The sequence below is a fragment of the Schistocerca nitens genome, chromosome 2 (genome assembly GCF_023898315.1).
Source record: "Schistocerca nitens isolate TAMUIC-IGC-003100 chromosome 2, iqSchNite1.1, whole genome shotgun sequence".
Taxonomy (NCBI): domain Eukaryota; kingdom Metazoa; phylum Arthropoda; class Insecta; order Orthoptera; family Acrididae; genus Schistocerca; species Schistocerca nitens.
In genome coordinates, this window is record NC_064615.1 from 1,028,596,989 (window position 1) to 1,028,669,077 (window position 72,089).

The window sequence follows — 72,089 nt, forward strand, 5'->3', positions numbered from 1 at the left end:
CGTTTTGACAGTATGTCTTATGTTGCATGGTATGATGACTGAAGGTTTTGGAAAGGACAGCTAGAGAAAATATATATTTTATACACATTTCACTACCTGTTAATTCGAAGTTCACTACTTTTCAGCATAATATGCGTTTCTTCTTTCAGTTAAATAATCCATTTTGTATTTTTTGCAGGACAAATTATTCATGAAATTAATGTGCTATAAGCAGTTGGTCATTAAACCTGTGTCATTCATAAATGTGATCACATATACTCTACTTGTTTCATAACCTTGGTACAGCTGACTCATGACGAATGACGTTACACATCTTCATTTGCAGCAATAACTCAAAAGCAAATATTATTATGCCCCAGCAATTAATTATCGATGTCAACGCAATGCATTGCTAGCACAAAAAAAAGAGAGAGTTCTGAGTAATTCTGAGTAATGTTTGCTAGTCACAGACCTTGAATAATAGTTACAGTATAATTGACTCTCATTTTGAATGATAACTTCTGAATAATACTGAATAAGGTTTTATAAAAATATAAGAATACTTTGTAACTGGTCAATGAGTGCCAATAATTATATTAAATATGTCGCATGTCACTTTAATGATGAAAAATGTTTTGTACTATTCAATACTTGCTATATGTTTTGTAACTGGCCAATGAGTGCCAATGATTACTATGACTAAGTGAATTATGTTAATACTATGCCATTCATTAGCTCCTGTTTTGAATGATGACTTCTGATGGTTTGTAACTCGCCAATGAGTGCCAATAATTATTTTAAATGTGTCGTATGTCACTTGAATGATGAAAAAATGTTTTGTACTATTCAATACTTGCTATATCTTTGTAACTGGCCAATGAGTGCCAATGATTACTATAACTAAGTGAATTATATTAATACTATGCCATTCATTAGCTCCTGTTTTGAATGATGACTTCTGATGGTTTGTAACTGGCCAATGAGTGCCAATGTTCACTGTACACAGATTACTTATGAACATTATTCTGTAATACTTCATACATGGTACAGAAATGTAATTACTCAAATCAGTTGTTAGACTAGTGTAATTCTCAATGAAGACTAGTATGTGACTTAATGTCCTTCACCTTCTGACCTAATTACCAGAAATTACTGCAATATCCGTTTGTCCTGGCTATCCTCATGATCATGGAGCACTATATTTGGTTTTTGCACTAATTCTACGTTGGTGTACTTTACTAGAACGTGGTGTTGACACGACATGCTGTACACCACCTTGAGCGATGGAGATGTTATTATGGTCCCACTGTTTGGTGTACCTAATGTACTACCAAAATGATAACATGGAATATTATTACGACATTTCAGTGTCTTGGCTACACTGATTAATACTTCAAGGAAAAGAACTTCAGATTGTCTCACTTGGTGTTGTGCTTCTGTAGAAAGATAGAGACTTTCAGTGCAGCTGCCTGCAACCTAAAGTGCTACAACCATGACGCAATCCTTCCCATTCCTTTCCTAGTTCTTGTAAAATGATAAAGACATATACAGTGCCTGTGCACTTCATTTCATTGTTAACAAGATCAGTTGTCCTAAATGTGCTAAAGACTTATACAGTGCGACTGCACTTTATTTCACTCCATGATATGTTATGTAAAAATGCTAAAGACTTCTACAGTGCGTGTGCACTTTATTTCACTCCATGATATGTTATGTAAAAATGCTAAAGACTTCTACAGTGTGTGTGCACTTTATTTCACTCCTTGATATGTTTATTTGTTGTAAAATGCTAAAGAGTTTTACAGTGCGTGTGCACTTTATGTCATTTGTTAACATGATTTGCATACATTGCATATACATTTTGTGATTTGCTGATATGTTCTGTACTACAGTGCATGTGCACTTTTCGTCATATGTTAATATGTTTTGTACTCATTGTGTATACATTGTGTCTTTGCTTGATGTGTTCTGTACTCAGTGCATGTGCACTATATTTTATTTCATGTTCTGCACACATATATATATGTATATATTTGTGATTGTAAACTTAGTTAATTAAGAAAAATTTGTTGCTCATGGCAAGTCCAATTGACTCACCATCGCTGCCAAATTTTTGCCCCCCCAGTGGAGGGTTATGAAAGACGTATGCGTCGCCGGCGATGGGCGAGGCATGGCAGAGTCTCTGACCAGAGTTGTTGCTTGTCGCGAGTCGGCGTCAGTCGGCTTTAGTCTTCTGTCCGTGCTAGTAAGCAGTAGTTTTGAGTAGTCGACAGTAGTCTGCGTGAGTCGGCGGTAGTCGGCGCGTGTCGGCAGTCTGCTCGGGACTCTGGTCAGAACTCTGGAAGATGAGTATTGTTGTAGAAGGTAAAGAAGCAGCCTTACGCATATCTAGTAATGTATATTAATTGTCTTTTAATTTCTTTAAAAAAATGCCCCAATAATAATTTTTATAATATAAAGTAACTTTTTTAAAGAAAAGCATTCATTTCAATTTAAAGAATATTTCCAATGCATGATCATTCCTTCCAAGAATTAAAAAAAATATATATATACGCCAGCATTGCATGAAGCTGTGTCGTAAATTTCTACATAAGAGCAGATATATTTGCAGTTTTTATTGAGGTAAGAATTTTTGCTTCTTTTTTTATTCAGAATACAGGGCCGAAGGGCAGCGCTGCTGTCCTCATAAAATTTACCAGGTTACTAATTTTTTTATTATTTTTGTGTTTAGGAATTTTTCTGTTTCGAACTTAACATTAAATGAGAAAAGAATTTTGTGGGAACATTAAATGTGAATGCATTTTTGCACACAGATTATAAATGGGAGCCAATTTTGTTCTGAGGTTACAATATTAAAAAAATTCAGTTAATTAATAATTTTGTGGGGAGTTTACGCATGGTCCATTTTCATTATTATTTATCTGTGGGGAGGTTACACTTGGTTCAATTATATAAAATATATTTCTGTGGGGAGGTTACAATTGTAAAAAAATCACGTTTCCTACATTCTTATTCCTTCTGCTATAAAGTCGTTCAGATCTTTATACTTTTAGATATTATTTCGTTAAGAATATTTTGATGTGCTTTGGCATGGCATTCAGATCTGCAAATGTAGAAGTTTACCACCAAAAGTTGGTATATTAGGGATTCCATGAAACTGTGATATTTTACATTCCTTTTGTGGTGCCATTAAGCTGTTACCATAAATTGTGTTGTAAAAACGTAGCAATACTAGAGAAATATCGAATAAGTGCCAGTAAATTCAGTGTCAGAACTTAGGCGATGTTCCTTGCCCCTCATTCTCCATATATGCCACTGATACCTTCCTGATGGTTGACCTGAAGCCTGTATAGCAAATCATTAACGAGTTTGTGTTTTCTGATAATACCGCCGGGCGTGGGGAGTAGGGAGAGGGGTACTTTGTGGTCACTTTTTCAAAACATTGTAATTTAGTTAGTTACTTTAAAATTTTGGATAATTTATTGTTTCTAATGAATTTTTCTACCTGATTCCATTTAACTTTTTCAGTTAAACTTAACCCAGAAATGTTTGTCTCACTAGTAGATATAACGTTTCCCAATGAAGATTATATTTAATTTTTTCGGGTTCAGGAGCTTAAGTACAAATCAGTATCTCTTTAAAAAGTATGTTATGAGCAAAAATGAACAACACCCAATTTTAATTTTTAATTTTTTTAGGGTGGGCATGAAGTAACCCCATCGCTTTTGTAGTACACATTACAGAGAATACGTTGCGGAGGATGGGGAAGGGAACCACCGTGCACTTTCAAACGAACCATCCCACCATATGCCTGAAGCAGTTTAAGGGAAACCACGGAAAACCTGGACGCGGGTTTGAACCGTCATCCTCCCGAATGCCATACCACTGTGCTAACTATTGTGCCACCTCGCTCGGTGGAATTCGTTGACGTTGCTAAGAATGTGCTAAGAGACATATTCCTGTTCTGAACCCTACTAACACATCAATACGTCTTTAAAAAGTATATTGTTAACATAAGTCAACAACTTATTTAATAAACACAGTCGTGATCGCATTTAAGTTGTTAATTTTTGTTTTCAGATGACCGGTTTCGATCTTCTAAAAGATCATCAGATCTGCATTTCTTGATGACAGCAGAAATCGCTGGCGCTGAGCTTGTCCGTCTGTGCAGGCGTGGAGCGCACTGGAATAGTGAACAGTGCAAAAGAGTTGAAGAGAATAACAGACTGGGAAAGACCATCCAAAAATTAGAATGATAGAAGACAGAAATGGAAAAGATTTAACGTAAGCAAAAGACATTAAGAAAAGATGGGCACATATGCAGAAGATCTATATAGAAAAGAATTTGATAATGAATTCTTTAGTTATTTAGATAGTTTCGTATTCCATGGATCGTTTTGCACGAACAATTGTAACGATGTGGAACGAATCTCTTTTTGAAAGATTTACAGAAGTGAGTTTGTAGGTTCTACCTACCAACTTTTACACGTTACAATAACAGAAATTCTTCTACGGTATAGAAGGAGTTATCGAAGAAACACTCTCTCAGTATGTTTTCAAATTTTTCTTTGGTGACTGTCAGACGTCTTACATGACTAGGTAAGTGATCAAACATTTTTTGCAGCATTATGCTCCCCTTTTGGTGATAAATAGAAGCATAATGTAGAGTAACGAAAGTCGTGTTGTAATTAAGTAGATCATTGCTCTTTTTGAGCTGTAGTAGATTATGTACAACAGACTTCATGAGGAAATAAATATACTGCGAAGCAGCAGTCGGAATGCCAAACTTCTTAAACAGATGTTTACGACATGATCGTGGTTGAGCACCACATATTACTCTTCAGCTAGGTTTTGAGCAAGCAAGACTTTCATATTGATGATGATGAAGTTAATATGATTGTAGAATCATGGAGAGCGAACTCAAATGGGCTCCAGGAAATGCTGTTGAAAACAAGGCTAGTGGATATGATGGAATTCCACCAGTATTGTTCAAAGTCATTTGAACAAATGTAGCGAAAGTTTTGTATTTAGTATTTCAGAAAATATAGAGAAACCAACAGTGGCCAAAAGGCTGGGAGAGTTCAGTATTCATCCCGGTTCCAAAAAAGGGAATTTCTAAAAACTGTTCCAGTATCCGAAAAATGATACTTACCTCACATGCTAGCAAAGTCATGCTTAAAATCTTACAAAACAGAGTTCGCCAGTATATAGACCGAGTACTACCTGAAGAACAAAGTGGATTTAGTAAAGCGTGGTAAAAACGAGCACTTAAACCTGCAGGTGCGAGCTCTGATTTCCCTTATATTACCCTGATGATCACTTCTCCCTATGAAGGTGGGCGCCAACAGAATATTTTCACAATCGGAGGAAAAACTTGGTGATTCAAATTTAACGAGAAAATCCTGCAGGATCGAAAAGCTCCTTTGTTGGAATGACTACCAGCACAGTTCACCTGTCCTATCCCCTATTTCGCGACAGTACAAAACGAATTGCCGTTCTTTGAAACTTGTCGATGTACACAGTCAGTCCCATTCCGGATCCCATACCGCACAGCAGTACCCCTGAAGAGGGTGAACAAGCGTGGAGTAAGCAGTCTCTGTAGCAGACCTGCTGCATTTCTAAGTGTTCTGCCAGTAAATCAGTCTTTGGTTTTCTTGCCCCACAACATTGTCTATGTGATCGTTCCAATTTCAGTTAGTCGTAATTGTAATCCCCAAGTATTTAGCTGAGTTTTTAGCCTTTAGATTTATGTGATTTATTGTGTAACCAAAATTTAGCGGATTTCTTTTAGTAAGCTTGTGGATGACTTCACACTTTTCGTTACTTAGTGTCAAAAAAAAAAAAAAAAAAATTGGTTCAAGTGCCTCTGAGCACTATGGGATTTAACTTCTGAGGTCATCAGTCCCCTAGAACTTAGAACTACTTAAACCTAACTAACCCAAGGACATCACACACATCTGTGGCCGAAGCAGGATTCAAACCTGCGACCGCAGCTGTCGCGCGGTTCCAGACTGTAGCGCCTAGAACCGCTCGGCCACTCTGGCCGGCACTTAGTGTCAGCTGCCACTTTTCGCACCTTACAGATATCTTGTCTAAATCAATTAGCAATTGGTTTTGATCATATGATGACTTTACAAGACGGTAAATGACAGCAGCCGCGCGGGATTAGCCGAGCGGTCTCGGGCGCTGCAGTCATGGACTGTGCGGCTGGTCCCGGCGGAGGTTCGAGTCTTCCCTCGGGCGTGGGTCTATGTGTTTGTCCTTAGGATAATTTAGGTTAAGTAGTGCGTAAGTTTAGGGAGTGATGACCTTAGCAGTCAAGTCCCATAAGATTTCACACACATTTGAACTTTTTTTTTTAGATGAGAGCTTCATCTGCAAACAACCTAAGAGAGCTACTCAGAGTGTCTCCTATATCGTTTGGTTGATCAGGAACAGCAGAGAGTCTATAACCTTCCCGCGCGGAACAGCATATATTACTTCTGTTTTACTAGATGACTTTCCATCAATCACTACGAACTATAAGCTTTCTAACAGGATCGCACGAATCCAGTCACACGACTGAGGTGACACTTCATAGACAACCAATTTGATGAGAAGTCTCTTGTGAGCAACGACGTCAAAAGCCTTCTGGAAATCTAAAAATTTGGTATCAATTTGACATCCCCTGTCGATAGCACTCATTAAATCGCGAGAATGAGAAGCTAGTTGCTCTAGAGGAACAATATTTTTTGAATTGGTGCTGACTATTTGTCACTAAATCATTCTCTTCGGGTATATGGTCTGTAATTCAGAGGATTACTGCTTTTTCCTTTCTTGGGTACTTTCAAGTTATTGGGTACGGATCTTTCGACGAGCGAGCGACTGTATTGTTAAGTATGGGAGGCAGAAGAAGAAGAGGGGTGACAAAGGATGAGAGGGATCGATAGCATCACAGAAGTAATGGATTCCAGTCTGGAAAGTCTGCGGGAGAAACTGCAGGACAGAAGAAATTGGTGTGCTTTAGTTCATGGGATCACGGATACTCGGAATCATGTACACGAATAAAGAGAGACTATCCAGAACTCGTCAGCAATGTAATGACTGCCATCCAAATTACCGGCAACACAAATGAACGGCGCTGTGATCGTGTTGCATACCCAATGGCGCCCCATACTATCACACCAGAGGATGGATGCATGTAATGAAGTATGAAGGGAACACTCAAAAACGATCGCCGTGCAGGCAGTTGGTGCTTTACGGATGGCAGTTATTGCTGAAACTGCCGGTTTTCGGTTATATCGATTTGTTTTCATACCAGTTTAACTTGACTGTTAAAACCACTCAAAATAATCAGTTTCTTAAGGGGACTGCCAGCGATGTTTAATTATCGAAATTTGTGACTCATTGTCTTGGAAACTTTTTAAGATACCAACTTACAATTTTCCATAGTTATTGAATGCACATTTCTTGATATACTGAACCAGAATTATCACTAAAATTGTATCGTGGGGCATGTTACCTATTTTTCAGACACTCATTTTTTTGATAGAATTTTCTAAATAAATAAACATAAAAACAAAGGAACTTAGGATATTTTAATTATTCTAGTTCCATATGTGTTGAATCTGACACTTGGCATGCTGTAAAAATTTCATGTCCTTACCATTAGTACTTTTATTAGAAAACGGGTCATTTATTGTAAAAAAATGTAGTTCAGCGATATTGAGGTTTAAAACTTTTTTATTACATGTTCTTATACAGACTTACATTTCTGCGTCTTTTATGCTCTAGAATTGCCCAGGCCCATAGTCTGCATCTTCTTTAGTGTCACAACAGCCGAGTGCTTGGCTCCTCCTTTTCTTTCTTGCTTTTTTTGTCCTTTGCTGAGCAACTAACTCTGCTTCATATACACGAAGCTCATCCAGTTCCCGCAGTCCTTTGGCTGTGTTCTGTCCAAACCTTACTCCTAAATTCTCCAGAACCTTAAGTCCCTCATAGTTATCACCATTAGAAGTTATTACAGCATCACACACTACTAACCTTAAAGTCATAAGGCCAAGAAATACTTTTTTAGCCACACGGCGCCACACAACATTATTGAAAGACTCATTCACATTCTGGGTCTTCCCATATAAACACTTCTTTAGTAGCTCAGGATTTGCCAAATCTCTGTAAATAGGTTTGATTGCCTCCATTGCTGCCAAAGGAAGAGAATGTTTATGTGTAAATTCATGCAGGGTGCCAGAAAAGTCAGCTTGCTTATATTTACACCACGTAGTTTGGTGGAGGTGGACACAAAGCATGACATGGCTTTACACTAGTTGATATTCGATGAAACAAGTACTTCAGAAGAAAATGCAGGTCTCACATATCTGTTACCTGCAAATTTGCGTTTTTTGAAGTTACTTTTACACTTAGTCATTTTATTTATGTATAAAAAGCAATGAAGTTAGCTTACTACAAAAATTGCCGATAATCACACTACTTTCCACGAAAACTAGAACCAGAAACAACGGGCTGATTTGTTTATTCTTAATGCCAACTTCTGAGACGTAGCAGTAGGCACGAAACAAAGCAATTCACAGCCTTCTAGACTGTGTAGTTCCCAAGATATGACTGCTCAACTGCAGCAGAAAATGCATAGCCGCTAAATTTGACAGTCGCACGTCATCTTTCAAACTATTGAAATTTCCTAGAAGATTAAAACTGTGTGCCGGACCGAGACTCGAACTCGGGACATATGCCTTTCGCGGGCAAGTGCTCTACCAACTGAGCTACTCAAGCACGACTCACGCTGCGTCCTCACAGTTTCAATTCTGACCGTACCTCGTCTCCTACCTGCTAAACGTCACAGAAGCTCTTCTGCGAACCTTGCAGAACTAGCATTCCTGGAGGAAAGGATATTGCGGAGACACTGCTTAGCTACAGCCTTGGGGACGTTTCCAGAATGAGATTTTGACTCAGCAGCGGAGTGTGCGCTGATATGAAACTTCCTGAAAGGTTCGCAGAAGAGCTTCGGTGAAGTTTAGAAGGTCCGCAGCTGGTGGTCGTGCGGTAGCGTTCTCGCTTCCCACGCCCGGGTTCCCGGGTTCGATTCCCGGCGGGGTCAGGGATTTTCTCTGCCTCGTGATGACTGGGTGTTGTGTGCTGTCCTTAGGTTAGATAGGTTTTAGTAGTTCTAAGTTCTAGGGGACTGATGACCATAGACGTTAAGTCCCATAGTGCTCAGAGCCATTTGAAGTTTACAAGGTAGGTGACGAGGCACTGGCAGAATTGAAGCTGTGAGGAGGGCTCCTGAGTCGTGTTGGGTAGCTCAGTTGGTAGAGCACTTTCCCGCAAAAGGCACAGGTCCCGAGTACGAGTCTCGGTCCGCCACATAGTTTTAATCTGCCAGGAAGCTTCACATCAGCGCACACTCCGCTGCAAGGTGAAAATCTCTTTCTGGATTAAAAATATTATTGGAAGGTCTCACAATTATCTGATTTTAATGTATTACATACCAAAATGTTCAGGAAATTATGGAATTATGGAGTACAAAACATAAAATGTCAAATTTCAACGAATTTCACATGTCCCCTTAAATAATTGATTTTCGGTTTCTTATTCCTATTATTTCAAGTAATAAAAGTAGAAATCGAGCTAAGACTGAAAAATTTTGACTCCCACAGTTCTAAGATACGTAGAACAAGAACGGATTTTTTTTTGGTGGCAGAATCTTCTCACGAAATTTCAATCACCAACTTCCTCCTTCGAATGTGAAGATATTTTGTTGACGACGACCTACATTGGGAGAAACGATCACCATAATAAAATAAGAGGAATCAGAGCTCGCACGGAAAGATTTGTTTTTTCCGCGCGCCGTACGAGATTGGAATAATACAGAATTATTGTGAAGAGAGATCGATGAAACCACTGCCAGGCACTTAAATGTAATTTTCAGAGTATCCATGCAGACGCAGATGTTAACCAAAGTATTAAATTAAGTAGGCAAATAAAAGAAACCTTAGTCTGTCTGCCATTTTCTGATTTTCTCGAAAATTGGTAAGTGGTTGAATACTACAAAAATAACCAGTATTCTCCTACTGATACTATTTTTTTTTAATCTCTGCTCAAAAATCACATTGTAATCAGAGATCATAGCACAAAGTGGGAGTTACGAATAGTCAGTGCTAAACGGTCAAAGCTGAGATCGAAGATCTCTGTTTTTCATGGTAACTTGTCTGTTTTCAAGGGCTACAAGCAGATAATGGAATGTTATATAGACACAGGCAGCTGGTGAACTGCTTCCTATTTGTATTGTGTACTATGAATGATTTGTTGTTAAGTTCTTAATTTATTATTGTTACCATAATTTCCTTCCCCTTTTATTATTTCGAAGAAACGGCAGACAAATTCTGAATCTTTTAACTCAAATGAAACTTTGTACTTCATTGCTATGTCACTTCGCAAAAATATTTCCAGACTAGGGTTGGTATCATTCTGCAGTACGACGGCAGTCCGTCGACGACAACGAGAAACTACCGCAGAGGCCAGGTGCGGGCAAGACTTGCAGATTGTACAAACACCCGTACCTTAAGCGACGTCACACGGCAGTAGGAAAATTATCGTCTCAGCAATGCTGTAGGAATTCTTATGCTACTCGCATATGTTCGTTGCTCATTTCTGTCGAAACGGATCGCTTTTCTTGTTGTTGTGGCCTTCAGTTCAGAGACTGGTTTGATGCAGCTCTCCATGCTACTCTATGCTGTGCAAGCTTCTTCATCTCCCAGTACCTACTGCAACCTGTATACTTCTGCATCTGCTTAGTGTATTCATCTCTTGATCGCCCTCTACGATCCCACGCTGCTCTCCAATACTACGAGTAAATTGGTGATCCCTTGATGCCTCAGAACATATCCTACCAACCGATTCCTTCTTCTAGTCCAGTTGTGCCACAAATTTCGCTTCCCCCTAGTTCTGTTCAATACCTCCTCATTAGCTATGTGATCTACCCATCTAATCTTCAGTATTATTCTGTAGCACCACATTTCGAAAGCTTCTATTCTCTTCTTGTCTAAACTATTTATCGTCCACCTTTCACTTCCATACATTGCTACACTCCATACAAATACATTCAGAAACGACTTCCTGACACTTAAATCTATACACGATGTTAACAAATTTCTCTTATTCAGAAACGATGTCCGTGCCATAGCCAGTCTACATTTTATATCCTCTCTACTTCGACCATCATCAGTTATTTTGCTCCCCAAATAGCAAAACTCATCTACTACTTTAAGTGTCTCATCTCCTAATGTAATTCCCTCGGCTTCACCTGATTTAATTCGACTACATTCCATTTTCCTCGTTTTGCTTTTGTTGATGTTCATCTTACATCCTCCTTTCAAGACATTGTCCATTCCGTTCAACTGCTCTTCCAGGTCCTTTGCCGTCTCTGACATAATTGCAATGCCATCGGCGAACCTCGAAGTTTTTATTTCTTCTCCATGGATTTTAATTCCTACTCCGAATTTTTCTTTTGTTTTCTTTACCGCCTGCTCAATATACAGATTCAATAACATCGGGGAGAGGCTACAACCCTGTCTCACTTCCTTCCCAACCACTGCTTCCCTTTCATTTCCCTCGACTCTTATAACTGCCATCTGGTTTCTGTACAAATTGCAAATAGCCTTTCGCTCCCTGTATTTTACCCCTGCCACCTTCAGAATTTGAAAGAGAGTATTCCAATTAACGTTGTCAAAAGCTTTCTCTAAGTCTACAAATACTAGACACGTAGGTTTGCCTTTCCTTTATCTTCTAACATAAGTCGTAGGGTCAGTATTGCCTCACGTGTTCCAACATTCCTACGGAATCCAAACTGATCTTCCCAGAGATCGGTTTGTATCAGTTTTTCCATTTGTCTGTAAAGAATTCGTGTTAGTATTTTGCAGCCGTGACTTATTAAACTGATAGTTCGGTAATTTTCACATCTGTCAACACCTGCTTTCTTTGGGATTGGAATTATTATATTCTTCTTGAAGTCTGAGGGTATTTCGCCTGTCACATACATCTTGTTCATCAGATGGAAGAGTTTTGTCATGGTTGGCTCTCCCATGGCTATCTGTAGTTCTAATGGAATGTTGTCTACTCCCAGGGCCTTGTTTCGACTTAGATCTTTCAGTGCTCTGTCAAACTCTTCACGCAGCATCGTATCTCCCATTTCATCTTCATCTACATCCTCTTCCATTGCCATAATATTGTCCTCAAGTACATCACCCTTGTATAGACACTCTATATACTCCTTCCACCTTTCTGCTTTCCCTTCTTTGCTTAGAACTGGGTTTCCATCTGAGCTCTTGATATTCATCCAAGTGCTTCTCTTTTCTCCAAAGGTCTCTTTAATTTTCCTGTAGGCAGTATCTATCTTACCCCTAGTGATATATGCCTCTACATCCTTACATTTGTCTTATAGTCATCCCTGCTTAGCCATTTTACACTTCCTGTCGATCTCATTTTTGAGACGTTTGTATTCCTTTTTGCCTGTTTCATTTACTGCATTTTTATATTTTCTCCTTTCATCAATTACATTCAATATATCTTCTGTTACCCAAGGATTTCTACTAGCGCTCGTCTTTTCACCTACTTGAACCTCTGCTGCCTTCGCTATTTCATCTCTCAAAGCTACCCATTCTTCTTCTACTGTATTTCTTTCCGCCATTCTTTTCAATCGTTCCCTAATGCTCTCCCTGAAACTCTCTACAATCTGTGGTTCTGTCAGTTCATGCAAAAATTACACGTTTTCGTTTATTTAAAAACAAAAAATTTTAGCACTGCTGTCGCTAATTGATATTTCTGTACGTTACTCGATTATTAGCGAAAAATGAAAGAAACCACCTGAGACTAAACAAATACCAAGAAATACCGGTTATTCAGAACTAAAACACAGGAATCAGTTTTAACCAGTCGGTTTTTCCTATCACTATGGTGCTCTGGACTTCGTCGTGCAGTCAGTGTAGATCCCTATCTAACTGCAAAGAAGCCCATTTCCTGCTTCAAGGCCCGTGATGTGACTCTATGATCCTGCACGGCGTGTCCTCTTGGGCGCTAGTCGCGCGGGGCGATTGGGACTGTGCGTGATGTTGAGTATGACACTCCACAATGTGTCAATTCCGTATTGGGAGGACAGTCGTGGATCACCGACCAACGCGAGCAGGGACACCGCCTTCATGATGTTACTGTCGCAATGTCCAGCAGTTAATGTTATAATGGTACTGTTTTGAAATGGATTGTTTTAACAGTAAAATCCATAAAACTGCACGCATTGAGCAGGAAAGCACTTGTTCTGTTTTGCGCTACTCAGTGTAAAGACATAACACGTGGGCGGCGCGTACAGCGCACATGAAATTGCAGTCCGCAGCAAATTTCGGACGCGTGCAGGGGTGCAGCTGCGCTCGTGGTTATCTGCATCTGCGTTATTACATTTCGCTCTCTTTTGCCGCATGTTACTAATAATCGCAGCGCAATATTTGTAACGCCACTTAAGGGCGCGTAATAACCTACTTGGCGTAATGAACTGTCAGCCATAAATTATTTCCTTACGGAATGCGGCCGCTCATTTGTAATTTACGAACGGCACGCCATAATTCGGGCCGGGTGACGGCACGGCTTTTCCCCTTTAATGTGGTCGCGTCGCACGCGGCAGCCTCTGCTGCTGTTGTCTGCCGCTTTAATTGCGGGCTTTATGTTTCGTCACCAGTGACGGCGCGCCGTCAGAAGAGACCTCTGACGCACAAAATATGAAACCGGCTGTCGAATGAAATTATTTTTACCGCAACAGATCTGAGAGTACTTGCAGCAAACTGGGCCTGAGTACTTGTTACTCGTTTCCCAAAATATCCGACGCGTAATAACACCGCGACAACCTGCGTCGTTACTGTTATTTAAAGTGCTTCACCCTGTGTCGGTTTACGAGTACTTGCGGCTTTTAATTTGTGAGGGTTGGTAAAAAGACTAAAGGACGCACTCGCGTGGCGCTGTTTGTTTGCGGAGAGACTTCTATCTCACTCGCAGTGTTGGCGTCTCTGTTTCAGAGATGTGCCCCTTGAAGCTAAGCTGTAAGTGAAGGCAGGAAACCAGCTCCCGTAGCAAGTAATTTATTTTACTGACCGCTTTAAACTTCGGGTCACTTTGTGAGTTCAGAACAGGGAGAGATAAGGTTTGATTAGATTAGAAATATTTTTGTATCATAGAGCAATAATGAGAAGGTCTTCAAGGACGTAAAACATCTCCTGAAACAATAATACGAGGGTCACTCCAAAAGAAATGCAGACTATTTTTTTAAAATCCATCTTTTATTCTACATATTTGAAAGTTTTACAGTGTGTAGATACATCCTTTAGGAACAATATTTTCATTTCTCCACATAATTTCCATTCCTCTCAACTGCCTTACGCATCTTGGAACCAGCGCCTCTATACCGGCACGGTAAAATTATGAACCAACCTGTTGGAGCCACTGTTTGGCAGCGTGCACAAGGGAGTCATCATCTTCAAACCTTGTTCCACGAAGAGAGTCTTTCACTTTCCCAAAGAGATGATAGTCACATGGAGCCAGGTCGGGACTGTAAGGCGGGTGTTTCAGTGTTATCCATCTGAGTTTTATGATCGCTTCCATGGTTTTTTGACTGACATGTGGCCGTGCATTGTCGTGTAATAGCAAAAATTCTGATTTTGCCGATGTGGTCGAACGCGACTCAGTCGAGCTTGAAGTTTCTTCAGTGTCGTCACATATGCATCAGAATTTATGGCAGTTCCACTTGGCATGATGTTCAGCGCTGTGTTGAGTAGAATGTTGTGTCGCACGGCTTGCGAATTTCGAGATGGCAGAGTTAGAGGAGCAATGCGTCTGCATTAAACTTTGCGTGAAACTCTAGAAAACTTTTACAGAGACACGCCAAATGATGCAGGAAGCCTAAGGCGATGAGTGCCTAAGCCGTACTCGGTATTACGAATGGTTCACAAGGTTTAAAAATGGTAGGACCGAAGTTAAAGGTGACACTCGTTCAGGACGCCCTTTGACGTCTACCGACGACGCACATGTGAGGAACGTCAACGAAACCGTGCGTGCCAATCGAAGACTGGCTGTCCAGTAGATTGCAGAAGACCGTAACATTTCAGTTGGATCATGTCATGATCTCTTCGCACATCTTGGAATGCATCGTGTTGCCACCAAGTTCATCCCAATGCTCATGAGTCAAGACGAGAAAGATCTTCGCCCCGCAATCTGTGAAGAATTTTTGGATCGTGCAAATGAGAACGAGATGTTCCTTAAGAGGATCATAACTGGTGATGAGACGTTGTATTGTTGAGACCAAGGTTCAATATTCACAATGGGTCGTGAAAGATACTCCAAGACCAAAAAAAGCTCATCAGGTCAGTATTAGTACATCATGAATTCGTGCCATAGGGACAAACTGTTAATCGACGGTACTTTCGGAATGTTTTGCAACGCCTGCGAGGAAACGTGAGAAGGAAACGGCCTGAAATGTGACGAGACAATTATGGCTCTTGCATCACAATAAGGCCCGCACGTTCATCCCTGTCGTTGCCTGACTATTGCACTAGAAACGAAATCACTGTGCTGCCTCATCTTCTGTACTCTCCAGACCTGGCCTCCGTGGACTTTCTTTTATTGCCAAAGTTGAAAACACCGTTGAAAGGACGAAGATTTGTATCGATAGACGAGATAAAAGAAAATTCGCAGACGGCGATTTGCGCGATCCAGCAAGAGGCGTTCCAAGACTGCTTTCGGATGTGGAAACGGCGTTGGGAGCGGTGTGTCTATTGTGGAGGAGAATATTTCGTAGACCATGCGCGTTAAGTAAAACGTTAGCGTAGAAAAATTTTGCGGGCAAAGTTCCGGAATCTCTTGAACCACCCTCGTATTTCAACTGAAATGGTTCTCATGGAAGAATAATAAATCAGTAAAATATCTATACCACTACATAACGACAAAACGTTGTTTAATGTTGTTACCAAAACTCTAGAAAAGGTCTTGACCTATTTAATTTATATTTTCAAACAATTCTCTAATAACCATTCGGACGTTATGTATATGAAGTAGAAACGTGATTTCCAAGAATCTCAGAAAGTTCTTAACAGTTTTGCTTCAAATTTTTACACGATACTCTAATAAACATTCAGACGGTGAGTAGAACGTATGTCTTTTTGAACAATCATTACAAGTTTCCTGTTAAAACAGACAGCGAGGACGAAAATGTAGTGTTGTGAAAAGGTGTTTTTTTCTCGAAGTCAGTTTTAACTACGATAGCAGGGCATTTAAACTATTACGCAAAATGTTCTTCGCATATACACTCCTGGAAATGGAAAAAAGAACACATTGACACCGGTGTGTCAGACCCACCATACTTGCTCTGGACACTGCGAGAGGGCTGTACAAGCAATGATCACACGCACGGCACAGCGGACACACCAGGAACCGCGGTGTTGGCCGTCGAATGGCGCTAGCTGCGCAGCATTTGTGCACCGCCGCCGTCAGTGTCAGCCAGTTTGCCGTGGCATACGGAGCTCCATCGCAGTCTTTAACACTGGTAGCATGCCGCGACAGCGTGGACGTGAACCGTATGTGCAGTTGACGGACTTTGAGCGAGGGCGTATAGTGGGCATGCGGGAGGCCGGGTGGACGTACCGCCGAATTGCTCAACACGTGGGGCGTGAGGTCTCCACAGTACATCGATGTTGTCGCCAGTGGTCGGCGGAAGGTGCACGTGCCCGTCGACATGGGACCGGACCGCAGCGACGCACGGATGCACGCCAAGACCGTAGGATCCTACGCAGTGCCGTAGGGGACCGCACCGCCACTTCCCAGCAAATTAGGGACACTGTTGCTCCTGGGGTATCGGCGAGGACCATTCGCTACCGTCTCCATGAAGCTGGGCTACGGTCCCGCACACCGTTAGGCCGTCTTCCGCTCACGCCCCAACATCGTGCAGCCCGCCTCCAGTGGTGTCGCGACAGGCGTGAATGGAGGGACGAATGGAGACGTGTCGTCTTCAGCGATGAGAGTCGCTTCTGCCTTGGTGCCAATGATGGTCGTATGCGTGTTTGGCGCCGTGCAGGTGAGCGCCACAATCAGGACTGCATACGACCGAGGCACACAGGGCCAACACCCGGCGTCATGGGGTGGGGAGCGATCTCCTACACTGGCCGTACACCACTGGTGATCGTCGAGGGGACACTGAATAGTGCACGGTACATCCAAACCGTCATCGAACCCATCGTTCTACCATTCCTAGACCGGCAAGGGAACTTGCTGTTCCAACAGGACAATGCACGTCCGCATGTATCCCGTGCCACCCAACGTGCTCTAGAAGGTGTAAGTCAACTACCCTGGCCAGCAAGATCTCCGGATCTGTCCCCCATTGAGCATGTTTGTGACTGGATGAAGCGTCGTCTCACGCGGTCTGCACGTCCAGCACGAACGCTGGTCCAACTGAGGCGCCAGGTGGAAATGGCATGGCAAGCCGTTCCACAGGACTACATCCAGCATCTCTACGATCGTCTCCATGGGAGAATATCAGCCTGCATTGCTGCGAAAGGTGGATATACACTGTACTAGTGCCGACATTGTGCATGCTCTGTTGCCTGTGTCTATGTGCCTGTGGTTCTGTCAGTGTGATCATGTGATGTATCTGACCCCAGGAATGTGTCAATAAAGTTTCCCCTTCCTGGGACAATGAATTCACGGTGTTCTTATTTCAATTTCCAGGAGTGTATATTCTTTTCCCGGAAGTAAAATATTAAACAAAAATTTTAGTCACAACAACGTTCTATTTAGTTTTCTTCCTTTCAGTCACTTTTAAAAGAATACAGGAAAGTTCTATTTACGTTTCATCAGCTTATGATTACAGTACTAGTACGGAATCTGAACCATATGAAACTTTGTAATCTTTCTCCTTAAGAACGACCGAAACACTGTCACTGAAGCTACTATCCTCATAGATCCAGCAGCTGGAAATGTCTCTCTCATACCAGATATGTCAATCATCCAAACCGATGTACCAATCCACTTTCAGTGATTTCAATTCCAAATCGAGGTATCGTTTGCAATAACTATAGACAAGGCTCAAGGTGAGAGAGAAAGGGGGGGAACAGGTGATGCACGGGATGGGTAGGGGGGGGGGAGATGTCTCTCTCATACCAGATATGTCAATCATCCAAACCGATGTACCAATCCACTTTCAGTGATTTCAATTCCAAATCGAGGTATCGTTTGCAATAACTATAGACAAGGCTCAAGGTGAGAGAGAAAGGGGGGGAACAGGTGATGCACGGCATGGGTAGGGGGGGGGGGGAGATGTCTCTCTCATACCAGATATGTCAATCATCCAAACCGATGTACCAATCCACTTTCAGTGATTTCATTTCCAAATCGAGGTATCGTTTGCAATAACTATAGACAAGGCTCAAGGTGAGAGAGAAAGGGGGGGGGGGGGAAGAGGTGATGCACGGGATGGGAAGGGGGGGGGGAGAAAATGGAGGGTAAAGGGGAGATGGAAAAAAGAGAGAGGGAGGAGAAGATGGACAGAGAGAAAAGAGAGGTGGAAATTGACAGAGAGAAGGGAAAATAGGAGATTCGGACGTATACCCAATTCCAGTACACATTTAGTAAGTGTGAAGCATTGCTGGGTTCACTAGTTAAATATATTTTCATTCAACAGGTAATAACAAACTCTCACATTTCGTCAAGTAGAAGCATGCGACCATAAGAAATTTCATATAATAATTTATTACGTCGAGATAGCCTATCCGCTATAACATCCACATTGCCGGTTGCAGCAAATGATTTCCATAATCACATATGATAATTCAACCAGAAACGGTTTCCTCATTTTGGGAATAATCTAGTCGTATGCAGCCTGAGCATCATGGAGATGACTTTTTGTTCTTTTGGGTCACCAGTCGTATGATTGGTTTGATGCGACCGGCCTCGATTTCCTCTCCTGTGCCAACCACTTCATCTCATCACTTGCAACCTACGTCCTCAATTATTCGCTTTTGGGTGCATTCCGATTTCTGCCTTCCCCTAAAGTTTTTAACCTCTAAAGCTCCCTCTAGTTCCATGGAGCTTATTGCCTGACGTTGTACTTCTCAATGTTTTTCACGTATTTCTACTCTCTCCGATTCTTCGAAGAAATTCCTCATTTCTTATCAGTCCACATAATTTTCACCATCCTTCTATAGCATAACATCTCAAACTCTTCTTCTCTGGTTCCGTGTCCGCCCATGATTCACTTCAACACAATGTTGTGCTCCAGACATACGGACTCACAAATTTCTTCCTCAAATGAAAGCCAATGTTTGACACCAGCAGACTCTTTTCGACTACAATATTCTTCTTTGCCTATGCAAGTCTTTTTTGTGTTCTTCTTGCTTCCTCCATCATGTCAAACTTTGTTTCTGAGGCAGCTGAATTTCTTCACTGGTGATCCTGAATTTTGATGTTAAGTTTACAACTAATCTCATTCGTGCTACTTCTCATTAATGCCATCTTTCTTCGGTTTACTTTCAGTCTACTTTCATTGCGCATTACACTGTTCATTCCGTTCAGTACCCCCGGTAATTCTTCCTCGTTTGCACTCAATAAAGCATTGTCATCACCAAAACAGATTACTGATATTGTCACGTCGTAGCTGCTGTCAGCTCCATATTCGAAAGCGTAGTCGTCAGTGAATTACAGCACTTAGCACGTATATTACGGACACTAATGTAAAGTGAGAACAGGAATACCTCCAAGACGGAGAGTGTTGCTCTTTATACAAGCATCGATTATTCCATAATATGCAAATACTAAAAACATAAGAAATATCGAGAATCTTCTAGAAATGATAACTAGTAAACGACAAATATTTGCTGGTGATCGGGTTTGAAATGGTGACCAGCAGAACTCTAGCCAGCAACGGTAACTGCTACTCCACATTGCTTGCAGCACAGTTCGCGGCAGTATTGCTTCACCACGGACTGAACGGTAGGATGGAGCAACTGCAGTCTTGTCCTACATCCTTTATAATCCGAATACGTCGTTGTTGGCCTTCCATCCCTACTGTTCCTTCTTGATGCTTATCGGAATTACTCGTACACCCATGTGTAATGCGGAATTGACCACTAGATGTCACGAGGAGCAGGGCCAGCCGGTAGACGGAGGTGGCGAGTATTATGGTGTCAATAGAGACCAAAGCAGTACAGGTTGGCCAGGAGAGCTAAGCGACTTCGAACACGGATAGTCATTGGCTGTGACCTGAAGGAGCAAATCCATCAAGGACATTTCAACCCTTGTGAAGCTCCCCTAATCGATCGTTGGTGATGTTGTAAGTAGGCTGTTTAGGTTTTTATATTGGTAACGCCACGTAGCGCTCTGTATGAAGATCACTGGCTGTGCTGTGTGCAGTCTGTGGCTGGTTTGCATTGTTGTCTGCCATTGTAGTGTTGGGCAGCTGGACGTTAACAGCGCGTAGCGTTGCGCAGTTGGAGGTGAGCCGCCAGCAGTGGTGGATGTGGGGAGAGAAATGGCGGAGTTTTGATATTTGTAAGAATGGATGTTATGAACTCCTATATATATTATGACTTTTGACGACTATTAAGGTAAATACATTGTTCGTTCTCTATCAAAATCTTTCATTTGCTAACTATGCCTATCAGTAGTTAATTGAGTAGTTTGAATCTTTTATTTAGCTGGCAGTAGTGGCGCTCGCTGTATTGCAGTAGCTTGAGTAGCGAAGATTTTTTGTGAAGTAAGTGATTTGTGAAAGGTATAGGTTAATGTTAGTCAGGGCCATTCTTTTGTATGGATTTTTGAAAGTCAGATTGCGTTGCGCTAACAAAATATTGTGTGTCAGGATAAGCACAATCTCGTAATGTGATTGTGAAATGGAAACGTGAAGGAACAACCGCAGCTAAATTAATACCAGACATATTACATGTAATGACGGACAGGGGGACAGGGATCGTCGACCGCAGCTGAGGGTCTGAGGGTGGTTGTACAAATCGCATGAAATCAGAGGAAGGGAATGACATCTGAGTTCCAGAGTGCTACCAGCAGTCCAGCTTGCACTATGACGACGTGTAGGATGTTAGGGCAGGATATTTAATGTTTAACAAATTTTGCAAAATAGTAAACACTTCCTCAAGGTGTAAAAATTCACCTTAGACTATAACGTAACGTACCAGGAATGCCCAGAGAGTAATGCTCCGCATTTTTTCAGCAATTCTTTATTAATCGCAATGAGAATTACGCACACGAAAGAGTGGTGTTTTATCTAAAAACCATATTTTTCCACGTAATCTCGATCCCGTTCTATGGCCTTCCTCCAGCGCGAAACAAGGGCGTGTATGCCCTGTCGATACTAATCCTTGTCCTGGTGGCGGAGTCAGTGCTTCACTCTGTAAATCACCTCATCATCAGAATTTCTTCCACGAACGGTATCCTTTAATGGCCCAAACACTGTCACGTCAGCTCTCTCTCTCTCTCTCTCTCTCTCTCTCTCTCTCTCTCTTGCTCTCTCCCTCTCTTTCTCTCTCTCTTCCACAGTGAACTCATTTTTAAATTTCCCTTCTAATTTGTCAACCCTTTAATTGGTACGATTCTTAGCTTTACGAACAAATCGTTCCAACTTTGACTTGGCTACGTTAAACTCCTGTAGGGTGGATGGGGTAACACTGTCCAACCCTGTTTTGCGGTGTGTTAAGCAGTTTTCAGACTTGTATGGGGCCAAGTGTTATCGTGTTGCAGCAAACCATGTCCTGGGTTACTGTGGCGCCGAATTCGCCGGAAGCGCGTCTTGAGTTTTGTTAATGTGTTGACATATGCTTCTGAATTAACAGTGCCGCCTCTTGGCGCCAATGAGAATCATACCTTCACAGTCCCAGAACACAGTGATCATTCGGCGGAGACAGTTGCTCTGAATTTTTTCTTATGTGGGGAGAGGGAGCTATCGTTTTGTTTCCGGCTCAAAATGGTGAACCCGGGTTTCATCACCTGTCGCAGTCTGGGACAAGAAGGCCTCACTCTCAGCTACAAAATGTTGCAACAAATCAAGACAAATGTTTCTTCTGTGCTATTTGCAATCCGCCGTTAGACACTGCAGGACCCATCTTGCACATACTTTTGAATATCCGAGAGTGCTGATAATTGCATCCACACTTCCTTTGCTGCTGATTGACAGATGTAGCGCCAATTGCCGAGTCGAAATGCGTCTGTCCTCGCGAATGACAACACCAGCTCGCTGCAGCATGTCAGGTGTGACAGCCGTGGATGGTCTCCCCGACCGCTGCAGATCGTGGAGCTCGGCCGAACCGCCTTCTGATAACCTCACCATCCGTGCCCAGCGACTACTTGTGTCGACAGCAGCTGCTCCATATACTTTTCACAAGCGTTTGTGAATATTCTCCACAGTTTCTTTCTCTGCAGTGAGAAATTCAATGACGGCCACGTTGCTTGTAACGTGCATCATGTACAGAGGCCATTGTGGAACTGTCCTGCAGCTACGCTGTCTGCCGGAAGTGACGGAAACTTGGAGCGCTCACTTAGGAGTCTTCAAATAATATATACGTAACGTTTCGCATTCTTAGCACTGTTTTCGCCTGAGAAAAAAATTGCAGCGCATTACATTTTGGGCAACCCACTTATCTTGCGTGAAAGTCGCTTAAAACTATATGTTCTGTATTTTTATGTTTTTCAAAGAAATGACTGCATGTTCCCCTTTCGGACCCACCCATGAGACAGAAATGGCTAAGGCAATTTCTTGTGAAATAGTTGCGTATACTTTGAAATGATTAGGAATATCGTCTTAAAACCAACACAAAGTTATTTAATGAATGGTTTAGGCTAAGGAATATGGAATCTTAAAAAAAAAAATCGGTAACATTAAGAAAATGCTTTAATGTCATTTTGAAAAATGTACAGTTATGTTTAATGCTTAATACTAAGTTGCTGTTACTCTTACTTTATTGAATACCATAGCTTGTGCACCAAATGTATTTCCAAATGTACTTCCTGGCTTGCAAACAGACAATATAGCGTGCCTAGTAGTAAAATCTATAAACCAGTAACGTAGTCCTGCCCAGCTAGAGAAGTCTCTTCAAATCAAATCTGTGTGGTAAGCCATTTCTTTCTGGTAGTTAATAGGCTAATGATCTGACAATGAGAGTCTGATGTCTATTGACTTCAGGTGTGCTCCCAGCTCTCTCTCTCTCTCTTGCTCTCTCCGTCTCTCTCTCTCTCTCTTCCACAGTGAACTCATTTTTAAATTTCCCTTCTAATTTGTCAACTCTTTAATTGGAACGATTCTTAGCTTTACGAACAAATTGTTCCAACTTTGACTTGGCTACGTTAAACTTCTTAGATGCTTTTAAGACTGCCATTTCACGAGATAAAATGGATAAAAGTCCCATTTCCGTTAATAAAATATCCCACTGCTGTCTATCAGTCTTTCTAATGTAAGTTCATACCATATGGAAAAACTAGAGGCAAAAAATACAGGAGAGACCGGGGCGAAACGGCCTGCTAATGTTTGGAGTAACGATGAAATATAAATTTATGAAGATTAGGAACCGTCTGTTCAAACATTTTTGTAATGAAATTTGCAAATGAAGACAACATAAAATAATAATTTTCATTTGCTATATAAATAAACTGAATAGCTGTCTTTAACTCCATTGAACCCCGCTTTTTTCAGTTAGTTTCTTCGATGACACATCTTACAAGTTGTGTTCATGAAACTTTACGGAAAAACGGTGCGAACTTACACACCAACCCAATAGTCCTACAGTGGCAGGAAGTGCGCCTTTAGTATATAAAAGCTTTATGAGTACATAATGGTTGATTTATGTAGTGAAAGTATATGATGTTCCTATTATATAATGCATTTATAAGCTATGTGTGTGAATAATTAGTGGAAGTATTACTTTCAGAACAGCTCACGTAACTCTACAAATGGTGAAAATGGACTCATTGTTGGCAGTATTTTCCGATTCTAGTGCTGGCAAATTCTATGATCTTAGACTCTTGCGCGGTGAAATTGAGAAACCAAGTAACAAGGATTCTGGTTGCAGTATAATTTCAGATTGATTTCAGCTTTTAATATAGGAAATCAACTATATTACTATGTCTTCTAGTGCACTTGCACGAAGCGAGACTCCAAAATTTCGCGTAGAATACAGTCAGTTCCAAACGGAAGTTGCGTCGTTATCTGCATGAAATAAAAGACACTATTATGTATATATGTTTACGTGAAAATACACCTTTCTACTAATTGCACAATTACCGTCGCCGCCATTATCGATTATAGCTTGGCACTTTAGCCCTCTCTTCGCTAAATCATCCACGTTTTCCACCATTAAATATCGTTTGACCCACTTCGCAATGAATGTCTTTGACTTTTTAAGAATTTTAGCAGCAGCTCCATATGAAAGCTTTGATCCCTTTGGATGATTTTCAAGTAACACTGAATGCCTCGAGGCGCTTGAGATATTTTGCACTCGTTTTAAACTGCAACCGACAAAACAAAACATTCAAGTCTCACACTGTTTATCTATACACTCTGTAAAAGCGCATGCGTTACAGATTCGAGACCACTGCCAGAGATGTTGCTGCGGACGTTAGATTAAAAACTGTGGCATACACTTTCTTGTTGAATTGACTGTAACATTAATATTTCGTCGTATTTAACTGATGTGGTGTACAAAAGTGAAAATATTAGCTTTCAAGGTAGTCTTCAAAGCATTATAAATAGTATCCAACATACCAAACAATAGCACTGAAATTGCAGATTTGAGGACGAGGTATAAATGTTATAGAGATGACAGGTAATCATGACATGCCAAATATCAAAGTGTCATTTATAGCTTCACTCGAGCAAGTAATGCATCTCTATCTGAGTATCGAACTTCTTTAATATAGTTAGAGATGCAGCTCAACTAGTATTCAAAATTTACTTTTGTTATCTGAAAGGTAATGGATTTTAGATTACGAGTGCTACTTCGTTGATAAGTGTCTCACATGTCATGTATTATTACCGCGCAAAACCCACTTCCAAAACCAATATTTATCCTTTCTCTTCTTATTGGACTCTTGCCTCAATTCTAACGCCGTAACCTGCACGAGAACACAAATGTCTGTCCGAATAACCTGAGTTGATGCAATCGTAAAAACCGAGCAACTATAATTTTGATAGGAGTGTGTGCAAACGGCAGAACACGCCGCCATGGCGCTATCAGCCGTCATGCCATTTGCTGTGGTGTAACCTCTGTTGTAAGTCGAAATGCAGCCTTACACATTTTTGACCTGCAACAGGATGTGGATTCTGGGAATTCAGCCTGCTCTCTGACAGCTGCGCGACATTGCCTTACCAGGACTGCTCGTGTAAAGCTGGCTGTGGAATAACTCGTTCCAACAGGGAAGGCCTTTGCTTAAAATGAAAATTAACGATTCCTTTTCTGGTCATACACTCTTGGAAATGGAAAAAAGAACACATTGACACCGGTGTGTCAGACCCACCATACTTGCTCCGGACACTGCGAGAGGGCTGTACAAGCAATGATCACACGCACGGCACAGCGGACACACCAGGAACCGCGGTGTTGGCCGTCGAATGGCGCTAGCTGCGCAGCATTTGTGCACCGCCGCCGTCAGTGTCAGCCAGTTTGCCGTGGCATACGGAGCTCCATCGCAGTCTTTAACACTGGTAGCATGCCGCGACAGCGTGGACGTGAACCGTATGTGCAGTTGACGGACTTTGAGCGAGGGCGTATAGTGGGCATGCGGGAGGCCGGGTGGACGTACCGCCGAATTGCTCAACACGTGGGGCGTGAGGTCTCCACAGTACATCGATGTTGTCGCCAGTGGTCGGCGGAAGGTGCACGTGCCCGTCGACCTGGGACCGGACCGCAGCGACGCACGGATGCACGCCAAGACCGTAGGATCCTACGCAGTGCCGTAGGGGACCGCACCGCCACTTCCCAGCAAATTAGGGACACTGTTGCTCCTGGGGTATCGGCGAGGACCATTCGCAACCGTCTCCATGAAGCTGGGCTACGGTCCCGCACACCGTTAGGCCGTCTTCCGCTCACGCCCCAACATCGTGCAGCCCGCCTCCAGTGGTGTCGCGACAGGCGTGAATGGAGGGACGAATGGAGACGTGTCGTCTTCAGCGATGAGAGTCGCTTCTGCCTTGGTGCCAATGATGGTCGTATGCGTGTTTGGCGCCGTGCAGGTGAGCGCCACAATCAGGACTGCATACGACCGAGGCACACAGGGCCAACACCCGGCATCATGGTGTGGGGAGCGATCTCCTACACTGGCCGTACACCACTGGTGATCGTCGAGGGGACACTGAATAGTGCACGGTACATCCAAACCGTCATCGAACCCATCGTTCTACCATTCCTAGACCGGAAAGGGAACTTGCTGTTCCAACAGGACAATGCACGTCCGCATGTATCCCGTGCCACCCAACGTGCTCTAGAAGGTGTAAGTCAACTACCCTGGCCAGCAAGATCTCCGGATCTGTCCCCCATTGAGCATGTTTGGGACTGGATGAAGCGTCGTCTCACGCGGTCTGCACGTCCAGCACGAACGCTGGTCCAACTGAGGCGCCAGGTGGAAATGGCATGGCAAGCCGTTCCACAGGACTACATCCAGCATCTGTACGATCGTCTCCATGGGAGAATAGCAGCCTGCATTGCTGCGAAAGGTGGATATACACTGTACTAGTGCCGACATTGTGCATGCTCTGTTGCCTGTGTCTATGTGCCTGTGGTTCTGTCAGTGTGATCATGTGATGTATCTGACCCCAGGAATGTGTCAATAAAGTTTCCCCTTCCTCGGACAATGAATTCACGGTGTTCTTATTTCAATTTCCAGGAGTGGTTAAGATGGTCAAATGACTGCAGAAAAACGCTCTGTACTTATTTTATGACATTTACAATCCGATGCACTGTCAAAGCGCAGGTTAGGAAGAGACTCCCTGAACTACGGAGGTCAATTTACACCTTACAGAACGGAGTGTCAAAGCTTTCCACAATGCATTTCAAATGGTGGCATCCATACACACTGTGCACGGAACAGAATCGGACGTCAAGTTTAAGGTTTTTCTGGGATAAAGTTTTGTCACTGACGTTCACCTAGGGAACGGTGCCGTCTTCTGTTGGTATTGAAGTTAACTAATTTTTCCACCCTCACTAATGTTGTAGTACTAGATTTCGTGCTATTACACGCTTTTTAGTCTTGATTTTATTATTCTGCTTTAAATGAAAACATTAGAGAAAATCTCAGTTCGTTTGCATATAAGTTTTTAATATTGCTGTAACCATTCGAGGAGACTTTATTCACCCAACAATCCACTGGGATAATTATAGTTTTGTTAATGGAAGGCGTGATATGATATCCTATGAAACTTTGCTGGGTGCCTTATCTGACAGCTACCTAGAACAAATAGTTCTGAACCCCACTCATGATGCAACGACAACAAACAGACCTAACGTCTTTGACTAAGATGCAGAAAGATTTATATGTTCATCAAACTAGACAGAGAAGCAGTAGTGTCATATCTCGATGAGTTGAGGACAGGAGCACTTAGAGGAACTATGGTTCAGTTTTAAAAGAATACTCAATCATGCACTGCATAGATATGTACCCAGTAGAACAGCTCATTATATGGGAGAGGTCCTCCATGGTATACTGTCTCCGTAAAGAAACTTCTAAAGAAACGGAGACTGCTACGTAATAGGTATAAAACAAAGTATAGAGCTATAGATAAAGAGAGATGCTGAATGAAATACGACTGGCAGTAAACAGAGCAATTCTTGGAGCCTTCAATGACTGCTATAGCGGAATATTGTCGAATGGTCTTTCACGTAACCCAAAGAAATTCTGGTCGGATGTAAAGGCTGCTGGTGGCACCGAAGTGAGCATCCAGTCACTTATGCACAAGGCAGGAGCTGAAATTGAGAGCAGTAAAGCAAAAGCAAAAATTCTTATCTCTGTTGTCAAATGTTCCTTTATAAAGGAAAAACCAGAGTATTGCTCAAATTTAAACCTCATACCACGGAAAAGATGGGTGAAATAGATATTAGAGGCGTTGAGAAATAGCCGAAAGCGTTAAAATTGAACAAAGCTCCAGGGCCCGATGGAATTCCTATCAGGTTCTATATCAAATATGTGGCGAAGTTAGGCCCTGTGTTAAATATAATCTATCATAGATCCCTGGAACGAAAACCGTGCAAAGTACCTCGAAGAAGGCACAGGTCACATATGTCTACAAGAATGGTAGCAGAAGTGATCCACAAAACTACTGTCCAATATCCTTGACATTAATTTGTTGTAGAAACTTAGAACATATTCTAAGTGAAACGTAATAAGGATCTCGAACAGGAGTTGATGTGGGCTTTTGCCGAGGGGTTGCCGGTGTTTCCACCAAAGGTGGAGAGTATTTTGTATTGCGGAACATCTGTTTCTGTCCTTGTCTGTAAATGCTCCCCTCTTGCTCTAACCTCTGTTTCCCACTTCTATCGTCGAATGCGCTGCAGTTACGTGGCTGAGCGAAAACAATATCGTTTCAATTTTGCTCGAATGTTTGCGCGCACAACATATAGCCACATGTGTGTAGTTTGCGCTGTACAGAAATTTTGTAGTGGACAAAAGAGAGAATTATGAATTCTATAACTTCGATTCATATATGACCAAAGTGATGGGACGTCGAAATTACTATACCCTACACAAACATCGCAATCTGAAAAAAAAAACAACAGTCGGCAACCTGTATCAATGAGCTCGGAATCACGCTTGATCAAGCATACAAAAAATTCCAATCTTCCAACCAGTGCCAAATGGGCAGCAAATATGTTGAATAGGAAGAGTGGAAACGCACGTGGATCTTCATCCACCTGAAGCAAAAATTGATAGCGAGAACAGTGATGTGTGCTGATGAACGAAAATATAAAATTATATTCTTATTTAAAACTTCCGTTAGTGTTATCTTTCAGTCTCATCAAAGTATCTCACAGTTCTGGGACCATGATGATTATTGATCAATAGTGAACTTTGAACAGGTACATCAAACTTCTGCATAAAGCGTCAGTATCCAAAAACCCGAGGATGATCGACAATCTGGTCGTAACTGGTATGCGCTCTCTCATGTACCGGTTTTAGCAATTCCCAGACTAATTGCTTGCACGACATATTTAAAACCGTGTTTCGATATTCCGTTATAATTCTGGAAGAGGTACTTGTCCATCATGAGCTCACTACTTATAATTTCTGAAGCATTCCGGTTACTTAAAAAAGAGCGCCTCACAAAGTCCGATTTCTTTTCTTCTTTCTAACTTGATTCCTTGTGTGATTTGAAAGCAGTAGAGCTGTAATCACTTCTACTACCTCTTATTCCTCCGTTTTGTGGTAATAGTGCGGCCCCCTTGTAAAAACTTCTGTCACGGAAACGCAATAGTGGCCAGTAACGTTGCAGCACATGTGGCCGCAATTTGTGTGGTCGTTATGTTGTGAGACAACATAATCTGGATATACTAACGGCACTATGCAACTTTTATGCCTCATGTGTACGTGCCTAGATCATAAGATGCTACTGTCACTGCTCAGAGTGTAGATCATCATAGCACACTTTTAGTGAGCAATGTATGCTGTGAAATAGAGAACATCTGAACTCTTTCCAGTATGGTTCAAGTAAATTTTGTATGCGCCATCGAAAATATTTGACGTGAGCCGGAAGAGTCTGTCTTACTGCATTGTTTGTTAGTTTTTAGAAATATTTTTTTTATTTTGTGGGCTGCCATTTCTGTTCTCTTCAACGTTTTGTTGCGAGTTCGTATAGCAATTGTTTCCTATTGTGTCACTACCATACCCTTCACTTCTCTACAGAAATACGTAATACTTCCATTAGTTATTTTCTGTCTTAGTTACTCTCCTCTTACACTCATTAAATTCATGATATTAGCCCTTCGGCTACCATGCCGGTTTGAGTGTTATAGTTCCCGATCCTCATCTATCGCCAAAAATTTGGTTGTAGTGAGTGACTAATTTCTGTGCAGGTATTATAGTACCACGTTTGGTCTGGCCTGCTTGTATGTTAAGACTAAATTGACACTCGTGTTCTCATTATATCTTGCTTGAATCGAATAGCGTATTGTGTCTACTTTTTAAAAGCTCGTAATTAGTGGATTTTGATTGTCAGAACCCTGTTGCACAAATGAGCTTCTAAATTACATTGCTTTCATACTCTTTCAAATAGAAAATTTCGTTCTTTATGTTGACCCAAACATGGAAGCGCTACATGCCATACTGACTGGCCAAATTAGTACCAGAACAAATCAGGACATATGCCGAATTATTTCTCAATGTACTGCAGAATTTCAGTATTATTGTTTTAATACATCTACGAAAAACCGAGATCACGGATTCCAATATTTCAAAAACTTTCTGATAGTAGAATACAGTTTCGCCTTGCATACAGTACAGATGAATCATACCAAGATGTGGCAGCTAAATAAAAACTTTAAAGTCAGGCGTCAGGAATCTGGATTGTGAGATGTATGCCTCTAATTAAACAGTTACAAGTACCGGATGATTTTGAAAATATTATGGTATAGATGCCTACAAGTATTTTATATTAGTTATTAACCAAAACCATTACTCAATCCATCCTAAACTTTTATATAAGAAACATATTAATGTTGCTAATGTTCAAGTAGTTTTAACAGCACACAATGTGAAACATCACAAAAGATTGAATACGACATGTGTTTAAATTTGTCAGTTTGTAAGCACTTGACTGTTGATAACAAAACAATTGATTTGTAGCAAGAATGAACTTTCTCAGACTTGTGGAAGATGTGATGACTTAGCAGTAATCGTCCGTCCAAAGCGAGATCAAAGTACTGAGTTGATGTTTAAAGCTGGCTCATCAAGCAAGAGTACCACTACAGTAGTTCTGTGTCCAAACTACGACTAAGCGAGGTTCCGCAAGTACTAACGGAAACACGTATATTCTCAGCCAACACTTCGCTGTAAATTTGGCTTTTGGACTTGCTCAGATTCCTTCAAAAGGAGGAGAAATGAAACGTTTTTCTTTTGTCAAAATCAAATTAACATCTGCTTCACAACTAATGAAATAAACTTAATTTCGTGCAACATAATCGAGTTTCTTGAACGCATGCAACGGTGTCACTCAAAATGTAAACAATGGAATAAGCACTGTGCTTACTCGCAGAATACATATTTGGCAACCAGAAACAGGTGGAGAAATGCAGCGATATTCTTCCCAAATCGAGATATTGCTTGTGATATAGTAATTACATAAAGCACAGTCAACCTAGTGGACTATAGATTACACAAGCATACAGCTTCAGATTCCTGAAACAAGAGTGGCACTGTAACAAAAGTCTGTCCAAATTAATATAACTAGTTACACAATTAATGAGATAACCATTGTTCATTGTAAGCGAACCATGCGCCGTAGGTTTCGCTGCAACCTTCCTTGGGCTCCAGAAATAGGAGCAGAACTGCAGCGATGTTCTTCCCAACTCAAGACATTACTTGTTATACGAGTTATGAGGTTGTTGTTGTTGTTGTCTTCAGTCCTGAGACTGGTTTGATGCAGCTCTCCATGCTACTCTATCCTGTGCAAGCTTCTTCATCTACCAGTACCTACTGCAACCTACATCCTTCTGAATCTGCTTAGTGTATTCATCTCTTGGTCTCCCTCTACGATTTTTACCCTCCACGCTGCCCTCCAATGCTAAATTTGTGACCCCTTGATGCCTCAAAACATGTCCTACCAACCGATCCCTTCTTCTAGTCAAGTTGTGCCACAAATTTCGCTTCCCTCTAGTTCTGTTCAATACCTCCTCATTAGTTATGTGATCTACCCATCTAATCTTCAACATTCTTCTGTAACACCACATTTCGAAAGCTTCTATTCTCTTCTTATCCAAACTATTTATCGTCCATGTCTCACTTCCATACATGGCTACACTCCATACAAATACTTTCAGAAACGACTTCCTGACACTTAAATCTATACTCGATGTTAACAAATTTCTCTTCTTCAGAAACGATTTCCTTGCCATTGCCAGTCTACATTTTATATCCTCTCTACTTCGACCATCATCAGTTATTTTACTCCCTAAATAGCAAAACTCCTTTACTACTTTAAGTGTCTCATTTCCTAATCTAATTCCCTCAGCATCACTCAACTTAATTCGACTACATTCCATTATCCTCGTTTTGCTTTTGTTGATGTTCATCTTATATCCTCCTTTCAAGACACTGTCCATTCCGTTCAACTGCTCTTCCAAGTCCTTTGCTGTCTCTGACAGAATTACAATGTCATCGGCGAACCTCAAAGTTTTTACTTCTTCTCCATGAATTTTAATACCTACTCCGAATTTTTCTTTTGTTTCCTTTACTGCTTGCTCAATATACAGATTGAATAACATCGGGGAGAGGCTACAGCCCTGTCTCACTCCTTTCCCAACCACTGCTTCCCTTTCATGCCCCTCGACTCTTATAACTGCCATCTGGTTTCTGTACAAATTGTAAATAGTCTTTTGCTCCTTGTATTTTACCCCTGCCACCTTCAGAATTTGAAAGAGAGTATTCCAGTTAACGTTGTCAAAAGCTTTCTCTAAGTCTACAAATGCTAGAAACGTAGGTTTGCCTTTTCTTAATCTTTCTTCTAAGATAAGTCGTAAGGTTAGTATTGCCTCACGTGTTCCAACATTTCTACGGAATCCAAACTGATCTTCCCCGAGGTCCGCTTCTATCAGCTTTTCCATTCGTCTGTAAAGAATTCGCGGTAGTATTTTGCAGCTGTGACTTATTAACCTGATAGTTTGGTAATTTTCACATCTGTCAACACCTGCTTTCTTTGGGATTGGAATTATTATATTCTTCTTGAAGTCTGTGGGTATTTCGCCTGTCTCATACATCTTGCTCACCAGATGGTAGAGTTTTGTCATGACTAGCTCTCCCAAGGCCATCAGTAGTTCTAATGGAATGTTGTCTACTCCCGGGGCCTTGTTTCGACTCAGGTCTTTCAGTGCTCTGTCAAACTCTTCACCCAGTATCTTATCTCTCATTTCATCTTCATCTACATCCTCTTCCATTTCCATAATATTGTCCTCAAGTACATCGCCCTTGTGTAAACCCTCTATATACTCCTTCCACCTTTCTGCCTTCCCTTCTTTGCTTAGAACTGGGTTGCCATCTGAGCTCTTGATATTCATACAAGTGGTTCTCTTCTCTCCAAAGATCTCTTTAATTTTCCTGTAGGCAGTATCTATCTTACCCCTAGTGAGAGAAGCCTCTACATCCTTACATTTGTCCTCTAGCCATCCCTGCTTAGCCATTTTGCACTTCCTGTCGATCTCATTTTTGAGACGTTTGTATTCCTTTTTGCCTGCTCCATTTACTGCATTTTTATATTTTCTCCTTTCATCAATTAAATTCAATATTTCTTCTGTTACCCAAGGATTTCTATTAGCCCTCGTCTTTTTACCTACTTGATCCTGTGCTGCCTTCACTACTTCATCCCTCAGAGCTACCCATTCTTCTTCTAATGTATTTCTTTCCCCCATTCCTGTCAATTGTTCCCTTATGCTCTCCCTGAAACTCTCTACAACATCTGGTTCTTTGAGTTTATCCAGGTCCCATCTCCTGAAATTCCCACCTTTTTGCAGTTTCTTCAGTTTCAATCTGCAGTTCATAACCAATAGATTGTGGTCAGAATCCACATCTGCCCCTGGAAATGTCTTACAATTTAAAACCTGGTTCCTAAATCTCTGTCTTACCATTATATAATGTATCTGATACCTTTTAGTATCTCCAGGATTCTTCCAGGTATACAACCTTCTTTTATGATTCTTGAACCAAGTGTTAGCTATGATTAATTTATGCTCTGTGCAAAATTCTACAAGGCGGCTTCCTCTTTCATTTCTTCCCCCCCAATCCTTATTCACCTACTATGTTTACTTCTCTCCCTTTTCCTACTGACGAATTCCAGTCACCCATGACTATTAAATTTTCGTCTCCCTTCACTACCTGAATAATTTCTTTTATCTCGTCATACATTTCATCAATTTCTTCATCATCTGCAGAGCTAGTTGGCATATAAACTTGTACTACTGTAGTAGGCGTGGGCTTCGTGTCTATCTTGGCCACAATAATGCGTTCACTATGCTGTTAGTAGTAGCTAACCCGCACTCCTATTTTTTTATTCATTATTAAACCTACTCCCGCATTACCCCTATTTGATTTTGTATTTATAACTCTGTAATCACCTGACCAAAAGTCTTGTTCCTCCTGCCACCGAACTTCACTAATTCCCACTATATCCAACTTTAACCTATCCATTTCCCTTTTTAAATTTTCTAACCTACCTGCCCGATTAAGGGATCTGACATTCCACGCTCCGATTCGTAGAATGCCAGTTTTCTTTCTCCTGATAACGACGTCCTCTTGAGTAGTCCCCGCCCGGAGATCCGAATGGGGGACTATTTTACCTCCGGAATATTTTACCCATGAGGACGCCATCATCATTTAATCATACAGTAAAGCTGCATGTCCTCGGGAAAAATTACGGCGGTAGTTTCCCCTTGCTTTCAGCCGTTCGCAGTACCAGCACAGCAAGGCCGTTTTGGTTAATGTTACAAGGCCAGATCAGTCAATCATCCAGACTGTTGCCCCTGCAACTACTGAAAAGGCTGCTGCCCCTCTTCAGGAACCACATGTTTGTCTGGCCTCTCAACAGATACCCCTCCGTTGTGGTTGCACCTACGGTACGGCCATCTGTATCGCTGAGGCACGCAAGCCTCCCCACCAACGGCAAGGCCCATGGTTCATGGGGGAAGAGAGTGATGAGGTATACGAGTGAAATACACTGTGGATTAGGCGAGCATACAGCCTCAGACACATGAAACAGAAGCTGTACTGCAACAATACTCGGTCAAAGTTAAGATATTACTTGCTACGCCAGTAATGAGAGGAACTGTATAGTGTAAGCGTACCACACACTGTAGACATCCCTGGGCACTTCAGTTATGAAGAATTCTGTCAAAAGCAAGATATTACTTATTATACAAGTAATGAGGTAAACTCTATATTATGTAGCACTTCCTTTCACATCCATTCGTGTGAGCAGACACACCAGACTCCTGAAGCAGGAGTAGCACTGCAGTCATTTACTGTCCAAATGAAGATATTACTTGCTATGCATGAAGTAAATACTATGTGTCATGAGGCCACCATGCACTGTAGGTTGAGCGAGCAAACAAGTCAGAATCCTGAAGTCGGAGGAATACAACAGCCATTTTCTGTCCCAATGAAGATATTACGTGTTAGACAAGTAATGAGATAAACACTGTAAATTTAATTTTGAGGTCAGACAACTCGGACTACGGAAACTGGAGGAGTACTGCAGCCATATTCTGTCCAAATGGGCATCTTAATTGCTAACCAACTACTGAGATTAGCACTGTATACTGTAAGATGGCAGTGGACTGTAGATTTTGGGTGCTGAGTTTCTGAGACTCCTATAACAGGAGGAGTCCTCCAGCCAATGTCTGGCAAAAGTACGATAACACCAGTAGCACACACTAGCACACTTCATCAAATCGGCGGTGGGTTGTGGCGTATCAGCTGCAAATCCCTAACAGTTGAGAACCGACACGGAATAAGCCCGCAGACTAGTAGAGAAACGGCACACAGGTATCTGAGATGCGCCACCGCGACTTGGTTGAAGGCCGGCGGTATCCGGCCGCTGCTTCAGATCTCTGTCCACCGTTTTCCCGAGCTGCAGCCCTGACCCTCTGTCTGGCTGAAGATCAGATGCGACCTGCTACTGTGGTTGCTGCTCCTGCTGCTGCTGCTGGCCAGGTTCTTCTGCCGTCTGCTGCTGCTGTTCTGTCCGCAGAGGCTCCTGTAGCTCGTCCTCCACCGTTTGTTTCTCTACATTCTCGTCCTTTTATAACTTGGTTGGGAGTTTCTGATACAGCTCTTCCTCCATCTGCTCGTGTATTTCGTCCACTACCACAGTGTAATCATCTTGGCCCGGCCTCTGCTCCAATTGAATGGCTCTGAGCACTATGGGACTTAACATCTATGGTCATCAGTCCCCTAGAACTTAGAACTACTTAAACCTAACTAACCTAAGGACATCACACAACACCCAGTCATCACGAGGCAGAGAAAATCCCTGACCCCGCCGGGAATCGAACCCGGGAACCCGGGCGTGGGAAGCGCGAACGCTACCGCACGACCACGAGCTGCGGACGCTCCAATTGAAAAGTCGACATTTTTACAAAGCAGCTCAGACTGCTCTTTCTCCAGCTGTTTATCCTGTGGGTCGCTCGTGTTTCCCAGCCGCTGATCCAGCTTGTGTTCCAGCTGGGGACGCATTGCGGAGAATTCAGCTCCACAATAGCGTATCAGCGTCTCTGTAGCTGCGTCCAGTTTCTTCAGCAGTGTTTCTTATACGACTGCACTGACTGTTCGCAGCCTCCAGCTGCAGCTGCTGGAGTCTCATCGTATTAATGAGTTCATCATCAGCTCCGCCTTCTAGCCGAAGGTATCTGCTGAGCGCAAGCCGTCGCGAGACTCCTACCATAGCACGTTCCGCTACGCCAAACGCCAGACTTCGCTAGCACTGTCCCTTCCAACACCAGGTTACAAACAGTCGAAAGGAGGCGACATAAGTGCAGAAGCATACCAACGAAACCAATGAATAAGAGAGTCGTCCCATTGTCATGGCACGCTGAAGTAACACAGTTCCTCTCTGTCCCATTTGTCAAAATATATAATCGATTAACTTGAGAAAATCTTCCGTTATTGCTTTTAAAAACATCGTAATCGAATAAACAGCATAAAATATATTGGTGTCACGATCATACTGTTATGGAATTACTGAAGTTACCTTTTTTCTGGAATAGACTAAATGAGGATTAAACGGAAGGAGAATTGAATGAAAATTTCATTAGTGTTTAGCATACAGGAATGCAGCAACCGTGACCTGTTCAGGAAAACGTCGGTAACAACGACATGAATTACCGAAGTGAAATATTGACACAAGCGGACGAAAATGGTAACAGAAAACATAATACAAACTGTAAATGATCGCCATCCAGCATCGTGCCATTTGTATCTGAGAGTGAGCATGTGATTCAAAGTTAAAGAAAATCTTGAATGTTACTACATTCGGAATATAGCTAAAATGTTGTAGGATATTTATTGTTATTGCTGTTGAAGTAGAAACAATTTTAACTTTGTCTCGCGGATAAAAGCGTGGCCGACGATCCCTATTTTAAGAGAGTTTTCTGAACTGCAGCAATTCTCATGGTTAATTCCGGTGCTCCGAGAGGTGTTCATTATGTCAATTATACTTTTTTTTATTTGGCGACATACAACGTTCACCCTCTTTCATACATCCACGAAGTGCACTCTCAACGATATTTGGTAACGACCATAATCGTCCATAGTCATGTACATCACTGTTTCGCATCTGAATCCTTCTAAGGTACACTGGATCTAGTCCATTTCAAGACATTCAGTAGACCATTCCACGAGATGCTTGGATATCTCCTATCCGATTTTTGCTTCAGTATTGGTGCATAGCTGGTACGCACCTCTGCCAGTACCGCTGCTGCCAGTACCGCTGCTGTGTACTTGAGCCGCAGCTGTGCTGCACAAGCCAACTTACGGCTTATGGAGGAGGGTACTTCTGGTGTGTACCACAGTCGTTTCCCCCCTTTTCCTTTTCGTAATGGTGTTTGGGAAGAGAGACTGTCAGTATACCGTATGAGCTCTAATTTATGTGCTTTTGTCGTCGTGGTCATTTTGTGGGACGTCTGTGAGAGGAAGTAATATGGTGCTTGATTTTTTGGAACGCAAGCGCTCAGATTTCAAATACGATCTCTTTTGTAATCTGACTTTCAGTTTGGTGTGCATTTCTGTAACGTTCTTTTTTTTACAATTACAGATCATTTGGACGGGTCTTGTAGCGAAATGATGTGGAACGACTCAGTTTATTTTTTGGAATACATAAATTTTTGTCCTACTTATGTAACTAAGCTCAAAAATTAGCATTTTTTCGGGATAGTAGTTTTTAAGTATAATAGAAGGAGCTGTCCAGAAGAAATGATTTTAGGTTAGATTTAAAACTTGCTTTTGTACCTGTCAGATATTTTTTGTTATTCGGAAAACGATCAAAAAATTGTGTTGCTGCATATTGAACTCCTTTTCTGAGTCCCGAACAGCTGTAATAATGGATAATAAAGGTAATTTTTTCCATCTATTTTTGTGGATGTGGACGTCACTATTATTCTCAATTAATGATGGATTATTTATGATGAGTTTCATTAACGAATATATGTATTATGAAGGTGCAGTTAAAATGCCCAACTCCTTGAAGAGGTACCTACATTATGACTGTGGATGAACATTCGGTATTATTCTTACGGCTCGCTGTTGTGGAATAAAGACTTTCATTCTAATTGATAAGTTAACACAAATTATTCTACGAAATTATTGAATATAAATGTGAAAAATATATCAGGAGGTTGATTCGTTTGCTTTCAAGACTAGCAATTATATGAAGAGCAAAGGTAACTGACCTTAACTGTCTGAGCAGCTCAGTAACATGCTTATTCCAGTTCAGGTTTCACCAATATGTACACCCATAAATTTGGAGCATTCTGACCTATTTGCTGAAGAATGTTCATGTGCGACGTCAGTTGCTGGTGTGACTCTGCATGCTGTAGGGAACTGAATATAGTGTGTTTTGTCAAAATTGCGGGAGAATCCTTTTTCAAGGAACCACTTAAAAATTCTTTGAAAAACACCTTTCACTATCTTTTCTATTGCTTTTTCTCTAACGAGATTTATTGTAACAACAGTACTGTCCGTAAAAAGCGCTAATTGTTCTTCTTGGATGATAAGTGGTAGGCAGTTCACATATACACTGTCCAGTCACGTTAATATGTCCATGGCCTATCTTTGACCTCAGCACGCAATATTCACTCACACGTGGCAGATAGCAGCACTATTAGAGGACGGTATTTAAAGCGCGTGGGAGGGACGAGTAAAACAATGCAGTCGTTATCGTAATGCGGAAATGGAGCGATTTATCTGAGGAACAAAAGTGAACGATCATTGGGCTGTGGCCGAGCGGTTCTAGGCGCTTCAGTCCGGAACCGCGCTGCTGCTACCGTCGCAGGTTCGAATCCTGCCTTGGGCATGGATGTGTGTGATGTCCTTAGGTTAGTTAGGTTTAAGTAGTTCTAAGTTCTAGGGGACTGATGACCTCAGATGTTAAGTCCCATAGTGCTTAGAGCCATTTGAACCATTTTTTTCTTTTTTTTTTTGGTCATTGGCTTTTGGGCTGAGTGTGGAAGTACTTCCGAAACAGCTAAGTCTGTAAACTGATTGAGTGCCGCTGTGCTTTAAGTATACCGTGAATGGCAAAATGGCGCTATCCAAAAGCGGCACCGAGGCAAGTACGGTGAATCACGGGCCATAGACGACTGGGGTGAAGAGTGGCTGCAGAGATGTGCATGGGCGAGTAAACGTGCAACTACTGAGCAATTGATCGCCCATATGAACCAAGGGGCTGCCAACAGTGTCTCCTCGACGACCGTTTAGCCAACACTGCTGCGTATCGTCCGCCACAGCTGGCGCTTGGTTCATCCACCCATGCTGAATGCTTTTCATTGGCAATGCAGGATGGAATTCGCACGCAAATATCGCAAGTGGATGGTCACTGACTGGCGACAGGTGGCCTTTCGAGATGGATCACTTTCAATGCTCTGTCGGTGTGAAACCTGCAACATCATCGGAAGGATCAAGGCCAGAGACTGGAGCGTTAATGCCTGGATAATGTTTCGCGGAATTCACTTGATGATCTCGTCATTCTGGAAGACATAATGGATGACACACGTATGCATCTATTCTTGGGAGCCTTGTCCGACCCTATAAACAGTTTTTTTGTCCTCAGCATGATGTCATCTGTCAGGAGAACACTGCAACGTGTCACACAGCTTGCAGTGTATGTGTGTGATTTGAAGAGCACCTGGATGGGTTTACTGGTTTCCCCTAGCCACCCAACTCCCCGTATTTAAAGCCAATCAGGCTGTTCACACCAGAGAATTGTAACGCAGCTGGCCACAGCACCGGAGCAGGCGTGGCACCACATCCCTGTCGGTACATTCCAGAACCTCATTGTCTCTCTTCCTGTATACCTTACAGCGTTCTGCGCTGCAAAGGGTGTTTATTCATGCCTTTGACTGGTGGTCACATTAATGTGACTCGATACTGTATGAGGGATAGAAATGGGCCCAAAATTGAACCCTGTGGGACTCACTTTGTGATTTCTACCCAGTCACTGCAATATTCTATCTCTCTGACACTGTTTGAATTATTCAGTACAATTTATTTGCATTCTTTTCTTGAACTTACACAAAGTTGTGTGTAAAGCTATGAATCCTTAAAACGTCTCGAAAACATATAAAAAAATAATAACTAGTTTGTTTGCTTAATGAACCGATGACAAAACCCTCTGCCCTTCTTTAACTTCACTATTAATCCTACGTGCTAGGGACCCCAGATATAATAACATATTTCCCGCTCATTAACTTACTGTTATTAAATATGTAGAGAAATTTTGGTGCTGTTGTTGTGCTTTTCACTACTTTCTGTGAAAAGGGAAATATTGGCACGTAATGACAAAGGACATTAACGATAACGAATATCCACACTGTGAAGTAGTTTGCAAAACACCTAGCCTTTTTTGAAAAGGTCTCCGCAAGGTATTCTGAAGATAATAAAATATAATTATCATAATACCGAATTCCGAAAATGTTATCCCTGAAACTTGAATTTCCTCAGAAAATGATTCCGTAACTCATTTGTAAATCGAAATATGGAGAATAACCTGTTTTCTTAATTTTGAAATCGACAATAGTAGTAATCATGCATACAGCAAACAGCTGAATCAGGACGCACCATTAATTCTAGCCAGTGGATTTTCCAGTGGAGGTTGGTTGGGGTTGGGTTTTTGTGGAGGAACGGACCAGACAGCGAGGTCATCGGTCTCAGGGGATTAGGGAAGGACGGGGAAGAAAGTCGGCCGTGCCCTTTGGACTGAACTATCCCAGCATTTGCCTGGAGCGATTTAGGGAAATCACGAAAAACCTAAATCAGAATGGCCAGACGCGGGATTGAACCGTCGTCCTCCCGAATGCGAGTCTAGTGTGCTAACCATTGCGCCACGTCGCTCGGTCCAGTGGAGGTTGTGATCTATCTGTAATCCCATAACTTAACACTTTCGACATCTATTTTTGTAGCTTGTTGAGTTCCACGAGAAGAATTGAAGTGTGTATACTGCGTCTTCATAAAATTCGGTGATAATACATTTACCTATAACAATCTGTTGTGGATTTCGAATAATACAGGGTTGTCTTTTCAGTAAAGGAACTGATTAGCTTGTATTCTTATACTTGTATTATCTAGAAAAACTAATGAGCAGCATATTCTCATGTTCTCAGACTGCGAACTGAAGATCTTTTATGTGTTTCAGAAACAACAGCAGACCCAAAATCGGACCTTGTGGTACATCGTGTCTGACTGATTCACGTTCAGCGTTTGATCCAAGAAGAAGTTATAATTTTTGACCATGTATATCCCTTAGTAATGGAACAGCTGACAAGTCCAGCTGCAACTGAGTTTGGTTTGTACCTTCAATATCATTATTCTAAAAACATCAGGTTCTGAACATACTGTTCGGAAACCAATTAAATTAAATGTACGTCTTTGACATCTTTCCAGAAGTCATGTAAATGTAATGAACGCTTGAAAGAAGGGCTGCACGAATGGTCATAGGTGTGTTTGACTCACGAAAGCATACTTACAAGGTTTCACAACCACTATTAAGTAAACCATCTAGAGACAGTCTTCAGGGCCCCTTCTATCGTCCCGATAGGGGCCAAGAATGCAGCTTACACAAGGCATCTAAGCACTCTTCTTGCGCTTCATGTGCGATAGAAACTGGAAGGTATTCTACACGTGATACAATGCTAAGTTCATACTGCCACACATTTCACAATGGTCTGTAGAGTATATACGTGAATGTAGAAATGTGTGCGGAGAGAAGATGGAGCTCGAAAATACCGGACGCGAAAACAAATTCCTCACAGAAATGAGCGTCAAATCAGTTGAAAAAAGTTTATCGTAAGGAACGAAGTGACGTTCGAATATTGCTTCTGAACGTCTAAAACTAATTTTGAATTCCTTTCCAGCTGTGTTTCTTCCTTTATGCAACAGTAAGGTACAAAATATAGGTTGATTCATACACAGAAGATTTTTTCCCACCTGACGAAACTTCCTTGGGTTGGTGGTGCCCTACAACTAAAACGAGGGTTCAAACCGGTAACGTCGCTGTTTAGATAAATAAACAGCATTGTAAAAAGTGGCTCGTTGCTGTAATCTTCTGTGTAAGAGTCAGCCTATATTTTGTATACAACCTGTAACACCATAGCTCTAATGCTGTACAGATTTATTTTGCCTTTTGTTTTGGTTTAATGTTATAACACTGAGTATCTGTAAATGTTGTTGGATTGAATCGACATCATGAGAGTGTTTATTCTTTTCTGTGTAAAAAGCTTTGATGTCATGGTTTGATTCTATGCAATGTAGTGTATCTATCATTTCAATTCTTTGTCTCATTTGTAACTTTGTTTAAATGATTTTTTATAGAAATGTTAATATGTGCGAAGGTTCTGTTTTACTTAAAATGTTTGTTTGTTGTTATGTAAACTGCTGACCTTCAGTTAGGGTTCTTAGTTATGTCGTATGTAAAAGGTGTTGTGGTTCCCCTAGGGAACGGAACTGAGTAGCGCGCGCAAATTGTGGTTGGCCTAGGTAGAAAAGGTGGAACTAAGAGTCGGTCTTGGACGAGATACCAAACTGTGAACTGCCCATGTAAAAGTTGTATATTGTGCTGGTTCCCAGAGAGGCTTTTCCTGACGCTTTCCAATGCCTCAGATGGATGGATGAAGAGCTGGAATTATTCCGAAATTGGTATCTATCATCGCCACCAAGAAAGAGTCCAGCAGTTCTACCTGCAAATCCACCTACTCTCATGCAATCGCCACCACATTGCGCAATCACTGTAACGGAACACTATAACAATGTACAGAGAAGGATCAGCTTATTTGACGTGTTAGCGTGCTCAAATATAAGGTAATTTATAACTGAATTTATGTACCTACCTTGATTTTTTTCCTTATCATAACACCTATTAGGTTCCTCTCCGTTTGAACTGAAGTAATTACCGAGTGTCCTTACTGAAAGAACATAAATGCCCAGTGTTTTACTAATTAATGCTTCTTGAACATAGTAAAAAGAAAGTTGAAGTTAATGTGGCAAGAGAGTGAGTTAAAGTAAGTGATGCTTGCTGAAAATAATTTTCCTATTGAAACTGGTTATTAATATGTTGTTGCCAAGTCCTTAAAACTGAGGCTTATAAAGTTTTACTTAGTAAATGATCACATTGCTGCCTGTTGTAAATCGCAAAAGGTGAGTCAGTATCTTACAAATATGTTAATTTTGTGTCTCACTGTAGTAAAAGTGGAAAACTGCAATAGTGGAAAGTTATAAACTCATGCTTACTAAGCACTTGTTTCTTTTGGGTATTGAAAGCGCATATTAATAGTGTAATAGGATCCACAGGTTATTCTTTTTGCTCATGATAAATAACAATTAATAGAAAGACCATTATTTATGAAAACAATAATTTCTTTATTCAAAAGACAGTGAGAAGTAAACTGTTAGTGAATTCCAATTAACTTTCATTCTAAATAGAATAGTATTTAGTTGAGAGAGACTTAACATGTGATCAGTTCATAATTTTGCAGTGAACTACATTTACAATTTTATGTCAGCTAGGAAAATGTGTGAAGAGTAATACTGAACCTATGTCCAATTTATGATTCTACAGTGAATATTAATAGTAATGTTATAAAGACCATTCAGTTTGAATAAGCCCTGAAAGTAATAGTGTGTATTGTTATCTGTTATATTTATGCAAATAATCTGTTCTACTCTGTCAACTCCAACCTTAAGGTGAACATACTGTATTCAGGTGCCAGAGTTCATTGCACTCACGTGTGGCAAAGTATAGGTTGTGTTTGTCCGTTGAAGTTACTCATACCTATTTTCTTAAACAAGAATGTTAATCATTCTCTTGCCTAATTAGGTTGGCGACAGTTTTTTTTAATTCTTTGAACAGTGTGGATAAGTAAATTATTGTTTGTTACTGTTTGAGTATTTACGTAATTCTGACTTTCACTTCCGATAAGCCATCTCCGTTAGGTACAGCACGGTCAACATAACAAAATTCCTCTCAGAGTGTAACACTGCTCTGTTGCTTTATACCATAATTGATTTAACAACATAGTTTTATTTCACGACCTGCCTCCTACTTTAAGGTTACAGTATAGCAGTAGCAGACGGAATTGTTGCACGTGGCTTTTCCGTGACAGGACAACTTTGTTCTGTTGGGGCATAGTACGTAATAAGCCAAACTTGGTATTTAATTGTACAAGCTACGTAAACCCGTTTAGCACTGTTATAAGCCAAGGGTTCAAAATGTCAGTTTTTGACAAGATAGCAAGTCAGGTTCAAATCTGCTAATTTTAGTTTGCCATGCCCGCTCGCATTAAGTTGCAAATAATACTGGCAACACTGCACGACTTAAAGGCCCAATTTCTAGGTTTTTATATGAAATGGTGGCTGCTACTTATAATACTCTGAAGGTATACAAGAAAATAAGGCCCTTATTTCTATAGTTCTGCTTTGGTTCTGTTCTTAGTCACGGTTTTTTTGAGGGGGGCGGGGGGTCACTAATGCTATAAATGTGTATTCTTGTAGAACTTACTTGAAACCAAACTTTGAACCATTGTGCAGAGCTAGTCATTAGACAGTGTCTGCACCAGTAGGAACACGATTGATTAGAATTAGATTTTCTTTGAAGTCAAGAGTAGCATTATATCTATGAAAGCATAAATGGATTTTCTATACCATTTACTTGTAATATTTTCGTTCAGTCACTAAAGCAAACATTTCTTATCATTATATTGACATCAAAATACCTTCAAAATGTTGGTATTTCTACAGTAACGTGAACTTCAGCAAGAAGATATCTTTTAGTACCTTTCAATACACTACATTACTGAAAATAATACTGCGTTGTATTAGTAGTATTCGGTGAATGAAGATAAATGTTGTAGTCTAAAATGAGACTCTTATCACATCATTTAAGGACTTTTGGTCAATTTACAAAGTGTTTATTTATACATGGTGTCCAAGGCGAAATGGTCAATATCCAGGGATATGACAGGAATGATCACTCGAGGAAAAAGATGTAGTAAACATAGACTCTAAAATACATACCCTGTGAGCTATGAGTACTTGTTCAATTCAAGACACGTGTTTGACAGTAGCGAAGATAAAGAAGTGCGTATAGCTCCTAGTTATGCATTTCAGAGCCCATCTTTACTGGACATTTTTTTCTTGGTTTTCGTCAACACTACCACCTCGCAGAAAATGGAAAACAAACAGCTTGCATTAGGAGAGATCTGTTTCACAGTATCGAAGATTATGAAGTGCTCATATTTCTTGAGGTATGTGTTTTAGAGTACTTGTTTACTAGAGTTTTTTTGCTTCCAATGATCGTTCCTGTCACGTACCTGAATATTAACTACTGCATCTGGGACTCCCTGCTTATCCTGTATGTTAATAAAAGCCTCAGCTGTATTTAGTCCTTTGTTATTGGATCACTGCCGGTTTCGTGGAACTAAAAGCCACATCTGCAGGTGAACATCTATGTAACAACAAATCCAAAACGTATAACGGTCCTGGGATATACACTGGTAGGTTAGTTGAAGATAAAGCTCAGTTTTTGATTAGGACTCCAACTTTTCAAGTACAAATACAAAAGATTCAAGTCATGTGCTGCCGAGGATGCATTATCCGTATAGCGGCTGTTACTTAAGCTCTTCGGTGGTGGTGGGGAAAGATGTGCGAGACTAGAAAGTGAAACTGTTTTTCACTTTTACTACTCATGCCTGCGACAGGACTATGAGTAAGTGATATAGCCTGTCTGCTGTCCCAGGTGACTGGCCAATTCGGTGCTGACGCATGCCTGAGGAAACATACTTAAGTAAAAGCCCTTCCTTTCGCAAAGGTTTTTTATTTTAATATATTTTTATATCTTTCCAGTAATATTACACTTGAGACCTACCTGTTGTGTGTAAAGATCTTGTTGCTCTCCATGCTAATATCTCCGATTCATACGTCTCGCCAATTCTCGGCCCGCATCGTAAGCCCTACGTCATAGCTGCAAGTCGGGGATCAGACAAAAGTGCTCGCACTGTTCGGCCACATGTAGACAGTGGCTCGCCCATGAGATCCAGAGCGCCATACGTATGGTACATATTGAAGTCCGACAGGTGTTCCATACAGTTCCAAACTGTCACCTAGTGAACAAAATACGAAATACAGGACCAACTTTGTGAATTGATTAAGGACTTCCTAACAGAGAGGACTGAAAAAAGTCAGTTCGAAAGTGCTTGTTCAGCTACTTGTAATCTGAACAGTGTTTTCTTCTTGTTTACTTTTATTTCTGGGACTTAAAAATACAGGGCCTACACTCTCGACAAACCCGCCAATCATCTTTCAGAATTCAGATGCAAATTCAAAACATTTCAGATGCCAGTACTTATAAATTTCAACAACAATCCTCACCTGAAGCACTGGACGCTACATAAAGTCTATATTTATAAAGGAACCGTTATTAATACAAGTTTTAGCTTAAGCAATTGACATACATAAAATTACTTTCACAGCGAGAGTAATTACGAATGCATCAAAAAACCTGTTCGGTTGTAGCATGGGCAAAGTAGAAGAGAGTAACAAAAATAAATAAGTTAAGAAGCGGACGCGAAACTTTTCTGTTGAGTAAGATGTAGGAATGCAGCGCATGTCTGCAACCAAACCATTGGGCAACATGTGCACATGCATCGAAATCTGATAATGATGCAGTGCGTTACTTCCGTAGCTTGGCTGCGATGTCTGTCGTAGGAACTGACGAGCTGTTGAGATATAACGAGGTCTAGTAAGCTCCTTTTCTCGATCAAGAGTCAAATAGAGATTCATTCAGTGTTGTCCGATGACCTACCTGCCTTCCCAAATGATGGCAGTATACATGGCTTCCACCATGAGACATTTTAACTGTATTTCAAGTAAAGGAATCGGAAGTAAAGGGAAATGGTGCGTGGGAAACAAGTGACTTCCAGTCGCACAGGGCATCGTGGACATATCCGCGGAATATTATCGGAGAAGGGGGAAAACATATGGCAGAAGAAAAAAAAATAGTGTGGAAATTAATCAATAGATGGTGCTGTATGTGTCAGAATACGTAAATGAAAATACTTGTCTTGCGTACGACCCACTAAAGTTGGTATAAACACACCGGGTACACTGCTTTACCTCCTTTCGCGTCTGCGACGTTCGCCACGAGTGTCTGAATGCAAGATCGCGCTCTGCTTGTTAAACTGTGTTACAAGAATGATGACTGTGCACACGTCGCTCTGTAGAAGTTCTGAACACTGAAGGGTTTGAAAGAAGGCGTTGGTCCGATGACTGCCGTCATGGAGAAAATGATTCGGAAATTCGAAAAGACAGGTTCTTTTGGTGTGCAACCTGTTAGAGGGAGGAAACAAATTGATTAGACGTCAATGGAAGCAGTGGCCACAGAAATGCCGAAGGAGACGAGTAGTGATGTGCAAACGAGTAGTGCACGGAAAATTGCCCGAACATTGGACATACCCGTGAGCACGGTGTGTAAAATCCTACGAAACATCCTTCTTTGCTATCCATTGAAAATTACCCATGAGCACAAGTGGCTTCCTGTTGACCTGCCAGCAAGAGAGCCTTTTCTTTAGAATATATTGCTCACATGGAAGCGGACAATGATTGGCTGTGGAAGATTTTGTGGAAAGACGAATCCCACTTCCATCTGACAGGATATGTCAATACACAGATAATTGTCGAATATGGGTTTTCTATCCCGCCTGGAAGGCGGCGGGTGGGTCTGCTCCTGAAAACTGAAAGGTTGGCCGAATGAAGGAAGCGAATAGGAGCAGGTGAGGTAAAACAATTCGGTACTGCAAGTAAGGAAAAGTGGTTTATTGGCGCATGAATATATTCAGAGGCATACACAACTTTGTCCGTAGGTGCGAAGCCTCAGACCCGTCGTACGTAGAGCAAAGTCTCTATATGAAGCGAAGCTGAAGCGAAGTGTTCCGGCTGTCTGCTCTTGATCAAAATGGGGAGAATCTGGAGCGGAGCTCGTAGAGCTCCACAGCGCCGGCTAGATGGCGCTGTCGTCGGTGTCGGTGTCGTAGTGCCAACCTACGAAGTTGCACCTATGACGTAGCACCGTAGCTATCGATACCACAATGGGCAACGGAAAATCCACAGGCAAATCAGCCAGTACCACTTCATCCTGTAAAGGTTACTGTGTGGTGCGGGCTTACGGCATCATTTATCATGGGGCCATATTTTTCCGAAAAGGTAGGTGCTTCCGGTCCTGCCACTTGTACCGTCTCTGGTAAGTGTAATGGGTGTCTTGTGCGCAACCACATCATTCCTGCTCTCCAACAGAGTGGATGTGTGGATGGGATCGTTTTTATGCAAGATGGCGCACCTCTGACATTACAAATCCAGTTAATCAGCTGCTTAAGGGCCATTTCGGAAACGCTAGAACTATCAGCCTGGCTGTCCTGATCACCTGATCTTAATCTGTGTGACTTCTGGCTGTGGGGCTACATGAAAGATATCGTGTTGAGTGTTCCGATTGCAAACTTAGCTGCCTTGAAGGCACGCACTACGCAGCACATTCTGAATGTGACCCCAGAAACACTTCGACCAGTTTGTGGAATATGCTGTTCCTCGATTTCAACTTGTTGCAGAAAGTTGTGGACAGTATATTGAACATGTTTTGCGCTAGTCTCCGATGTGATATGACCTTGTCGTGGTGGATGGCTTACGTAACTAACAGTATCACACCTGTACACCCATGCACACTGAGTAGTTCAGTTTCTTTAACGTCAAACGTACACCTTAGGCATTGTTGTATGATTCATTTGTCATTTGTAGTCAACCACTATTAAATTGTGATGCTTACAGCGCCATCTATTGCTACCTTTTATAACTATTAATTTTTCTTTTGCCATACGTGTTCTCCCTTCTCTGATAATATTTCATATACCCCAGAATTTAAATAAATATTACTACAATTGCCAGTCGTGTGCCTTAATTTAGTTTGTAATGTGTCGCAAGTGGAGAACGCAGTGGTCACTCGTGTCTTTTTAAGTAATCTTTATTCTGTATGAGGCAGTTCCCATATAAGTCGTTTTTGTGAATTTTCTATTATAAGCTACAGAAATGCTGTCAGACTGTCGTAATTTGTGAAATAAAGTGTCCACTACATTAGTGTTAAAATGATTGGTAGGGGCAATTTACTTTAAAATATCTAACTCTCTCTCCAGATATCAGTGGGTTTGAGGAACAATTTCAAAACTTTGTCAACCATAGATTAGAAAAATGAGTTTTTTATATTTAAGTGGGTGACAAGAGGACGCATTTATGATCACATTAGATGCAGAAGAATTTCTGTAAATTGTGAAACAATGCTGACCTCTGAAATTTCAGACTGTCAAATCGAGAAAATTTGTACTTCTGTTATTCACATTACAATTAATACCATGATATCCTAAGCCAATCTGTAGTATGGGATTACATCAAGAAAAAAAATGGTTCAAATGGCTCTGAGCAATATGGGACTTAACATCTATGGTCATCAGTCCCCTAGAACTTAGAACTACTTAAACGTAACTAACCTAAGGACATTAAACAACACCTAGTCATCACGAGGCAGAGAAAATCCCTGACCCTGCCGGGAATCGAACCCGAGAACCCGGGCGTGGGAAGCGAGAACGCTACCGCACGACCACGAGCTGCAGATATTTCATCAAGATTTTAAATTAAATGGTGTGCTAAACACAAATACAATAAAAACGTTTTTATTCTGTAATGAACTTGTGTATGTGGCGATAGATGAATGCGATTTGAAATATAAAAGATGAGGTGTTATAACTGGAAAATTTCCAGGTGCGCCTACTGGAATAAATTCTGCATTTACATATGTTAATAGATTGCTCTATTTTTTCAAGGATAATATTTTCTGAGAATACAATGAATTCGCAAGAAAGCTAGTTAAAGCTGGTACAGGTGATTTATCTTTGTCTCATATTGATTGCAATAAGCGATTAACATTAATTCCTGAAGTAATTAATATATTAAAAGATACATTGCAAAATCTAGAAAATCTTACTTGTCCCTGATAATTTTTTTTTCTATATGAATGGTAGACATCCACTTTACACAGTGTAAATATTGTGAAACTTGAAAGTTAACTGATAATTTTACTTTACAAAAATGTACAAAACATGGTTATAGGACAATGTGTAAATGAATACCATACAAGTGTATACAATAGTAAACAAATTATTTGTGTGTGTGTGTGTATGTATGTGTGTGTGTGTGTGTGTGTGTGTGTGTGTGTGTGTGTGTGTGTGTGTGTGTGGAGGGGGTGGAAAAATCTTCCTAATTATAAAAATCACTTGCAATGAATTCCAAGTGAAAAACATTTGAAGATATTGTTGTTGATGAAAAATGATGAACAGTACACTGAGGCAGATAACACACAAAAAATGTCTTTTCTGGTACAGATAAAAAAATAGAATGTTTCTACTCGAATTCCTCAAGTAAAAAGAAATATACAAGTAGATGTAACAAATGTACTCGATAATATGTCAAAAATAAGAAATTGTGCTGAGCTTTTTCAAAAATTCCTTAATAAATTTTTTTGTATTACGTAAGAGACTAAAATGGAGCAATTCACTACTGCCCAACTTCACAATTATTGTAGAAATAATAATATAGTTAACTACAACAGATTAAGAAAAGATGAATTAATTAGCTTAATCATATCACATAATTTAACTATTCCTGCAAGGACTCTCTTCGATTAGAGGCTACAGTAAAATAAACAAATCAGAATTAATTAATTCAATTATTTTATAAGATTTTTCCCTTTCATTAAAAATTATCCCAAAAGATGAAAACACAACGAAAACATATACCTAATATAAAATAGTTTTGCAGATTTGATGAAATGTTTTAGAAAAAACAACCAAGACAAGAAAAATTGGTGAGACTAAATCAAATTTATCCATTCATTAGTAAACTATTTAAGCAAGAAAAAGAGGACAAACTGTAAAAAAACTATTTAGGCGATATTAAATAAGTAAAATTTAATTTTAATGAAATATTTAAAGCTTGGTATGTTGACTATAAAATTGCCTTTAAAGATATTAATATTACTGAGCTCGACACTGTTTGTGAGGAAACAGATTATGTAATGAAAGCACTTTATTTTATGGTAGAAGTAGCTGAAAAGAGAACTAATTTTAGAAAAGGATGTAAGCTGAATATAACAATTGCACATCCAAAAGTTTTTATCCAGTTTCTACAGGATGTAAACATAAAATAATACTAAAGAATCTGTTCAAGTTTTGTGCAATAAAATCATAGCTATACTGACATGCGATGAGTCTATTGATGTAGTAAATACTACATTTAATATTCAAATGTTAGCAATCCCAAGTGGCAGCAAAAGTAATAAAATAATAAATTTGCCTGATGATAAAAGGATTAAAGATGCATTGCTAGAATTAATAATACCTGTGTTGTCCTAGAGTAAAAACAGTTGTATTAATCCATCACACAAATAATATCTCAAATGGACAACTAACTACAGATGAAATGAAGAAAATTAGAGAAGGAGAAATATGCAAATTACAAAGAGAGTTAATCATGATATTATGTAACCAATTAGGTGAATACAATGAAAAATTATTTATTCTAGACGATATTAAAAATGTTGAGCAACTATTGGATATTCAAGTAAATGGTGAATGCACCGAAAATTTCAGTTCAGTTAGCTATTGTGGTTCTGAGAAACCAATAATTCAATGAACTGTGGATGAAGCCTGAGCAACAGGCATTACATGCATTGATCAAAAATGATAGTGCATTGAGAATGGCTAGTATCTAGCTGAAATCTAGGTCTGCCATTAAAATTTTAAAGGACAACTGATAGTTGAAATCTGTTATTTACAAGTCAATATAACAGTCGCCGAGTGCAACAGCCTTCTGAATGAAAGGTAACTCAATAAAATATTTTTTCATAAGAACCACAACCATTTTTATGTAATTACCAGCATGTCAGCATTCTTAGGATCATCATATTTCTGTGATAAATACAACGAAACATATAACAACAAGAACGAATATAAATGCAAGATAAGAAGTAAAATGTGTGTATTATGTAATGGTACAGAATACAATACTGTGGAAAATAAGATATAGCATAACAAATGTAATAGATACTGTTATAATGAAGAATGCTTAAACAGTCACCAAGAAGTTTGTGCTATAGTTTATAAATGTATAGAATGTAAAAGGTTTTGATTGTGAAGTACACAACTGTGGCTTTGAAAGATGTAGAAACAGTGGTCCAGAAGTAGAAATTAAAAATGAAAAATGGTACATGCAATACAAAATGCAAGAAGATGTTGAATATGAAAGAAAATTTAATGAAAAAGAGATATCGAGTACGTTCTTGTGACAGCATTTTGGGAGAGAAATCTGCATTACTGGTAGTTTCTTGGGATGGTCAGTGCGAAAGACTGTGAAGTGGGGTGTTGGTGCATCATACCTGAGGACAAGGCACTTGTTCATCTGGTGATCCCAAATGGCTGAGCAGGACAGGCACATCCTTTGGCTATATATGGTATTCAGTGTTGGAAGACCTTTGTGACAATATTTTCAGATCTAATTCAGCTTAATTATTATAATGTTTGTCACTACATGAGAAACAATATAACCAATCTGAAGACACTTATATTTGATCAATTCTCCTTGCCAAAGATTTCCAGAGTAGTGAAATAGGCAGAATACAAATCAGGATATTTAGAGGCACACCAACCACAATTTGAGAAACCTACTGAATTTTGTTTTATATTGTGTTGTCCATCATGTGTATTATATGGAGAAATTTCCTTCATTTTATGAACACAGTGTAAAAAAAGTTATGTTTTAAGCATTTCTTTACAGATTATTATTCTATAACAATTTTGTATTATAATGATGAATAAGTTATTGTTTTCAATTAACAAAATACATGCATGTAGAGTGGTTAACAAAAGAATAAAAAGAAAATATGAATGTAAAACATAAAATAACAATTTAAAACAAGTAAATGAAATAATTAGAATACTAATGATAGCTCGTATGTTTCAATTGGGTGTGTTGAAACTACTCTGACACCACATCGTGTAGAGCTTATTTTTTCAAAAACAGGTTTCAGAAACCTACTTTGTTACACATGTGTGTATGTGGCAAAAAGCTTCTTTAATTTCCTGATGTAAAAGAAATTTTCAATTGTCAGAATTAATTAATGGCAGTAGAGTACGATGAAAAATTTCCTATTATTACAAAAAGTGGATTAGACAGTATTCAGGAATGTTAGTGACATTTCAACTTGTATATAAACAAATTTTTTACATATCATGGATCGGAGGTATTGCCTCTAAACCTAATTTGCAAAATTACATTTTGGGGTGTTCTATCCCTCAAAATCGAAATTGGGCAAAAACGAAAAACATATATTGCATTGTGCATCTCCATGTTTTCGCCGCGTAAAGACTATTCCATAAAGTTTCGGGAGTGCAGCCGCATAAATACAGGTTCTTCTAATATTTGGGCTGAATACCGTCCAGCCAACTTCAGAGTGAGCCGTCGTGACTAACGATCCCGCACTTGCTCCGTCCTTTTAAACCCGAGGACCGAACCACTACATATGCGGCCAAAGATTCACAAGGCGCCAGAGACGCTGATAGGCGGCAAAGAGGTGTAACATATGCAAGGAAATTAAATCTATGGCTGCGCAGTCGTTCCACACGATGATGCCGATGTGTCGCGGAGAGCCGCACTGTCGCGACGTCTTTGTGATTTACTTACAGAAATTATCGGATTCCATGATTTTTCCAAGCTGAAACCGCTATCTCTATTAATTAAATTCGCCGCCAACCGAGTTTCAATTGCTTTTTTCACTACTGAATCCCGGAAAGAACAAATATAGGTTAAAATTTCGAAATTATCGTATACCATAGAGTGCTCAGTGTCAAACAGTGCTCCGCCACCGCAGATTTATTAGGCTGTAAGAGACGGGTGTACCTGCGGTTCTTTATCCGTCTCTCCTGGACTGTGTCGCCTGTCCGATGCATGAACGGCCGCACTCACAGGGGATCTTATAAACACCAGGTTTCCGAAGCACTAAATCATCTTTAACAGAACCCAGGAGTGCTGCAGTCTTTGGCGGATGGTGAAGAATCACTTTCACCTTGTGTTTGCTGAGCATCCATCCTATTTTTGACGAAAGGCTTCACATGTATGGTACGAAAGCCATGGATTTAACTTTCCGTGTCTTCTTCTGCTTTTCTTGTGCCCACTGTTGATTTCAATGGTTCAAATGGCTCTGAGCACTATGGGACTTAACATCTGAGGTCATCAGTCCCCTAGAACTTAGAACTACTTAAACCTAACTAACCTAAGGACATCACACACATCCATGCCCGAGGCAGGATTCGAACCTGCGATCGTAGCAGTCCCGCGGTTCCAGGCTGCAGCGCCTAGAACCGCACGGCCACCGCGGCCGGCTCTGTTGATTTCATTTGTAGAGTCTTACGTATAGTTGGTGACGTGAACTGACAGACGCCGAACAGGTTAGTGACTGAGACTTTGCCTTTCTGACTGACTGGCCCTCCGGTCCACGGCGACGATCTAAATACTGGCGGTCGAGACGCCTATTGGTGGCGTGTTGCTTATGAGGCTGTCTTTGGGCTCTCTCCTGATAGGCTCGCTTGATTCAGCGCCTGTTACCGATCTTCTTGCAACATCTTTGCCAACCGTTGTGCTGGCTACAGCATATGCCAGCACATCTTTGGAGTGCCAACCTGTAAAAATGTTCTTTTGAAAATGCTGGACCCTCTCCACAAGTTGTTCCATTAAATAGTAAAGCACATTCTACCATTTAGTACTGAAGAAAGGCATCTCACTGAATACCCATCTCTTTCTGTAGCCAATGAGTTGGGTCCTCATCGGCGCAATCTAATTTTCCTCTCGAACCTCTAGTCTGATTTCATTAGTCAATATCGGCAATTCTTAAGTTGCATAAACATTTCGTTTTCGTGAAGTCGAGGTTCGGCGGCATCTCACGGTTTCAGAAGCTCCCCAAACAGTGGGTTCTCACTTCATTTCCAATATGTTATCTATAGCACCCAGTACATTCCAAAGAAACACACCTGTGTTCCCTACTTTGTGTCTGGTGGCCAAGCATAATACTACAAGTGAGAGTTCGGTGGACTGCATGACATTGAGCTGTACCCCTTCGAGCGTGACCATCTGGGAACTCCTCTTTGTTTGTTGACTTTGTTCTCCTATGTGACCTCCCTGTTCGCACCAGCACTGTCACCTCAACTCAATCTGCTATCGACGTGCTCTTACTCATATAAAGCATACAAATCGAATACAAATGTAAATTACGATAATTGTGTATCGGCGATCACTAGTAATATTATGCATTAAATTTCTTGGTGTCAATTAATTATTGCAATCTAATGAAACTTTTGACTTTATACACGTTATGGGACATTGGTTGTGTAATATTCGCTACCACTGGTGGTTATGAACTAAGATGGGTCGTCTTCAGATGGCAACAGTAAACCACACAGAAGACATCACAGTTGGTTTGTTGTACGAGGTGCATTCAAGTTCTAAGGCCTCCGATTTTTTTCTCCGTACTGGAAAGAGATAGAAACATGCGCATTGTTTTAAAATGAGGCCGCATTCATTGTCAATACGTCTCAGAGATGGCAGCACCGTACAACAGATGGAATTTTACCGCCAGTGGCGAGAATGAGAACTGTTTTAAATACTTAAAATGGCGACGTTTTCCTTACTTGAACAGCGTGCAATCATTCGTTTTCTGAATTTGCATGGTGTGAAACCAATTGAAATTCATCGACAGCTGAAGGAGACATGTGGTGATGGAGTTATGGATGTGTCGAAAGTGCGTTCGTGGGTGCGACAGTTTAATGAAGGCAGAACGTCGTGTGACAACAAACCGAAACAACCTCGGGCTCGCACAAGCCGGTCTGACGACAAGATCGAGAAAGTGGACAGAATTGTTTTGGGGGATCGCCGAATGACTGTTGAACAGATCGCCTCCAGAGTTGGCATTTCTGTGGGTTCTGTGCACACAATCCTACATGACGACCTGAAAATGCGAAAAGTGTCATCCAGGTGGGTGCCACGAATGCTGACGGACGACCACATGGCTGCCCGTATGGCATGTTGCCAAGCAATGTTGACGCGCAACGACAGCATGAGTGGGACTTTCTTTTCGTCGGTTGTGACAATGGATGAGACGTGGATGCCATTTTTCAATCCAGAAACAAAGCGCCAGTCAGCTCAATGGAAGCACACAGATTCACCGCCACCAAAAAAATTTCGGGTAACCGCCAGTGCTGAAAAAATAATGGTGTCCATGTTCTGGGACAGCGAGGGCGTAATCCTTACCCATTGCGTTCCAAAGGGCACTACGGTAACAGGTGCATCCTACGAAAATGTTTTGAAGAACAAATTCCTTCCTGCACTGCAACAAAAACGTCCGGGAAGGGCTGCGCGTGTGCTGTTTCACCAAGACAACGCACCCGCATATCGAGCTAACGTTACGCAACAGTTTCTTAGTGATAACGACTTTGAAGTGATTCCTCATGCTCCCTACTCACCTGACCTGGCTCCTAGTGACTTTTGGCTTTTTCCAACAATGAAAGACACTCTCCGTGGCCGCACATTCACCAGCCGTGCTGCTATTGCCTCAGCGATTTTCCAGTGGTCAAAACAGACTCCTAAAGACGCCTTCGCCGCTGCCATGGAATCATGGCGTCAGCGTTGTGAAAAATGTGTACGTCTGCAGGGCGATTACGTCGAGAAGTAACGCCAGTTTCATCGATTTCGAGTGAGTAGTTAATTAGAAAAAAAAATCCGAGGCTTTAGAACTTGAATGCACCTCGTACATGAAAAACGCACTTAAATGGTTAAATTTACGCCTGCGTATGAAACTCGTTGCTGTTTACAACGTAAACAAACGAAATTATGGCTGTTGCAGTTTCAAATACATCATTCTAGTATTTTGTTAAAATGTAAGTGTGTCCAGCATACATTAACCCAGGTGATTAAGTAGAAAAAGACGCCCTATCCCTAATTATTTGTAGAGTAGAATGCGAGCAGAAATTTCAGTTGTAGTAAGCCACAGTGTTGTGGTGTATGAATCAGGCACTCGTCAACATCGGTTGCCTCATTCTACCCTCAGTAAGAGTGGAAACTAGTCTTGTCTCGGGTCACAAAATGGACACTTGTGTGGATCTGCAACAAATTCAGCGTCTAATGTCTTTCAGACACTAAATGTAGTAGTAGGTAAAAGAAAAACCGGTTGTGGTTTGTTTGTCTGAGCTCTGTGGAAATGGTCAATTGTTGCGACTGACAAATGGGTACTACAGTCGACAGTGGTATGACGTAACCAGTTGTACCCCTTACATATCGTTGGTTTGCTGGAACATTAGGAGCTGATGGCATCTTTTCCGGCAGGAGGGATTTGTCTTGCTATTTCGCTCAGCAATGCTCAAGAGGTAACGGTTACAAGCCTTCGTGCGAGGCCAAGGCAGCCGTTGTCGAGGTTTCACGGGAAACATTCGTATGCAATCGAGCCACACCGAAAATACACACAAATGTGCAAAACGTAAGGATGAAAGTCCGCATGATGTGTCACTACCAAGTAATATAACTCAGTCAAAGTTTGACCATACGTAGAGATAACTGCGGCAGTGTAGTACTGAAGGTACCGGTAATTGCAAGAAAAACTCTATGATGTGAACAGAAATGACACATTTATTCGAAGACAGTAATACACCGAAGTCACCGCGATTTATAATGGTGCTCAGGACAACAAAATGGCGGGACATTGTTCTCAGCTGGGTGTGTGATCACCACTGACGGCGGTGCACGTTCCGCACCGTGCTCCCACGCTGGCCACAAGCCGGTTAGGGAGATATTGCGGTAGGACGTTTCATTCTTCCACCAGTGCAGCTGACATCTGCTGGGTGGTTGTTGGTGCATGTGGACGTTCTGCAGTACGTCTCCCCAACGAATCCCACGTGTGCTCGATTGAATGTAATTCGGAGGACGGACAGGTCAGCCCATTCGCCGAATGTCATCTCATGCTAATAGCTCCTCCGCCTGCACAGATCGGTGCAGTCGCACATTGTCATCCACAAAATGAAGTCACTGTCGAATGCACCCCTGAAAAGACGCATATGGCAAAGAAGTTCAGTCTGACAATAACGTTGACTGTGCAGAGTACCATGTTCAGTCAATGCAACGTTATGCATTTCCACACCGTAACACCTGGACTGCCAAAACGAACATGTTCCACAATGTTCCTGGGTACAATCCGTGTTCCCTCCTCACGCCGTATGAATAGTGTGTGAATTCCTATTCAACATATCACATGAAATAGACAAGTTTACATGCAGGATATGGAGAGACTCCAAACCGAACTTATTTGGTTAAAATATCATTGAAATTTTGTATATACATCTCATTCCGTAACTATTTGTTCATTAAGTATGGGGTCCACTTGTTTTCTCATACGGATGTACCTTTCAATTTCTTCTAGACTATTTAATAATCTGTCTTTTTCTGCTTTATGAAGACTTGTTTTTCAACAGACAACAGAACAGTTTAAGGTCATGTCTGATACACAATACATATAAGAGCCAAAAATTCAGTGAAGAGCCAAAGAAACTGGCACACCTGCCTAATATCGTGTAGGGCCCCTGCGAGTACATGGAAATGCTGCAACATGACATGGCATGGACTCGGACTAATGTCTGAAGTAGTGCTGGAGGGAACTGAACCCATAAATCCTGCAGGACTGTCCACAGATCTCTTCTGAACAGCATGTTGCAAGGCATCCCAGATATACTCAATAATGTTCAGGTCTGGGGAGTTTGGTAGCAAGTGGTAGTGTTCTCGAGCATGGATGGATGCAGGTGATCAGACAGGATGTTTATGTACATGTCACCTATCAGAGTCTTATCTAGATGTATCAAGAGTCCCATATCACTCCAATTACACATGCCCGACCCCATTACAGAGAAGGGACCGAACTGCTGAGGTCATCGGTCCCTACACAGTACTTTAACTAACTTCAACTAATGTATACTAAGAACAACACTCACGCCCATGCCCGAGGGAGGACTCGAACCTCCGGTGGGAGAACCCGCGCAATCCATGACACGGCGCCTCTAATAAGGCCTGGCCAGACAGAATCCGGCCTGCCGCTGCGACGGAGGGCGCAGCGCGTGGCCGGGCCAGTCAGGGGCCAGGGACGCCACACAGAGACAGTGACTCTTTCTGCGTCAGCTGTTACACTGTGGAAGGAGCCGAACCCCATTATTAACCTTGCATGCGTAACGCTATTTTCTTGGCGTTTGACGATTTGGAAGCTTCACGCGGGCCATGTTGTCTTTGTGCGAGTTCATTTTTTTTTTTTTTTTTTTTTTTTTTTAAGTGCATAAATGAGTAGCTCGGACGAGGAAGAACTCCTCCTCGCAATAGCGATACGAAGTGGCACCAAGAAGAGGAGATGTTGGGTGCACGACATTAACAGCAAGACAGAAAGCTTAGGAGAATACCATCGTTTGTATATTGAACTAGAGTCTGACGAAGATAGGTTCTTCAAATACTTTAGTATGTCGCGAGAATGTTTGAGGAACTGCACCGCCTGATAAAAAGGTGGCACCGAGAAGTGCACAACGAACTGGAGAAAGCCGATTGATACAAGGCACAGACTAGCCATTTGTTTGAGGTAAGTTTTACCATTTGTGCCCTCTTTGTGCTTCATACAGAAGTCATATAAATTATTCGTTTTCAGTTTTGCTGTATCATATGTAAGGTTCGGTGGAAGAAAGTGCTATCCCACAATGTAGTTACGAGTGGTGTGATAAATATATCTGCAGTGTTTACGAAAACAGCAAACGATAGTAACATCTAGTTCCGTATGTCCCGCTAGAGAGAACTTTCTACTAAATAGATTGTTTTGTTTCATTGTATTCATAATATGGTCAATGAATTTAAACAAACATATCTTTGGTCGTTAAATTACCTATTCGTTCTGTCGGCATAATTTATTTTAATCTTTTCCAAATACTTGGCTGCAGGCGCCAGTCACCAGGCCATAGCTTTTTCTTTTCGCTTAGGAGTTCAACAGTCTTAGAAATTGTGAAAGAAGTGTGCCAGGCAATATGGCCTGTTCCACAGCCCAAGTATTTACCTACTACAACAGAGATGTGGAAGAAATCTCAAGAAGGATTTATAGAACTTTTGGGGTTGCCGAACTGCCTTGGAAGCATAGTCGGAAAGCAGATCAGGTTAAAATGCCCGAAGGATAGTGGATCCCAGTTCTTCTGTTATAAACAATTCTTTTCGCTAGTTCTCTTGGCGATCGTTGATCCATACTAAAAGTTTACAGTAGTTGATATTGTAGGTTATGGACGTCACAGTGAGAACACTATTTTTGAGAATTCAGCTTTCTATCAAGAGCATATCGAGGGCAAAAGTATTCTACCTCCAAATCAGGATCGCGTGTATCATACAAAAAGTTTTATTATCTCACCTCCTCTATACGTCTTACTGCGTCCATGATGCATGCTCTACGAGCTGCAAGACAAAAACTGCCTCACGCCGCTCCTTCCAGTGTGACAGCAGAGCAGCTGAATGCGCCAACAGAGGCAACCAGCCGCTCCGGCTTGCAGGGTATCTGTCCTCTGTAACAACCGGGCGGCGGCCGGTGCGACAGGCCGGTTGCCGGTGCGTCAGAGCCGCACTCTGTGTGGCCGCCGCCATACAGTGACGAGCGATACAACAGTGCGGCTTGCAAGCTGCGGTTCAAGGTCACAGGCCGGACGGCCAGGCCGCATTCTGTCTGGCCAGGCCTTAACAGCGCGGCCACGCCGCGTGATGGTGCTTAGTGCACAAAGTAACATTGTCAAACACGATCGTTGTGGTGCTGCAAGTGTCATGGTATCGGAAGCCACAATGTTGCAAAGACATTCTAACCTCGAAATGAATGAACGTGGTACACTCACCCGTCAGCGTTGTTGTGACACTACTTCTACCCCATCTGCGACTTTTCAGGGGTGCATATGTCCGTGAAATCATTTCTAGGGATGGCAGTGGGAAACTGCATTGAACAGTGCAGGTTGAGAAGCTCTTGGAACGAGAAAATATTCGGTAAATGGATCGGTCTGTCCGTTCACCCGACTTAAATCCTTTTAAGCACGTGTAGAATGCATCAGGAGAAGGAGAAAGGGGTGGTGTGGGGGTATTGCAGCAGCAGTTGTCCATAGCGCTGGTGGAGGAATGGAAAGCTCTTCCACAAGAACTTCTTACCAGTCTTGTAGCCAGCATGGAAGCTTGTTGCAGAGCATGCGTTGGCGTAAATGGTGATCATACACGGTATTAAGAACCCTTTCTCACATTTTGTAATGTCCAGGAGAGCATCGTAAATCGCGGTGACTTCAGTGAAATTATTGTCTTCGAATAAAAGAGTTATTCCTCTTCGTCCCTTCGTTTCTTTCAGCTACCTTCTGCACTATGCCGTAGCAGTTTTTTATGTATGGTCCAACCATCGATTTACGTTACTTTCGTCCTTCAGTTTTGCACACCAGTGTATAAAGTCGGTTGAAAGCTTGTTAATATGTGGGTAAACGTTCAAACTAGCGATATATTATTTGTTTCAGAAGAAATAAGACGTTTCAGCAATTGTATTAAGGAGTGTGTCACTAGTTGTCTAGCTCAGGTCTTGCGAACTGACAAGTGAACAAGTGAAATTAAGTTATTCTTAGGAAAAATGTAAGCACCAGGAAGCGAAAGGGTACTATCAGTGCCACAAGCAACTCTCGGCATGTTGGCAATCATTGGATCTACACTCCTGGAAATTGAAACAAGAACACCGTGAATTCATTGTCCCAGGAAGGGGAAACTTTATTGACACATTCCTGGGGTCAGATACATGACATGATCACACTGACAGAACCACAGGCACATAGACACAGGCAACAGAGCATGCACAATGTCGGCACTAGTACAGTGTATATCCACCTTTCGCAGCAATGCAGGCTGCTATTCTCCCATGGAGACGATCGTAGAGATGCTGGATGTAGTCCTGTGGAACGGCTTGCCATGCCATTTCCACCTGGCGCCTCAGTTGGACCAGCGTTCGTGCTGGACGTGCAGACCGCGTGAGACGACGCTTCATCCAGTCCCAAACATGCTCAATGGGGGACAGATCCGGAGATCTTGCTGGCCAGGGTAGTTGACTTACACCTTCTAGAGCACGTTGGGTGGCACGGGATACATGCGGACGTGCATTGTCCTGTTGGAACAGCAAGTTCCCTTGCCGGTCTAGGAATGGTAGAACGATGGGTTCGATGACGGTTTGGATGTACCGTGCACTATTCAGTGTCCCCTCGACGATCACCAGTGGTGTACGGCCAGTGTAGGAGATCGCTCCCCACACCATGATGCCGGGTGTTGGCCCTGTGTGCCTCGGTCGTATGCAGTCCTGATTGTGGCGCTCACCTGCACGGCGCCAAACACGCATACGACCATCATTGGCACCAAGGCAGAAGCGACTCTCATCGCTGAAGACGACACGTCTCCATTCGTCCCTCCATTCACGCCTGTCGCGACACCACTGGAGGCGGGCTGCACGATGTTGGGGCGTGAGCGGAAGACGGCCTAACGGTGTGCGGGACCGTAGCCCAGCTTCATGGAGACGGTTGCGAATGGTCCTCGCCGATACCCCAGGAGCAACAGTGTCCCTAATTTGCTGGGAAGTGGCGGTGCGGTCCCCTACGGCACTGCGTAGGATCCTACGGTCTTGGCGTGCATCCGTGCGTCGCTGCGGTCCGGTCCCAGGTCGACGGGCACGTGCACCTTCCGCCGACCACTGGCGACAACATCGATGTACTGTGGAGACCTCACGCCCCACGTGTTGAGCAATTCGGCGGTACGTCCACCCGGCCTCCCGCATGCCCACTATACGCCCGCGCTCAAAGTCCGTCAACTGCACATACGGTTCACGTCCACGCTGTAGCGGCATGCTACCAGTGTTAAAGACTGCGATGGAGCTCCGTATGCCACGGCAAACTGGCTGACACTGACGGCGGCGGTGCACAAATGCTGCGCAGCTAGCGCCATTCGACGGCCAACACCGCGGTTCCTGGTGTGTCCGCTGTGCCGTGCGTGTGATCATTGCTTGTACAGCCCTCTCGCAGTGTCCGGAGCAAGTATGGTGGGTCTGACACACCGGTGTCAATGTGTTCTTTTTTCCATTTCCAGGAGTGTATTTCATGTTATGACCTGAGACAGTAGTAGTTAACTGCTCTAAGAATAGACTATTTACAGGAATGATAAAATTAGAATGTCAACAGAGCGTATTATTGATTAATGTAATCAAGTGTGTTTAACCTTCGAGCTGCAAATAAAGTTACCAAAATTATTACAGGCTGCAGAAACCTCTAAGCATTTTACCCAATCAAAACCTAACCTTCCTGAAATGTACCTTTGTGGTGTCACCGCCAGACACCACACTTGCTAGGTGGTAGCCTTTAAATCGGCCGCGGTCCGTTGGTATACGTCGGACCTGCGTGTCGCCACTGTCAGTGATTGCAGACTGAGCGCCGCCACACGGCAGGTCTAGAGAGACTTCCTAGCAGTCGTCCCAGTTGTACAGCCGACTTTGCTAGCGATGGTTCACTGACAAATTACGCTCTCATTTGCCGAGACGATAGTTAGCATAGCCTTCAGCTACGTCATTTGCTACGACCTAGCAAGGCGCCATTATCATTTGCTATTTATCTTGTGATGCATGTACCGTCAGACCGATGTTCACCAATTGTGGATTAAAGTTAAGTATTCCAGAAGCTACGTACTATTTTTGCTACTATAAAGACCTTGTCATTTTCCAGACCTCACTCCAGCCTGCGTGAGCTTTAACGCGTGCCTTTCGGGTTCACCTCATAGTGGCTTGGCTGTCTTGCCAAGTCACAACAACCTTGTATCCCACTTTGCTACAAACGATAGCTGAAATAATCATTCCAGAGAAACAATTAATTTCGGTAGATGAGATGTTACTGAATGTACAGTAATATCAAGAGAAACTAGACGGAATATCGAGTCAGTGTATCAACCACTAGTGTTATCTGGATACTAGCATTTATTTGTGCAGTTTTCATTTGTCTAATACGGAAAATCACTCATGCAAAAGAAGCAACGTTATGCATTCCCACACCGTAGCACCTGGACTGCCAAAACGAACATGTTCCACAATGTTCCTGGGTACAATCCGTGTTCCTGTCTCACGCCGTAAGAATAGTGTGTCAATTTCTAAGGGACCAAACTGCTGAGGTCATCGGTCCCTGCCCCTCGGGCATGGGTGTGCGTGTTGTTCTTAGTAAAAATTAGTTGATGTTTGGTTAAAGTAGTGTGTCGGGACCGATGACCTCAGCAGTTTGGTCCCTTAGGAATTCACACACTATTCATACGGCGTGAGACGGGAACACGGTTTGTACCCAGGAACATTGTGGAACATGTTCGTTTTGGCAGTCCAGGTGCTACTGTGTGGGAATGCGTAACGTTGCTTCTTTTGCATGAGTGATTTTCCGTATTAGACAAATGAAAACTGCACAAATAAATGCTAGTATTCCCTAGGAATGTATTTGTGCTAGTAAGTAAGGGATTCTAGAGAACATAATGCAGAAGGAAGCAAACTGGGAAGATAATGTCCAAATGTATGTGAAATCTTATGGGACTTAACTGCTAAGGTCATCAGTCCCTAAGCTTTCTCACTACTTAACCTAAATTATCCTAAGGACAAACAAACACACTCATGCCGGAGGGAGGACTCGAACCTCCGCCGGAACCAGCCGCACAGTCCACGGAAGATAATGTTAAACCAGGGTAAGATTTATGTTGTGATTAAAGGAACCAAAGTTTTGGAGTAAATACAAGTATGTAACCTAGTTAGCAGACAAGAGAGGAGTAAAATTCTGGCCGAAATTTATTAAAGTGGATGAGAGTGCTACGTACCAAGATTGTAAGGGAATGAGAGAGATAAAATTTTCATAAGTTCTTATAGGCCGGCAGTGTTCAAAAACATGGAAGTGTAAATAAAAGGCAGCCACTAGGCATAAGCATTTCGTTACGGTTAGTTGGTTACCAAGGCTGTGACACCACCTCTGTCTGCGAGTGCGAGATCAGCGGAAGAGTGTAAGACAAGTGCAGTCCAACCTACCTCCATTGCTCTCATAACGTTATGTGAGAAGCACTAGGTAGGGGGCAACAACACCTATCAGGGGAATAGCAAAGGAGTTATGATACTGAAACAAATTGATTAAGATAATACGCAAAACTGAAGACCGCTGATGAGTTGTAATGAGCGATACTGATTCGTCGATTTCAAATGACGTCGTACAGAAATGCTGCTCCTCGATGCCATCAATACTCCACCCCATGCTTAGTGGCAATTGATCAGTATGACCAATGGCATTCAAGTTTTGTACTTGATTCTCTGACTTGTCCGAGTTTGTTCCAGTACTGATCATACTTGTGCTGCCTGATGTGCTGACTGAAGCTATCACTGATCGGTAGTCCACGAATCTACCAACAGTGTTCCAGTTCAGGACACCAACTGATCTGAAAGTTGAGCATTATTTGGGTCAGTTGGCCTACCATATCAGCTACCGAATAGACTAGCGACCTTTCTGCTGGAGGTCCACTGTCTGGGAAGGAGTCTCTCTGGATAGCGGCCTGAGGTTTTAATTGTGGAGGTTCGCTGGCCACATTTGGATGGCGGATGTTTACTTTGAGGAGTATGCCTATGCCTGCTGGTGAGTCACCACATCCCACTGCCTATGAGGTAACAGGCCATGCTCTGTTTCCTGCTGCCTTAGTTGATGGGCGTGGCCACATGCACCATCCTTAATTCTCCTAGACCCGACATGGGAATAACGCTAAGCAACATTTCTTGTGTGCAGTTAAGTGTTCACTGGGGCTCATTTCAACATACCGTGGTCAGCTGCTTGCTCTCATATTAATTCAGCATCAGAATAATTGTAAAATGCATTAACAGACAAATATCTCTCAAGCACACATACCACTGTAATAACTTCCGTGACTGTTTGTTTATGCGACAATGCTCTCTCTATCTGAGACTTTATAACTCTATTGCACAGTTAAAATGAGAATGAATAAAAAACTTTCAATTTGCACGAAATATTACATGTTTCGGGAATAAGTGGCTTGGTTTCTTATTTTCCGATCATGTCAGCTTCGAATATCATAAGTGCAACAAAGTCTAGCAAACTGGACTCCACAAATAAAATAGCAGGCAGATCCTGAATAATTACAATTCACCGCGATCTCGGTGAGATATCCATAATGGCGGCTAAACAAACTTCATCCAAGTTGGTTATTACCTTTCATGGAGTAGGACTCAACTATATTTCATTATAAAAAGGTTGTTATTATCTTGAAATAATGAAATAATACACAATGTTGGAAATAAATTTAGTGCTTATTATTGTTCATACGCACTTACATTAACATACACGTCTTAACCATTCAAGGCCAGGAGGAGGAAAGGGTATCACTGTATGTTTCAATTACATGAGTATTTTCTTCGTCACACGTAACACACTTTATAGTCAGACTATTATACTTGCTCTGAAAATACTTTTACTAAAATAAGGAAAAAACGGATAAGTTACTAATATGTTGTTGTAACTTCCTCTTGTTAGCGTAACTGACTCAAATATACCATGATGAATAAGGAAATTCAGACAGTTCCAGAATAAATTTTTCACTCTTCAGCAGAGTATGCACTGGTATGAAACTTCACGTCAGATCAAAACTGTTTGCTGGAATGGGACTCGAAAGAAAAGGGTCTTGGGTTCGGGTTGCAGTCCGATCCACAGTTTCATCTCCCAGGACGTTTCAGCACTAAGTTTGTTACAGCTAAAGTTTCTGAAACTGCTCCTTACATCGATTTGAAGTCGAATCAGCTTACATAAGCTCACGATATTCACTTTTCTCACGCGAGTTAGCCATCGCCAGTTTCAAATTCTGCTGGTCGACTTAATGAAAAATATACTGATTCGTACTGCCCACCACAAAAATAGCTCACTCCGCTATTCGCGACAACGTGTGCTCGCACCCCGACTCGTAGTTCTTCACTCCACGAGCCGATCTCTCAGACTAATTACGTGCGTTTTCAGCGGGGCGCCAAAGGTCACTCCGCTACATAGCTCCCGGGCCATCCTCGCGCCACTTGTGATGTTTGCACCAGGACGGATGGATGAGGATAAGAATCGATACGTCGTGGTGGTATCGATATCTATTCGACACTGTTCTTTGACTTTTCTCCTTTTGTTTATTTAACATATTGTTCCTTTGTGATTATTTGTGTGATTGTTTAAGAGAAGAGCATCAAATGATACATAAATACAGGTTTACGTGGTTTGCGAGAAAAGTCGTGAGGGCGATTCTTTTATTCACGAAAGTTTTTATTTTCTCAAACAACAATATCATCCCCTTCTAAGTAGTTCCCTTCGGCAGCTACAGAACGGCAGAGTCGTCGTTCCCACTCTTGGTGACAGCGCTGAAAGTCTTCAACTGTTAAGGTCTTTAAACATATCGGCCACATTCTTTTGAATGTTCTCCAGGGTCCAGCAATGACGTCCTTTTAAGACATTTTTCAATCTCGTTGAAAGGAAAGGATCACAGGCACTAATATCGTTGTCGCGAATAGCGGAGTGAGCTATTTTAGTGGTGGGCAGTATTGTCCCATACGAATCAGTATATTTTTCATTAAGTCGACTAGCAGAATTTGAAACTGGCGATGGTTAACTCGCGTGAGAAAACGTGAATATCGTGAGCTTATGTAAGCTGATTCGACTTCAAATTGATGTAAGGAACATTTTCAGAAACTTTAGCTGTAACAAACTTAGTGCTGAAACGTCCTGGGAGATGAAACTGTGGATCGGACTGCAACCCGAACCCAAGACCCTTTTCTTTCGAGTCCCATTGCAGCAAACAGTTTTGATCTGACGTGAAGTTTCATACCAGTGCATACTCTGCTGAAGAGTGAAAAATTTATTCTGGAACTTTCTGAATTGGGGGGGGGGGGGATGTGAAGCAACAGCAGTGCCCTTTGAGGTCAAAAATTCTGTGTTAGAAATGAACTTGTGGCATGAGTAGTTCTCACGATGCAGCATCCACTTGCCTGCAACCTCTTGTCTTACACGATTCACTCTTTTCCTGAGCCTTTCAAGAACGTCTTTGTACAACTCCTGAGCGACAGTTTGACCAGAAGGTCTCACTAGAGTACACACACGGTCGACATTTTTTTTAGGGTTTTTAAAGTTGAAGGTCTCCTTTAGCGAGGTTCAACTCCAACGTGTTCTCGGCCTTCCAAAACTGATTTGTACCAGAGTTGGTTCAAATGGCTCTGAGCACTATGGGACTTAACTGCTGTGATCATCAGTCCCCTAGAACTTAGAACTACATAAACCTAACTAACCTAAGGACACCACACACATCCATGCCCGAGGCAGGATACGAACCTGCGACCGTAGCGGTCGCGCGGTTCCAGACTAGTTCCTCGAACCGCTCGGCCACACCGGCCAGCTTTGTACCAGGGAAAAACTCGTGCTCTTGATAAAGAATGTTCCTCATAGGCTTGATTCAACTTTTCAAAAGTCACACCCGCGGATTCCTCAAATTTAAAACAAAACTCGATGGCATAACGTTGCTCTAAATTCCGCTGTTCTATTTTCGTTACACACAACAAAAACCCAACTGCGCTCTCAATAAATCACGTGATGGCTGTACGGAGCTGAAACTCAGACTGAGCACCTGGAAAGGATGAACACACTGGTCTAGACAAGCAGAACAACACAGCGTTGCCAGATCGCTCCCACTGTGGTCCGCGTCATTACTTTTCGCACACACTGGCTGGTTTCTCGTCTGGCAAGCGGACAATAATGGCAGCAGGAAAGGAGAGGAGCGAGTTAGCACAGTGGCCTTGCTGCCCTCGCGCCCCGCTGCCATGTCGGGCCCCTGGGAGGGGGAGACGTGATTCCGCTCTGTGGCTGTGCCAGGTGCCGGCCAGCAGCGCCGTATCTCAGCGGCCGTGGGCCCCGGCCGGGGGCGGCGGTGGGGGGCGGGAAGCGCCCCCGTGATGGACGCGCCGCCTCCCCTCCCCCCCCCCCCCCCCGCCTAATTGATACGTCACGCAGGACCTGAATAATCTGGCGGCGCGACGCCGCAGCCGTCACGGCGGCCGCAGGTTGCTGGCGCTCGCTCTTGTTTACCACCGCCCCTGTGCCGTACACCGCAGGCGCTCGCGTTGGCGTGGTGCAACAGTTCCACAACTGTTAGAAATTCCTTTTGGAGCCGCGGACCCCGCATGGAACGCAAGCGTTATCTCACATCTCACCCAACTCGCTGAAGCACGAAAACAGTTCAAAATGGAACAGGCATGGGAGACCTGAAACATGTTTTTACTTTTATTTTCGGCAGCAAATTTTTAAGATGATGCACATTAAGTGTACAAAAAAGCATTTCGTGATGGTGTTAGGTAAACTCCATTGCATGTAACTTTAAGGGTACATATTGTGCAAACGAAATGTTAAGGGGCTCCGGAACGCCCTATACTTGCAATGTTAAAATAACGCTTATAAATTACATCTTTCCTCACAAAGTATTTGAGGTAGGTAGTTGAACTTTTTACAGATTATTTATTGGAATATGGGCTACAACTTAACACAGGGATTTTACAAAATTTTAGTTCAGTTATTAAAGATGATTTTTTTTTCAATTGTAATGAAAATTCACAACATTTTTTTGCAATTTTTTATTTATTTATTCAAAAATATAAAGTTTTTTGGAAAAAGGCTGTGTTAAATTATGCAGAAGGTACTGTGTAACATTTACTGAAAGTTTGAAACAAATATGTTTGGAAGATCCTTAGAAAACATGTAATTAGTATGAGAAAATAAAAGTTTTGGGAATCGAGCGACAAAGATTGGATTAACTTTTTAGTGCATTCCAGGCCCATAGCATGGATTATCTTCATCCTCTGCAAACTCCTCCTCCAGCTTCCTCTTGTTTCTCCTCCTGTTTACTCTTGCTTGTATTTCTAGACTCTTTACAGCCCTGTCTGCAGCCCGAAGGCGTTCCTTGTCTAAAGCAAGCATCGCTCGTACCATGTTAGAACCTATCTTCATTCCCATATTTCTAAATACCTTTGGCTTTCCAACATTTCTCCTTTTCTTAAAAGCCTTCAGAGGATTTCTAATAACTTTACTTTTACTCATTATTATACTTCAACAAAACAGAGACTCAAGAAACAGAATTAATTACGAATATTTTCGAGATAACGACAGAGTAAATAAACATGAAACAATCGACAATCACACCAGCGATATATATTGAAACATCACAGGTTAGCCACAACACATACTTTATCTCACATCACTAAAATGTACCTGATGAACACGGACGTTAATAATAACACCATTTGACAGCAGTTTAACAGCGCCACAGTGGGTCACGCCCATGTAGAACACATTTCAAAAAAAATTTAAAAAAGTTGTAGTCTTCGGAATTGAATAAATTATATATCTATTAAAAGGTAATAGTCTGCAGATTCAGAAAACGCAAAAAAGTAAAAATTGAACTTTTCATGATTTTGAGCCTTTCCGGAGCCCCTTAATAATAAAATTTTAATAAAATTTTCTCGGGCTTCCAGCCACGTCAGGTGGTTAAAATCCCACGAGCTTTCGACCGAGCTCTCCTCAGTCATTGTCAAGTGGTTAGAATGACTGCTGTGTCGCCATGGCCGCGTCGTTACATAGCCGCACTGCTGGCTGTGACGTCACTGGTGCTCTCTTCCTCGCCATGTATGGTAATGTTTTCATCCCGCGTCCGTCGCGCCCGTTTGAACACCGCGATAGCCGGGTCCTAGGCTGTGCTGAGCTGCAAACCGCCGTCCTTGTTGATGGTGTTTTCAGAGGTTTTTATTTCAATAGCTTCTTTTATGACGCTATCCCAATATCCCTTCGTCCTCCTAACGACAGATGTTTCGTCGAAAAGAATTCGGTGTCCATTTTGTAAGACGTGTTCTGACACGGCTGATTTTCTGGATAGCGTAGGCGTAAGCACCTCCCGTGTTCCGTCCGGCATTGCTCCACCGTGCGTACTGTTTGGTCGACGTAGTAACAGCCACACAGACATGGTATCTTGTATACTGCAGGCCTAGATCGTCCTTCACAGTCCTCATAAGCTGTCGAATGTTTGCTGAGGTCCTGAACACCGATGAAATGTTATATCTCTTCAGATGCCGGCTAACCTTTCCCGACACTGTACTACATAAATGCTAAAACACAAGTTTCTTGCTTTCTTCTTCGGTGGTGTTCTCTTCTCTGTTGGTGTGTTTCTTGCGTGTCACACCAGATGTAGCCTGTGACACCTGTCCGTGGCTGTACCCGTTTTCCCGGAAGGTGGCTCAGTTCTAGTGGCAGACTTTCAGCGTTTGAGACGACTTTTGCACGATGGACGGAGGTATTCAGAATTCCACGTTTTTGTCCCGGATGGTGGTGGCTGAGAGCGTGCAGATACTGATCTTTGTGTGTCGGTTTCCT